Source organism: Schistocerca cancellata, chromosome 1, assembly GCF_023864275.1.
Source record: "Schistocerca cancellata isolate TAMUIC-IGC-003103 chromosome 1, iqSchCanc2.1, whole genome shotgun sequence".
NCBI classification, from domain to species: Eukaryota; Metazoa; Arthropoda; class Insecta; order Orthoptera; family Acrididae; genus Schistocerca; species Schistocerca cancellata.
This window is the reverse complement of record NC_064626.1, coordinates 299628452-299684518: the sequence shown is the minus strand read 5'-3', so window position 1 is coordinate 299684518 and position 56067 is coordinate 299628452. Positions and strand designations below refer to the sequence as shown.

Here is a 56067-nt window from a genome sequence, read left to right as displayed (position 1 = left end):
GCAGTGTTGCATAGGAGTCAGAAGGGACATTCCTTAAACATACTGGAGGACCTAGAAATTTTTATGCATAAAACAGAGCTCCACAATCTTGAATGATCAGTATGTACTTAGCCATCACTGGGTATTTGGCATTTTTAAAGAACTGCTACTGTGATGTAAACTGACTGTGGCGTGCTCTACCACTGTTGATCGGCCCACACCTCACGTCTGTTGGTCCGGAAGAACTGCCAACAGTTGCGCAGCAAACGGCCTGCCTTGAGAAGCAAGTTGCTGTTTCTTCCACACGGTGGAGCAGCCTTCCAAAATATTTGAATGTAATGATCAAATTGTTTTACTTTTTATAATATATTTTACAAGTCTACACATTTTAGTGTAGTCTTTGGTGAAGTTCATAATGCACAGCTTTTTTCATATTATACAAGTGCAATTACAACAGCAAAGGCTACCTTTATACACTTTCTATTAATGTGAAAGGTATTTAAGACTGAAATTTCATGTGACTCTTGTATAGACATTATTAACAGATTCAATGAATATTTGTTGTCAAGTTTATCTAAACTCCATATCTGAAAAGTTAACCCCATTAATATGCAGTTATAATCATCTTAATAGTGTTTTATAATTTTACTGTGTATATTATTAATTTAAATTATGTATGTCTTATTGTAATTATCTGTGGAAGGTGGAACATAGGATACTAATATTATTAAAGTAAAATTCAAAGGCAACGTCACCCACACTGGCATCACTTGTTGGCTAGAATTTATATCTTTGTATAACTTTTAAACAAGTTGCTAGTTGACTCCCTGATTAGGTACAGATTTTAATACACGCTGAACCTTGTTTCGAAAGTTCAAAGTGTTTGCCAAGTGAACCTTTTAAAATATTTTATAGCTTTGTGAAATTTTTTTGAGTCTGATGTTACAACAAACAACAAATGCATCAGTCTTTTCTGTTTCTATCATCTTAACTGCAGGTATCTGATGATGGTAGAGGACAAAATGTTGTAATAACTAAACATATTCTATTTAGTGGCATAAACAGTTTTATCCATAAAAAGAAAGGTAGCTGTGTACTGACATTTGTCCACAGTATGATGACAGCATGTAAGAAGTCGATTACATATTGAGAAAAACATAATAGCTGCAATACAGATAATGTGGTTACTCTGAACAAATACTTTATCTCTACATGTATCTTTGAAGACTGAACTTTGTTTATGTTATCTGCAAACATACCATTTATTTATTTATTTAGTGCCCCTATTGTCACATTCATGATATTGGGCCAGTCAAAGTACAAAGCAATATAAAATATTACATATTTACATCATGTACAAAATCTTATCATTCATATCAACACATCTTTATAACAAAAAACATTATTCTGCTTCATTATATTATAAAATTATATATGTACATACAGATAAAATAAGAGCTAGCAAAACGCCTTGGTTGGTTTTTGCTCAAACTATTAAATGCCAGTACTTTAGTTAAATAGTCATAGCAACATACGGCACAAAAGTTAGGTGCATAAGTAGATACATACATGGATAAAAGAAGTTTAGTTATATGTGTGGATGGATATGTGTGTGTGTGCGAGTGTGTACCCGTCCTTTTTTCCCCCTAAGGTAAGTCTTTCCGCTCCCGGGACTGGAATGACTCCTTACCCTCTCCCTTAAAACTCACATCCTTTCGTCTTTCCCTCTCCTTCCTTCTTTCCTGATGAGGCAACAGTTTGTTGCGAAAGCTTGAATTTTGTGTGTATGTTTGTGTTCGTTTGTGTGTCTGTCGACCTGCCAGCACTTTCATTTGGTAAGTCACATCTACTTTGTTTTTAGATATATTTTTCCTTTGTGGAATGTTTCCTTGTATTATAACTATATGTGGGAATGGTTTGACAAATTTTTGTTATGAAGCAGACCTATAGATTTGAGCAAAATTCCAGGTATTCATTAATGCAGTAGAAGCTGTTGTTTACTAGTAGATTTTTTAGTTTTTTAATGTTTTAATGTATTGATGTTTGGTTATTTTTTATGCTATCTGGCAATGCACTGTAAAGAATTTTTGGTTTGTAAACAGCATTGTCATGATATGTTGACTTTTTGTGCATCCCTGTTCCTTGTTTGATAATCATGGGTCTCACTATTCAAAGCTGAAACTTGATGGTTCTTAATGAAGCAGATACTTTCAAATATAGATGGTAAAGTCATGATTTTTAATTCCTTAAACATAGTTCTACATGATGCTCTGTAAGGAACATCACTTATTAATCTTACAGCTTTCGTTTGAAGCTTAAAAAACTGCTTTGCGAAAGAGGTATTTACCCAGAATACTATACCATACTTCAGCAGACTATGAATGTACATGTAATAAGCACTCAACACTGTTTCGATATTGCACCAATCTTTATCATTCTTAATATGTAACAGTACTTGCTTAATTTTTTGTTAATCATTTATACATGTTTTTCCCATCTTAGATGCTCATCCACCCATAATCCTAAAAATTTTATGTAATTCTTTTCCTGAATTTGGCTATTCAATAATGTAAATTTTACATGGTCCTATTTTTGTTCCTTGTTGAAGTTCATCCATACAGTTTTCTTGTCATTGTGAGCTAGACAGTTATTTTTAAACCATTTTTCTGCCATTTCTGCTGTTTTGTTGATTTTTTGCTGCATCTCATAACCATTCTTTCCTTTTATAATGAAGCTGGTATTGTCAGTAAATAATATAGTATTAGCTGTTGAAACCTGTTGTGGTAGGTCATTAATAAAAATCAAGAATAACGACGGTCCCAATACTGAGCTCTGGGGAACCACATAATTAACTCTTTTATATTCAGAATGGTACACATTTCCATCCTGAGAAATTTGCACTCTTTGTTTCCTATCAGTTAAATATGATTTGAACCACTCATAGGAAACACCACGGACACCATAATTATATGGTTTTAAAAGTAGCAGATTATGATTTAAAATATCAAATGCTTTGAAAGGTCCAGAAACAACCCACGGATCAGTTTGTTTTCCTCAATAGCTTTGTAAAAACGTTTAGGAAATTGAAGAGAGTGTTTGTGTAGGTTTGCCTTTTCTGAAACCATTCTGTGCATTCACAAGAATTTTATTTTTGTTTAGGAAGTCTAGCAATCTGTCACACATTATTCTTTCAGTTATTTTTGAAAATACAAATAATAATGATAGTGGTCTGAAATTTTTAATGTCAAACTTGTCACCACTTTTATAAAACTGTTGACTGCTTAAGTTTACTTGGAAAAACATTGATTATGTTCACAAGTTGAGAGACAACATTGTCGGTAATATATTTAATAATTTTGTCGGGTTGGTTTGTGGGACTGACGGGACCAAACTTTTTGTCAGGGACACCATCAAATCCACAGGTCACTTTACTCTTTAGTTTGTTGATAGCTGTTTGTATTGTACTTCTTTGGGTGTTATGGGATATAGGTACTTTGTCCTTTCAGTTATTGGAGTTATTACCTTTGTCATTGGGTTATATTTAGTTGTGATTAGGTTTTGGGCTACATTAATATAATGATCATTAAATATATTAGCTATTAGGAATGGATCATCAACAGTTTCATTTATGTGTTTCATGGTGATTTTATTACTTGCATTTTCATGTTTGACTGTGTGGTTATTAATAACTTTCCACATAGAATTCATAGATTGTTGCTACCCTTTCTGATATATGAATCATTGTGCTGCTTCTTTGCAGCAACTGTAGCTTTCCTGTGCTTTTCCTGACTCTACATATGGTTTCAAGGTAGTATTTTGCTTTGCACACTTATATAGCGTTCTAAGACTTTCTGATGACTCTTCGATTTCACTTGTTATCCATGAATTTCATTTTTTGTTTATTTTCATTCTCTTCAGAGGGAATGAAATATCACAGCAGTATTTATAATTTGACAAGAACTCGTTGAATTTTATATCTACAGAACTATTGCTTTCCATGTCCCAGTTTACATTTTTTAACATGAGATTAAAGACCCTTATGCTGTCATCATTAATTAATCTTATCCCAATATATCCCCTGTTGTCACTTTTCTTATGAGATTTGTCTTAAAGTCAATTTAATTGCTTGATTATCAGAGAAACCTGTAGCCAATACCTCAGAGTTAAAGCCATATTTTTATTTGTCAATGAATATTTGGTCAATAGTACTTTCACTTTTGCTGCTGTATCTGGTGTTATCTTCTACACACATGTCCATATGTATGTTTTAGTAGATTAACTTGTTCATGCCCTTTTTCACAGTTCAAATGGCTCTGAGCACTATGGGACTTAACTTCTGAGGTCATCAGTCTTTTCACAGTTGTCGTTGAAATTAACATTGAATTCCCCAAGCACAATTATGTATTTTAACTGACTATTTAGGTAGTTCAGAATATTTTCCAGGTTTTCAGAGAACAATTCAAATTGCCAGATGGGGACCTATATATACATGCAATTGTAATTTTACTATCTGTTAGTTTACATAAACAATATTAAAAATCTTTTTCAATACAGCAGACATTTTTAAACCTATCGTTACATTATTATTATTATTATTATTATTCTTTCTTTTCTCAGACGTTATGCCTGGTCAAAAATGGAAAGTGACGCGGACCTTGATCAAGCGTAACTTCCTTTTAACTGTACAGTATATGTTACATTGCATTTAGTAACTTTTGGGTAATTGAACATGTATCAATAATTACAGATTTCTGTAGTTGTATATATAAGTTTGGATGTAGCTGTATTGCTTTGATGTACTGGTGGATATTGTGTGGTATGACTCCTGTAGTTGATAGTATAATTGGTATAATGTCAACTTTATCCTGATGCCACATGTCCTTGACTTCCTCAGCCAGTTGGATGTATTTTTCAATTTTTTCTCCTGTTTTCTTTTGTATATTTGCTGTATTGGGTATGGATATTTCGATTAGTTGTGTTAATTTCTTCTTTTTATTGGTGAGTATGATGTCAGGTTTGTTATGTGGTGGTGTTTTATCTGTTATAATGGTTCTGTTCCAGTATAATTTGTATTCATCATTCTCCAGTGCATTTTGTGGTGCATACTTGTATGTGGGAACGTGTTGTTTTATTAGTTTATGTTTTATGGCAAGTTGTTGATGTATTATTTTTGCTACATTGTCATGTCTTCTGGGGTATTCTGTATTTGCTAGTATTGTACAGCCACTTGTGATGTGATCTAGTGTTTCTATTTGTTGTTTGCAAAGTCTGCATTTATCTGTTGTGGCATTGGGATCTTTAATAATATGCTTGCTGTAATATCTGGTGTTTATTGTTTGATCCTGTATTGCAATCATGAATCCTTCCGTCTCACTGTATATATTGCCTTTTCTTAGCCATGTGTTGGATGCGTCTTGATCGATGTGTGGCTGTGTTAGATGATACAGGTGCTTGCCATGTAATGTTTTCTTTTTCCAATTTACTTTCTTCATATCTGTTGATGTTATGTGATCTAAAGGGTGGTTATGAAATTGCAGTGGTGTAGCCGATGTATTTATATGAGTGATTGCTTTGTGTATTTTGCTAGTTTCTGCTCGTTCTATAAAGAATTTTCTTAAATTGTCTACCTGTCCATAATGTAGGTTTTTTATGTCGATAAATTCCCTTCCTCCTTCCTTTCTGCTTAATGTGAATCTTTCTGTTGCTGAATGTATGTGATGTGTTCTAAATTTGTGGCTTTGTGATCATGTATGTGTATTGAGTGCTTCTGTGTTACTCCATTTCACTACTCCAAATGAGTAGGTCAATATTGGTATATCATAAGTATTTATAGCTTTTGTCTTGTTTCTTGCTGTCAATTCTGTTTTCAGTATTTTTGTTAGTCTTTTCTATATTTTTCTTTTAGTTCTTCTTTAATATTTGTATTATCTATTCCTATTTTTTGTCTGTATCCTAGATATTTATAGGCGTCTGTTTTTTCCATCGTTTCTATGCAGTCGCTGTGGTTATCCAATATGTAATCTTCCTGTTTAGTGTGTTTTCCCTTGACTATGCTATTTTTCTTACATTTGTCTATTCCGAAAGCCATATTTATATCATTGCTGAATACTTCTGTTATCTTTAGTAATTGGTTGAGTTGTTGATTTGTTGCTGCCAGTAGTTTTAGATCATCCATGTATAGCAAATGTATGATTTTGTGTGGGTATGTTCCAGTAATATTGTATCCATAATTTGTATTATTTAGCATGTTGGATAGTGGGTTCAGAGCAAGGCAGAACCAGTAAGGACTTAATGAGTCTCCTTGGTATATTCCACGCTTAATCTGTACTTGCTGTGATATGATATTATTTGAATTTGTTTGGATATTAAGTGTGGTTTTCCAATTTTTCATTACTATGTTTAGGAACTGTATCAATTATTATTATTATTATTATTATTATTATTATTATTATTATGAAAGCCTTTCAGTGAATAATGAAGAAAATGATGTTCTGGAATTGCTTTATCAGTGTTATGACAACACTTTAAAAAGATCTCACATAGTATTCTGTTTTGTCTCTACTGCACTTGTGCAATTTTGTGGTTGTTGTGGCCACCATCACAGCTTTGTCGAATCATATTTAGCGTGTTTCATTGTTTGGCCACTTGTAACGCTAGTTCAAACCTTCACTAACTCTGTGTTGCTCAAATGTTTTTGCTTTAAACACAATGCCAAATATGTATTTTTTGATGCAGGGCAAAATGTGTTTTGAGAATTTATTCTCAGTCAGGTGCTGTATTTATGTTTGTATTTTTTGTGATGTTACACAAACAAACAATGTAAGTGATAATTTGCTTGTGTATGGGAGATTTATCTACATAACTGAGGAGGCACACTACCTGATAAGCTATAAAAGTTGACAGTGCAAGAGACACAGAACAACACAGATGCAGATGCCACACAAAATACTTACATAAATATTTGTACTTGACAACGAGAAAAAAAATTCTCGAAACGTGTCGAGCTAAGCATGAAAAAATATATAATTTGTGCAGTATTTCATTATTTAAATAATAAATCAATTATGACATATGAAATTGAGTCAAATGTTTCTATTTTCCAGACAGTTATCAGTTCCCGTTCCATCAGCGGTTTGTCTGGAATACTTTCCTTCTAATCCCATATGGTGAGTTCTGGGTAACTTACCCAAAATCTACCCCTTTTCCTAGACCTATCCAAGTCCTGTTCCTTCACCCTTCACCCTTCTGCCTGAAGGAGACACTGGCTCCGAAAGCTTGCCGATCACAACAGTCTTTTACGTGTGTTTTCTGCCGCTGCTTGGTGAGTAGATTTTTTTTTATCTATCCAATTAAACAAGATTTTGTGTTTCACTGACAGATACAGTGAAAAAGAGTTCTTACAATAAATATGGCAACATTTAGTTTCTGAACAAGATACTGAATGTGGTACTTCCAAAAAGAGGTTACCATCTATCTTCATTCTTAAGAATGTAAAATGCTTGACTTCAGTATTTATTGATCATCTTCTGACAATAAAATATTTCTTCTACAAGAGGTCTCTATCAGAACTGCGTATCCTAATTCTCTTGTAATATCAGATTGTAAAACTTCTGCATTGTTGTCAATGCCAGTTATCTGCTAGATTGCACCAAATGTCCAAGGTAGGGTTGTTTCACATAGCCTCCTAAATGTTTTTCACTATAAGTTCTGTTCAGTCTTATTGCACATTGATTGCATACCAATTTGGACAAAGTATATGTGTTAGTCATATAGTTCCATATTATAAATAAAATGCAGTCTGTTATATTTTTATTGTACAGCTTTCAAAGTTTTAATTGATAACAAGAGTATCAGAATACTGAATACATTTACATGTTCAAACATAATATGACATTGTTTACAATATCTCACATAAAGCAGCATTTAAAATTAAGTTTTAAACAGTGCAAGCTGCATTCAGAGGCATACACCTTTAAAACAAAGCTAAGGCATGCTTTTGTTTTCACAGGAAATAAATTATCCAAATAGAAGTGACATAATACCTATCTCAACTACTATAATCAGAATTGAAATAATTTGACAAGTGCTTCATAATTTCTTCTCCATTTTTCCAGGTATGAACTGATGCATTTATTTCTTGGCCACCACCACACAAGACTTCTGCAAGAGCATACCCACATCGAGGGAAAGCGATGTCTGAATGACCAAGTCTGAGACATGGACACAAATCATTCTTACCATCACCAACATAAACTACTCGATGAAATTTAACCCCTGCTTTTTCTCTTTCCTTCAGGTATTCTTCTAAAATATGGCCCTTACAAAGATTTTTTGTGCTCAGTTCACACCAATCCTGAAAAATTAAACCAATACTGAGTCTTTTTGTTTTGTTAACCTCTAAAATTAAGTAACTATATTGACAGAGTGAGAAAATGATAAATAACTAAGCACAATATGAAGAAAGTACTGGAAAATAAACACACAGACTGCGCTCTAGGCCCCCAATGAGATAATATGCAGGATGCAAGCATGAGGTGAACTAATCAATCACTTGTCTTTCAATATTATATGAGTTCCTCAAGAAATAATCAATAAAAAGTAAAATTGTTGTCACTTGATTGCGATAGATTCTTGACAAAAATTCACTGGCAGCCAGTTATCATGTGCTAATGTGCTACACCATACTGTAAATATTGCACTAAAATTATGCCATTTCTCTTTGGATGCGAGCTGGAAATTGCACTAAAATTATGTTATCTCTCTTCAAATGCGGGCTGGTATGCACATAAAATGGATGACAGCTTGTTTTTTTTTTTTTTTTTTTTTTTTTTTTTTTTTTTTTTTTATTGCTCTCCCCATAATAACTAGAAACCAGTGTCGAGTGCTGAATTGTTGTCAGCTGTGCTACTGACAACTCAGAGAAGGGACACAGCTGTCTGTTTTCGACTGTGCATGCTGTGATGTGATGTCATCACTTCCGGCACTATGAATGTTATGTTAACCACAGCGCCAAGTCAGTATTTCTTTGAAAGGGTGTGTAATGTGTTGCGCATATGTAGAGTATAAGACATTCTTGAGGAGCACCCGACATAATTGTGCCATGGCTGAGTGGTCATGTGCATTGACTGGCAGTTTGGTGGCTCGGTTTGATTCCAACAAGGCCCTCTTTTTTTTAATTTTATTTTATGCCTCACAATATTAAATGATTGATTATATAATTTAAATAGTTCAGTTTATATACATAAAGTTAATATTTTCAATTTAGTTATGGTTACTACCCTTGTAAGTCAAAAGGCCACATTGTAGCACATCGATAAAATTTTGCACGAGCCACCACTGGTACAATTTTTAATCTGATGTTAGTGTCACAGTCACATTTGGTGAGCTGTGTATGCTGATGGATGCAGAACTCACAAAATTTACAATGAGTCACACGCCATCAAGCAAATCGAGAATATACAACACACTAATGGGGGGGGGGGGGAGGGGAGGGGGGAGAAAACGTTCTGAGGGTAGAGTCACCTCTCATGGCAAAACAGGAAAGAAAGTAATCCCCCATACCCATTTGAAATGGTGTCCTGATAAATGTTGCACTGTATTCCTGCAACCACATGTTTTAATGTCCATTGTATGTGGCAATGAAGTAGACATTCTTCTTCTTTTTCTTCTTGGCTTCTAAAGGCCTAGAAGCTCCTGTGCTGATCTCACATGTTGCCTCCAAATGCTTCTACCTTGTGCTGCTTCTTACCAATTATTTACACCCATTCTATTGCATATTGTTTTAATTTCATTTGCCCATGTACCCTGGGTGTCTTACCAAATGACTTCTCCACAAATATTCTTCACATCACTTGATCCTCTTTCATTCTTATGAGGTGAAATGCACATTAAGTTTTCTGGAATTTATTATGCTCATTTTTGTTGCTTTTTGCTTGGATTTGTGTGTTGTATCTTCTCTTTCAGCTTAGTGATTCTTCATCATAGGATGGACTAAAGATTTTTCCAATAACCTTGTTTTCAAATACTTATAATCGGTGTTCTTCCATTTTAGTTAAACTACATGTTTCTGCTCCCTAGTTTAGGACTGGTCTGATGATTTTGTTAGGTAGACTAATTTTAGTTTTCCTTGTCAGTAGCTTAGAAGTTTTTGTATGGAGCAGTAGTTTTACTAGCAATTTGCAGTCACATTTTCACTTATAATTGTCTCTGATTGTAATTCTTTATCTTTGAACTGTTCACTGAATTCAGATTTACGTTTGCCTATCATTAGATACAAAATTGGTTGCTTGTTCATCTCTACATTTCTGAAATAACATGTATTTCATTTTCTGATCATTAAGTTGGTTAGGGCATGTTTGGATGAGTTGTGACCAGACTAAACTACTTTTATCTGGCCATAACTGTGGGTTCTTTGATTGCTGTGGTAGAAGTATCATCAGACTGGAACACATGAAATAATTTACTTTATTACATAAACGAATAAAAGATTTACTAAACTTTGACACAGTTCTTTGCCCCAGTGTTGACAATTTACCACTGCCATTGACTACGAAAGCATCACTTGATGCACTAAGTAACAAACTGTTTTGTTGAGATACAATGTTCGAAATTTACAACAGTACAAGTTCATCTGAAACTTTAACAATGATCACATGCTACATGATGATGTTGACTGCTGTAGCTGAGGTCTCAATCTCAGATGATCTCTTGGATATGTGACACTACATTGACGTCAGCATAAGGGCACTGCTATGCTGAAGGGGGGGCATGTTTTCTAGAGTTGCAGCGAGCCCTCGCTAATGTCTCTGGTATTGATTCACATTGCCGACTTTGATATGGCACCACGATCTGTGGACAATACCACAGGATATTTCTTCTAAAAGCTCCACATATATCAGTCTAACTTCTGTTTCACTTTTTCCAATGAGCGCTATATCATCTGCATATGCTAAAACCTAACTTTATTTCTTTTGAGGACCTGAGTAGGTACTAGTTTGAGTTTCATCCCAAGTACATTAATGAGAAGAAGGGACAGAACATCTTCCATTCTTAGCCCATTTTTATATTTGGAATGGTCAATTTTATTCCATTTAGCAAAACCCTGCCTACATTATCATCCTTGTGCATTTTACAAAGATTTATAAGTTTAATTGGAAATCACAAGTCCATAACTACAGTGCATAGGTTTTGCCTGTCTATAGCTTTCATAAAAATTGATAAACAAGAAATTTTTTTTTTTGTTCCCATATTTTTTCATTTATTATTCTGATTGCAAGTACATTGTCAGTAGTGGATCTATTTCTACGAAAGCCAGTTTCATAATCCCCAATTATACTTTCTGCATATGTTTTCAAGCGATTTAGCAATAAACAAGATAAAATCTTATGGGCTATAGTAATTAACAGTGATATCCTGCTAAAGCTTCCAAAGTTTAGAACATTCAAAATTTTTACCAAGCTAGGACACCTTGTATGTGAGTGAATGGTAGCTTCACTTCAGAGAGCATCTTGCCTGCAATGATACACATAAAACTTACAGTATCAGACACAATAATAATGATGATGATGATGATTACAGAAGTACCACACAGAAATTAGCCTGCAGAAGCTTATTAAAATAGCTCTGCACTAGCAAGAAATGTAGTAGTTCAATGGAGCCACAGTTTTCCCCACCCAGAAAAATTGACACTTTCATACTCAACAAATTGCAACACCCAGTGTCTGCAATTTTTGGCATTCCTGCAGTGAAGTCGTACTGAAGCACAATCTGTCAAAGACCACAATATGTTACTATTCCTGTATCCCATATGGACATTCTATGAATTAGTTGCAATTTTTCACAAAATGTCAAAATTGATATTTATAAATACAATAGCTAAAACAAACCATTTTATCATTTATTGAGGAGGTTGGAAAATGCATTGTAGGTCACACGACACTGCAGTTCTTTCCTGAATGTGGTTCCACCGCCTGTGTAGTATGTCAACAGATACAGATGTCTTTCTAATCTACCAACCAAATGAGGCAGTGCAGTTGTTAAGACACTGACCTCAAATTTGGGTAAATGAAGTTCGCTCTGTGCAATCACTTTGATTTGGGTTTTCTGTGGTTTTCCTAAATCATTTCAGGCAAGTGCCAGGATGATTCCTTCATAAATGCCATGGCCAACCACCTGTCCCATCCTCATAAACATATACTTATTTATTCTGTGTATTATATAATTTGAGCTATTTATTTTCACTGCATTTTGATGGCAAATACTGTAGGTATGTTGTTGTGAAATGATCCCTTGTTCCCTGGTTGAATAAATAAATTAAATAAAATCAATGAGTGGAAACGGAGGTGTGGCAGCACTGTCAGTGCCAGCTTGCACTCATTTCCAAATCTCCAACTCTCTCTTGCAATTGATACTGCTCATGGTTTAGGAGACCAGTCCACACCTAAAACCTATATGCACATGTGCTGCTTATAATTATAGTCAGAGAATGTGATTGGGTTTGCCAAAGTGACTACTTCTCAAATTTGTTTCCTATCTTCTGCAGTCTCATCTGTACAGATCAACTCCAGCTGAACTGACTAAGTCCTGTAGAATGGAATCGTCTACTAGAGCTTCTTATGCACCTATATTTATGTTTTTGCTCCTACAGGAATTTTTGAATTGGTTCAGAAGTGTGTCATTATACTCACTCTGGCTGTTGACAATCCGTATGAACCTGATTACAATTACAGCTGATGTTCTGAGTCACATATGTAATGCATCACTAACTCAAGGTATTTTCCCAGACATGTTAAAATATGCCACTGTCAGGCCTCTCTACAAAAATGGGAAAACCACAGATGTCAATAATTATTGGCCAGTATCCTTGCTTACAGCATTTTCATAAATCTTCAAGAAAGTAATGTACTCCAGAGTGGTTACCCCCCTCAACAGTAATGGGATACTTGGATTTCAAAAATGCTGTTCCACTGAGACGGCAATATACAATTTCACTGTCCACATAATAGAGTCTTTAAATAGTAAAATGTCACCAAAAGGAATTTTATGTGACTTGTCCAAAGCATTTGATTGTGTGAACCATGACATTATGTTACAGAAATTACAATTCTATGGTATAAAGGGAACAGCATATGAGTGGTTTAAATCATACCTACAGAACAGGAAGCAAAAAGTTTCCTTATATGGGTCAAGTGATTGAAATAAGTTTGCCATTTCATCTACCTGGGATGAAATTACATTAGGTGTCCCACAGGGTTCAATCATGGGTCCCCTTCTGTTCTAGATATATGTGAATGACCTCCCTTCCTATCTGAAACAGGAAGCTGAACTGACACTGTTTGCTGATGATACAAGCATCATTATTAATCCAGTGAGAGAAAGTCCAATTGAAAATGATACAAATAAGGTCTTTGGAAAAGTCATTAATTGGTTTTCTGCAAATGGGCTTGCTCTAAACTTTGAAAAAACACAGTACATCCAATTTTCTGCTGCAAAAAGTACATTTCCTTCAATAAACATAACACATCAACAGAAGTCAGTAGACAGGGTACAGCATACTAAGTTTTTGGGTGTACATATAGATGAGCATCTTATTTGGAAAATTCATATTTTGGATCTTCTAAAGCGACTAGGTTCAGCAACTTTTGCAATCAGAATAATTGCCAATTTTGAGGATTAAATTAGTAAGCTAACATACTTTGCATACTTTCAGTCTCTGATGTCATACGGAATAATATTTTGGGGGTAACTCAACATTTAGACAAAAAGTATTCACTGCTCAAAAGAAAGTGGTTAGAATAATGTGTGAGGTTCATAGTTGCACATCTTGTAGGCATCTTTTTAAAAGATAGAGAATTCTTACAACAGCCTCACAGTACATTTACTCACTAATGAAATTTGTTCTCAACCAGTTTAAAAACAAAAGTGACATTCATGATTATAAGACTTTGACACAGAAAGGGGTAAAATATGCTGCTATAAAAATTTTCGGCAGATTACCAGATGAAATAAGGTGTCTGACAAGACAGCAGTAATAGCTTCAAAAATAAATTGAAATCATATCTCCTTGACAACTTTTATACCATAGATGAATTCTTGAATAGGAATAAATAAATCTATAAATATAGTATATGCATTTTGTGCCATTTAAGGGAATGGGTTAAATAAAATTTACATAAAAAAATCTTGTTTCATATGTGCATTTCTTGTGCACTTGACACATTCCACATCATAACGGCTACTATATCGTGCGATTGATCAATGGAACACGCAACAACTAACTAACTACCCTGTGACTAATGATGGTGACTTCTGTATGGCTTCCCAGCACCCTCACACAAATGGCAATATTCATTAAATAATCCTACTGTTTTATTTTTATAGATGACCTCAGTTTCTGGTGATGCAATTGCTCCAACTTTTATGTCATGGCGACAGAATGTCATATTAGAGGAAAGATCTGTCTCTCTGAAATAAGTATAAAAGCTGACATCATCACAGATTGGGAGAGTGCTTGCAGGAGTAGGTTGTGTGAGTACTTCATTTTCTGAGCATTCATACTCAAATCAAATCACTCATTTGCATTCTTGAAGAAGTTGATGGACTGTTGCAAACTTTAGATGTACAAACTGTTGAAACATTGTCATCTGAAAGTAACATGTCTGCGGCCCAGGTTAACTGAGTTGATCATTTATAAGTCATGTATGGCTTGATTAAAAAGTTCTCCATTGAACTGGTAACTAATTCCAAATTGTTGAAGAAGCAGCACACACCCTTGCTTAAGCCCAGTTGTGATTTGAATATTTCTTGAGCAGCTGGTTTGATACAGAACTTTGCTAATGTCAGTAACCAAGTTATACAATAGCTTAGAGTAATAATTAGTAGACTTGTACACAGATGTGAATTCTTCAGCCATTCAGATAGTTCGTGTTCAATAGCTTGAAGAAATAATTAAAGTCACCAAGGAATGGAATTTTCCCAAAATTTTATAATTGTACACTATATTGATTTGGGAGACAAAGTTGTGCACTAGACAGAGACTGGAATGACCCTGTGACAGGATGAAGCTTTAAGTCAATCTAAAAGGTGTGTTCCAGTAGCATAATAGGGAGCACACTACTCATGGTAGACAAGTATCTGGGATTGACTCCTGCAAAAAGTTTAAGCATTTTCTTTAAGTTTTATAAATTGATTTTATTCATGTAAAGCTCAGTAACTACACCAAATGATAGCTTAAGGAAAACTGATTCTGATTAGTGAAAAACTTAATGTTACCATTTTGCACATAAAAATAACAACACAGTTTCCTATAAATTCTTCTTTGGCTTGTTACCTCTATACAAAAGAAATACAGTGTTCAGATTAATAAACAACCTTTTATCATGACATATTAGTACACAACTGTTCAACACTGAACCATGTTCTTATGCTGAAAGGATGCAGAAATTTTGAGACTTAACCCTAGAAATGTACAACAGGGTCACGCTGACCCCAAAGTGTTTTGTTTGTTACTGTGCACACACCAGTGCCACCAATGTAAATTCAGCACTGAGTGATACTTAGAAGAGGATGGATGTTCAAAGTTGTGAGTCATTGTTGTTTAATTAATTTGACAGAAATATTTTTTGAAGGGTCACTATGTCCCTGGAGTACACATTGTGTATCTGTTCTGTCACTGTGTGTGAAGTTCATGTATGTGAAAATGTTTTACTTACGGAAGATGCTGTACAAAATGCATAGTCAGAAGATCACAACCGTTAAAGCGACAACAGAGACTTTCGTGATGAAACTGATTCTGAAGCTCTTGCTCCGGCAGCAGTTTTGGACAATAATGAAGCTGATTAGTCTGATGAATCATCAGACACCAATGAAGAACAGTAATTGTTGGAACACATCTGTCCCTAATAGAACGGGCCCGTCAGTTGCCGATAACAATCAAGTCCATATTCCAAGAGGGTGGAAATAATGAATGAAATGATTTATGAACAACTAAAAACATTTAAAAATATTCATGTAATATGTGCATTTCATTCAATGAATACTGTCTTCATCTAATTGAACAGCAAACAAAAGTCCTTAGATCCAGATGACCTCCAAGCTTCTCCACTGAAATGCTTCCATGACAATTTTTACTTAGTCTCTAATTTTGGATGAATTAATACTACTAGCGATTGAAAAAGTTCAAGGGGGTGGTGAAATAAAATGAATTTAGTACATGAGAGTCCAATTTCATTTACAATTTCTTCAGCAAATAATTGAAGCTCGCGGTGACCCTGTTGTACACTTCATGTGACAGTTTCAGGGGTGTACCCTACTAGGGTTAAAGTCCTGAAACACGTGCAAATTTATCATGTTAAAATTTCTGCTCCCTTGATGATGTCTATGAATGAGTAAACAATATTATGGAAAGGGTAGTGTCTACTCACTATATGGTGGAGATGCTGAGTCGCAGATAGGCACAACAAAAAGACTGTCAGAAAGTGAGCTTTTGGCCAACAAGGCATTTAACACACACACACACACACACACACACACACACACACACACACACACACGGTGCACAACCACAGTCTCTGGCTGCTGAAGCCAGACTTCGAGCAGCAGCGCATGGTGGGAGAGGCAACTGTTGGGTGGGTGGGGGTGGGGGCTAGGAGAAGGCTGGTGTGGTGAGGGGGGGAGATAGCAGAGTAGGGGTGAAGGATGGTAAAGTGCTGCTTGTGAGAGCATACAGCAATGAGGAGGAGAGAGGGTAGGGTAGATGGGTGTAGTCTAGAAGTTGCAGGTAGGGGGGAGCAATAGCGGAAAAGGAGAGAAGTAAAAAGACTGAGTGTGGAATAGAGGGCTGTGTAGTGCTGGAATGGGTACGGGCTAGATGGATAAGGACAATGACTAATGAAGGTTGAGGCCAGAAGGGTTACAGGAACATAGGATATTTTGAAGGGCATGAAACTAGTCATGTGATTTACAAGCTATGCTGCAACCACTGTGTTTCATTGTATGTGCACATGACAAGTGACAAGGTATCTGTCTGTGTGAATGGGCACTGACAAAGAGTAGCCAAAAAACAGGTGATCTACCCCATTGCTGAGCATACCACCCAACATGATTTTCTTTATTTCAATGACTGCTTCATGACCTATGCCATCTGGATTCTTCCCATGAACACCAGTTTTTCTGAATTGCACAGGTGGGAACTCTCCATCAATATATCCTACATTCCTGTAATCCTCCTGACCTCAACCTTTATTAGTCATTGTCCATAGCCATCCAGCCCCTTCCCATTCCAGTACTACAAAGCCCTCTATTCCACCAACATACTCTCAATCATTTTACTTCTTTTCTGCAAACCCCCCTACCCCCTGTCTAATCTCCTGGCTGCACCTAGCTGCCCTATCTTCTCTCCACCTCATCGCTGTATGCTCCCACAGGCAGCACTTTACCATCCCCCATCCCTACCCTCCCCTTCCCCTCACTCTCCCTGCCCCAGCCTCCTCCTTGCCCCCACCACCCGGTTGCCTCTCCCATCATGTGCTGTTGCTTACAGTTTGGCTTCAGCAGCCAGAGACTGTCATCATACGTATTTAAGTTGCATTTGCGTAAGTGTGTGTTTGTATATTGTCTATTTTCGACAAAGGCATCACTGGCCGAAAGCTCATTTTCTGAAAATCTTTTTGTTGTGCCTTTTTGTGACTCAGCATCTCCGCTACACGGTGAGTAGCAACTATCCTTTTTATAGTATTGTTACATTCCATCTTAAATTTTGCATTGTTTGAAGGAGTAGACATGTAGAGTTGTACTGTTATTCTGGTATTCATTAGTGTTAGATTATGTTATTCTGTGAACTCAGGTTTCATTATGTATTCCAGATATTTTCCTTTGATCAATTTGTGTACATTCTGTCTGAGGTATATGTTGGTCTATGTGCAGCGCTGGGTCACAGCACACCTCATCACCAACTGCAGTTCCAAGGAATAAACCAGACAGAAGATTCCTTGAACCCATATGAACAATGCTGTAGAAAAGGACATTGAACTTTGACATAAATTTTAGGGAGTCTCTTGCTGAATTCTTGGGATAGAGTTCTCTTATGAGAATAACAGAAGAGGCATCATGTGTCATGCAACTGTGTCTGTAAATAATTTAATTTTTAATGACAACTTCTGTCTACCGATTTAAGTAGAAATGGTAGATAATTGTGTTGTGTGGTGTACTATGGTTTTAGAACTGTACAGGAATACTGCACAAGCATTGCAGTCACAGTTCAATGCAACATCACCAATAAATCTGAGTGACTTCCTCCACAACACTTTGACATGATCTATCAATTTATCAACTTGCTGACAATGGACTAGCTGTTTACTACAGACAGGTTGTGGCCAATGTGACTTATTTGCTGAGATCTGTTTTATTTCAGTCTTCCCTTACATTGTTATTTGGAATGTGATCTAAGAGCTGCTTCACTTTTATTCTGTTTCCCTCGGTTTTGTCAGTTGTCCACATTTCATAACCATGTGGCAAAATTGGAACTGTCATAGTTTTATAATAATTTGTGTTTGCCTTCTTGTGGTACAATTGCTGTTACAAAAATCACTTACAACTTGCTTGCAGCAACAAAAAAAAAATTGAATTAAACCTTGAATGAATACCAATTTCTTTAAATGACAGATCGATAATTCACAGGTACTAACGTATATTGTCTTAAGTAAGAAAATCAACATAAGAAATAACATTAATTGAAATATGTCACTTTTATCAGCCAAGCTACAAATTTCTCACATCTCAACCAGACTATTTCTAAGTCTCCTGAAATAGCTACCAACTGTACGTCATGCAAAACCAGAGACAGAACACAAGAAAGATTCATGATCAGCTTATCAGGAAAGCAAAGAGCGGAAAGCACAAAACAGCAAATTGTTATCATATGTTTCCTGTATGTTGAAAATTTATGTAAGAAAGGAACTTAACAATGCTATATGCTCTTCCTGTCAACCCTTCAAGTTTCATTGAAGATATGGTAAGTTGAAATACTAGAACACACAACAGATTTGCTCTGTGTTCTCAATATTTTAATTTGTTGAGGGGCAGTAACTTATTATTTCTTAAAATCCTGCAAAGCAACTTCGCAAAAAGAGAGACATTAGTATTTCATAAAGAATAAAGGTAGCCTGTAGCTGACATCATTTTGTACATGCTCACACACTGCTCATGAGAGTAAAGACGGATGTATGCCGTGGAATGACTCCTCAATAGTTGGGTTGCTGGTTGCCTACATGTGACAAACAGTCAGCAGAATTGCTGTTTAATTAGCTGAGGATCGAACGAAAGGTCAAGTCTTCTTCGACTCGCACTGATGAGTTTCAAAAAGGCCACAACTATTCAGACGAAGTTCAGAAATGATGGGTTGGTGTAACATGCATGCTAATGTAATGTGTATTTGGAAATAAACTTGTAGAAAATTCCTCTTCACTGTTTGTGTATTTCTCCTCTATATACAACCAATGCCTATGTCTGGCTAGTAGCTAACATATGGTGTCGTCAGCAAAGAATACCTCATAACACATGGGGCAAATTTGGGAAATCCTAGTCCTGAACAGGTGCAACAAAGTGTGAACAAAGTAGTAGATTGCTACGCACCACAGCAGCGGCAGCATGAACATCCAACAATGCTGTAATTCAGGTTAGTGTGCTCAAATTTGGCTTATAATACAAAAAACAATGATGGATTTATAGGCTTTTCTTTTTTTTACTTTAGTGATTAATCTTCCCGGGCTAGTCAGAATGAAAGAACTCAGCATACTGCAGTCAAAATGTTGTTAATGAATTGTACAGAGATATTCTGCAGTTAAAAGAAGATAAAAGTGACCATTACTTCTTAATTACAGGTTGTGTAGCATTATATAACAAAAATTTATTAATTGTTGCTATCTGTACCAGTGTTAAATGGAAACCCCAGCGAGGATGTGAAAGTATTCTTTCAAAACCTTGAAGATGGTGTTCCCTGATGGGATAACAAGCTGACTCTGATAGGTTAGCAATTGTGAAATTGAGAGTATAGGGCTCTGCACAGGACTTCCTTAAACTCTTAACCCACTTAACACTTATGAACTCAAAAGAGCAGCTGCCAAAAGTTTGAAGCATAAGAATTCACCTAGATTCTACAGAGAGCAACTTTATAAAGTCTGCATATTCAGTGAACTGAATCAATTGAGCAGTGCGCAGACAGAAGTGAAGTGTTACTGTTCAGATTTATGAACTATGTGAAGATGAATCTGAGAACCATGTTCCACTGTTTGACTGATCAGCAAGATGGTTTGTAGAGAGAAGTAAGGCAGTCTGACTGGGAAAGTGTAAGACCTTACAGAAAGCACTGAAGGCAGCTATTGTCATACGGGAGGTCTGTAAAGAAAAATAGATCTTCAACAGTTGCAGGATACAGGAGCAGGTATCGAGAGAAGGTGAAAGACCGATGTTACTAATAAACAATTTCACAAATTGTTAAACAAGTATAGGTGCGTATGGAGCACCACAGTGTTTGCCCTTTGCCTGAGTCAATGATTCCCGTTAGCTCCACCGAAAATTTATTTATTTACACGTCAAGTTCTGTAGGACCAAACTGAGGATCAAATCTCCAAGGTCATGGAACATGTCAGTACATGAAATTACAACATAAAAGTAATAACAGATAAAAATAATTGTTCATGAACCCGAAAAAAGTCAGTCCATAAGTTTAAGTGAACACAATCAACAATTGTTGTGTACATAGTTCCGTGTAGTCAGTGCGTACACAACTTTCCCACAAGAGCGAGCCTCGCTAAGCACAACAGCGCAGGCACAGCGCTCGTCCGTCTCCGCACTACGAGATGGCGCTGTCTTAGAGATGGACCAAATTCTGCTTCCGCCGATCCGCGTATTAGTATGTAACGCAGCCAATGAGATCACTGCTAACGTAGAACCTTTTCTCCTCGCAGATCACACTCGCGCAGTGATACATGAACGCGCGAGGTATTATAACGAGTGTACAGACCTCCGACTAGTCAGTCTGCATCAGTCTGCATTAGTCTGTAGTCAAGTTTCAGTCTGCGCCTAATAAGATTATCATATTCCTGTACATAGCCATGAAGATAAATGTATAGACACTTTGTCAAGTATCAGAGATATGTGAGAATAAGATTAACGTACCAAGACCAAAGGAACTTCAGATTGTCAATTGTAAATAGCATCCAGAATCAAGTTAAGTAATTTTATGTTGTTATTATTTTAATAAATGTGTGCGAAAATTAATCAAGTTCTGTTTAAAGTTGGTCACCGTCAATCTGCTACTCTAAGCGTGCAAGTGGCATTTCTATCGTCTGACCTAACGGCAGAAGATAAACATGCCACAATAAGGCCACGAGACATATTGCTGACACTCGCCTACTTCTTTAGAGCGACAAGTCAAATAATCTGATCGTGTGCGTCTTACAGTACGCACACCACAACAATACAATAAGAATCAAAGGTTTTTGAATTCAAGTGGTAGCTTATTGACAATGGATGCAGCAGTATACTGCATACCCTTCTGCACAAGAGTTAAGGAAGTCTGATCCAAATGCAGATTTGATTCCTGCCGAGTATTAACCGAGTGAAAGCTGCTTATTCTTGGGAATAAGCTAATATTGTTAACAAGAAATGACAGTAAGGAATATGTGGTATTCGCTATACATCACAAAAGAAAATTCAGACTGCTTATTGACATGAAGGGGCAATTGATGGTTAGCTATGGAACCAGGGTGCAAGTAGTCTCAAATAAGGGAACACATTACTACCATGTACTTGGAATTGATTTGTTGTCCACTAATACAGATAATTTAAGCAGATAGGAGTCCAAAGAACAGTCATGATCATTAGACACTGTAAACAGCAACCATAACAGTGATATTTGTTTGCCATATGCTGTAAGAGCCCAAACAAAAATGCATGCATTTGTTGGCCTGAATCCAAACAAAATCATGCACTAAAAGAGGATTCATTCACACCCTGGGACTTGTCTGATTGACCATTGGAATCAGCAACGAATGCTTCGACCATAAATATAATAAACTGGCCCCGACATCATTTTCGTGGCTCCAACATCTCTGGGCTGAAGTCACGTGAATGTTGGCAAAACATGGTTGTTTCGTGTTGCGCTTATGGCCATACTCAGCATTTTGTCAGGGGAAATGGTATTACATTTCACTTGTGTTTCTATCATAGTGCAGATGCGTTTATGGAAATCTGCTGAAGTGACTTCTATACGTTTTTTCACTCTTGAAATAGAGTATCACGTAAATTAAAGTGCTGAAAGTGATGCCTGTAAAGTCAGACTCATATTACATTTTGGAAAGTATCTGTGATAATTTGGTTACAGAAGTAAGTATAACTGTTTCTCGTTCCTACTCATAGTTTCCCTAAGGATGAAAACCGAAGGCAGTTTTGGATACAGGCCCTGAAACGGAACAACTTTAAGCCATCTGCACATACGCGCCTTTGCTCGAAGCTCTTCGAGGAGAAGTGTTTTGATAGGTTAGTTATTATTTACAATGTATATTTATAATTTATGTTTACAGTGTTGGTCAATTTTAATCCTGATGTTGTTATAGGGCTAAGACTGGAGGAAATTGGCTAAGTAGTGATGCTATCCCGACACTTTTTGATTTTCCGGAGCATATGAAATCGAAGAGGCCTAAGCTCCGTAAATCACACACTAGAAGGCGTTCGTTAGATGATGCCTCGTCTTTTGAAATCTGTGCTTCCAATGCCTGTAAGTCTGAATGTTGTTAGAATTTGTGGATAACTGCGAGTTAGTAAAATATTGTATTAGAATAGAACTGTAGCTCGTTACGTTTTTTTTAAACTGATATTTTAAACTTTTGTAAAAATAGTGGGAACTGAACCTTTGAAGTGCACCCAAAATTCATACTCTAAAATGGACCTGCTCCTAAACTTGACAATTTTGGCACCTATAGTTGACATAATTCCCATATCCCATTTTCTTTTATAAGTGACTAGAGCTCAAAACGTGGCGAATCCAATGTTTAAAGTTTTGACACGAGCCCACTCTTACTGTTTAAAAGAATTTTAACGACATTTTACATTAATTGACAGTTTATAGTAACTTCGTCCCGCCGTCCACCAGAGGGGCGTTCGATGTATTTGTTAGATTTTATAAATGGTACTGTGAACAAATCCAGGTCAAATGTAGTTCTGGCATAATTTTTCGCAAATAAAAAAATAATTTTTGTTGGAAGCGTTTGGCAGTCAATTGAGAAATGTGGGGAAAATACGATACAAACATAGGATGGCAGACCGCTGATTTGAAATCCCGCCACGTTTTGCCAACAGTCATGTGGTTTATGTTGGAGCCACACCAGCCCTATAGCTTCTGCACAGCAAAACCAGTCTACTAGTATCTATGGTCGAAGAATGAATGCTTAAATAAATCAACACATAAAGTTAATGAGTTGTGGAGGAGAATACAACAGCTAAATTGTCAGTCCTTCCTTCAGCATGAAAATAAAATGATATCCCAGCAGCAGTTTCAGACCTGGACTACATGAGCTACGTAATGTTAAAGAAGGGTCAAGTTATGGAGTCAAAGAAGATCTGGAAAGGGCCACATCCCATCGTAAAAGGTTTGTCACCATTAACTGTGAAGCTTCAGCGGCCTTTTCTTTCAATTGTAGTTCCCACAAGTGAACATTATGAAGTCACAGTCCAGACTTGAAGGCCAAGATGTCACCAACCATCAAGCGAACCAGCTCAAGACACCCCTACGATCTTCACAGATTTGTGTAGTGTTAGTGCAAGGAGAGTGTTTATTTTCAGCTATGTGCCTGGATGACTGTTGTGCAAATATAGGACTTAAGACTGCAGCCATTACACAGCACGCAAATGTAAATAAGTTTTATTTCTACAAGTTACCACCAGACATGCATTTTGTTTAACCTTATTGCTTACAACTAATTACTCACATTTATTGTAACACTAATTGTTGCTACAGCAGTTGCCATTTCAGTAAAGCTGTAAAATTTGTACAAAAGAAAACAGGTGTGTGTGTGTTGTTTGAACCAAGAGTTCAAGTTGTTTTATTAAGCTAAACTTATGCTCAGGTACAATTCAAGTAGAATTCAACCGCAAATAATTTCTGTTAGAGAGAAACCTGATCTATTTCTTTTAAGGATAATCTCGCAGTTTTGGGAATAGGAACATCTTGTCATAACAACAGGATCACTGTCAAAATGCAGCTAGAGTCTAAATTTGCTAATTGGTCTAAAAGGTTAATTGGTTCTTCAACCTTTTTCCATGCAAATCCTCAGCACAAACATGCCCAGACTGATTTTTCAGATAGTATCCTCTGGACAGTATTTGGTGCCAGCTGGATACCTATCAGATGTTGAGGATAAAATATTAGATCTTGTACAACAGTTTAGTATGAATTCAATTAACCTTTCTAATGAAATACCTGTCTTAAGAAATGTGCAAAGAATAATTACACAGTTTTTATTCAACAGATTGTAAAGCAACCCAAATCACATTTTGACATAATTTGTTGTGAGATGAATGGAGTGTTGTTCCAGGGATTGCATGTTCTGAGAGCTCACAAAGATTTACAGGCTCTACTGTTGAGGATTACTGATAGTCTGTTAAATTCTAGAACTGACGCTCTTGATTTAAGAATTGCTCTAGAAAATAGTTTAAATAACTGATTAAGCACAGTGTGCTAATACAAGCAAAACAATTCTAGCAGATCCTCCTATTACTTGAAGATAACGTAGATGCAACATATATTATGATTTACTCTGTCAATCTTGTAATTTACACTATTGCTGTAAGTCAACCACTAATCACTCTACTGATTGAAGACGAATTTACTGTTATTGTTTCAACACCCATAGTGTGAACAAAGCATAATTTGAAAATGTGTGAGATTCATACTTACCCAGTTTTCTTGTCACATGTTAACCAAATGATTATTTACTGATCATTGTAGATCAAAGATATTTTGTTTCCTTGCATGAGCAGGAACTGAGGTATTCCATGAAAAAGAATTGGTCATGTATAACCTATGAAAGACAATTGCTCTACAGTTTTAATGAACCTTTGTAAGGTTTTAAACAATTGTCTGGTACTGCAATTTACTCTTCCTAATCAATCTGCTATGTGTCATTTAGATGCCTAAACTACTGTCCTCATCTGTACTAAGTGGTTGTAGATTAATTTCAGATGCTAGCCACTCTGATTTTTCATGTGATCTTTTTTGATACCCTTTCTGCACTTTCAATTAATTTTCATGCTGCAGGAAATTTTTCATTAACATGAATATTAACCAATCTATCACAATGAATTACACATACTAAAATATGCAACCCTTTCTCTGTCTCGTTTCCCTGAGGATAAGGAATTAATTATGAATATGAAGAAAAAATTTAACAGCTACCAGTAATGACTTAAATGTCACCCAGTAATATTACTCCACATTTCATTATCAGTTTTGTGTTTTAATACTTCCTTAATTTGTTTCATGTCTGTACTGTATATTATTCTGAAAGCTCACTCATTGGTACTAACTGTTTCGCAAAACCACCTGATGCCGCATCTAGGACAGTACATACATGACACCTAAGTGGTCATTAGGGTCACCGTTCTTAGCTCCTCCTTTCTGGAGAGGTGGGTGTGAGAGGAGATGTAGGGGCCAAAAGCATTCACACAACCACTCTTATAGTGACCCCCTCAAAAGCATTGATATACTGCCCCCATCAGTAAATGGGAGTGCCCACCTCAAAATGCCTTGACAGCCCAATCACTGGCTGCCCTCATGGGATAAACTGCCAGCAGAAAAGTTGTTTAACTTGCCAAGGAGCAAATGAAGATTCAGTCTTTCTCAATACACATTGGTAAATCCAAAAAGTTTGTAACTCTCTGGCCCAAGGCTACAGACACAGTGTTGGTATTTTGTGCATAATGTCACATGTATTTGGCAATACACTTTCAGAAAGTACTTTGTTAGCATTCATGTCTTTCTGCACCATATGGAGTCATGACTACAATTGGCTAATAATTAGTATGTGGTGTCTTCAGCAGAGGATACTGCATTGTAATTTATACTGCCATGAACTGTGATGCATGTAGTGTGGTGTAGTGATTTGCGTCACTGGCTGGAGTGTTGTGCATCAGCACTTCAAACCCGATCACCACCAATTATTTGTTATTTAGTATTTATCATTTCTTGAAGGTTCTAGAAATTTCTTATGTTTATAATGTTTGTGTTCTCAGGAATATTCTATGTCTGTATAAAAACCAGCATTCTTCATCCAGGAGTTCAGTTCTGTTCTGATTTTACATTGGTGTTTGTAATAAATGTGCTCTCAGTTCTGCGAGTTGTACTTCGTTGACAACATTGCTTTAGGATTTGGACTTGATGTCGTTATGATGTGACATTGTTTGGTGAAGAGACAGAGTACTTCAAAACATTTACATAATTGTAGCTCCAAATAGGCAACATAAAAGCCATCACCTGAATGGAAAGGAACCAATACATTGTTTATAAGATATCACATTCAGGAGACGGATGGATTCCAAAACAACAGTAAGTCAGGACCAACTGAAATGGCTGAAAGGATTTGACTGAGTTGTAGATACAATATGTGGGATGATATGATGTCTTTGGAAAACATGTAATTTTACTTAGACAGCACAGCATGCTATTGTTCAAGAAGAACATTAGCTGGGGAATATTTCAGGCCCAACTGAAGAAAATGTTTGGTGATAGTCAGCCAAGTCCACTTAACAGCATAACAATTGGAGAACAGGACCCAATGTCACGGGGAAACAATGCAGCCTTAAACGCAGAACATTTCGGTACTATGCTACATTATGAATCCAAAATGACACAAGCAGTCAAAAACTCATATGTGATGAAAGGAGTGACAGAAAACAGTTACCAAGATCTTCTTGTAAAAAATGTCACACCAACTGATAAAGTCATCAAGCACTGCCAGCATGTCGAGGAAATATAGCATAAAAGAGTCGCATGAAAGAAGTATCACTGACTCCTGAATGTGATCCCTATGACAGCTGTGGAAAACCATCACTACCTCAACTCTCCCACTGCCAGGTAGCATGAAAAGAGATACAGCATTGCAACCAGAAGTTTTCAACCAGGTAAGCAAAAGATACCATCCAGGAATATTGACCCCTTATGTCATGAGGTAATGGAGAATGTAGAAGAAAAGATGTGTCGATTTTTGCACCTGGCTTTGCAACCAGTTGAAAGAGCCAGAAAGAATGGACTTGGTTAACTCAGACTTATGCTTTCATACGACAACCCAGCGCCTGACCAATGCAGGTACAAACAAATTCTCCAAGTATAATGCCTTGCAGAAGAACAAACATTTGGAGGACAGAGGACATCACACCCGTATGTTTCTCATGAGGAAGTCTTTGACATGTTTTATCTCAGAACAGAGAAAGAAGGTGAGTTTTCGATAACTGCTAGGCCACCCGATGTCAACCATCACAACAGTTCAATTTATGCTAGTGCCTGCAACTCATTGTCCAGTAGTTAGCATCACTGCCTGTAGATTGTGGGGACCCAGGGTCGATTCTTGTCCGGGTCAGGGATTTTCTTCACTCAATGACTGTGTGTTTGTGTTCAAATGGTTCAAATGGCTCTAAGCACTATGGGACTTAATATCTGAGGTCATCAATCCCCTAGACTTAGAACTACTTAAACCTAACTAACCTAAGGACATCACACACATCCATGCCCACAGCAGGATTCGAACCTGCGACTGTAAAGACAGTGTGGTTCCGGACAGAAGCACCTATAACTGCTCGGCCACAGCAGCCAGTGTGTGTCTGTGTAGTTCTAATAATTTCATTCATCTTCATCACACAGACATGCAAGCTACCAAAGTGACTTCACATAGAAAGACCTGTACCAGTCAGCCAAACCACCTCATATTGGGTCTCTTGGCCAATAATGCCATATCGTAATATCATTTTATTTCATTTAGTCCTGTCATTGAACTATGGATGACCTGTGGAACAAATACCATCACCGAACCCAGGAGGAAATCACTCCCTAATAAGCTGTAGCCATCCACCATCACTGTACAGAGATACCAGCCACTTGCCTAGCAGCTGAATTCAGGAAAACTAAATAATGCAACCATCTATGGAGGCAATCATCAATGCTGTCATTGACAGTCAAATCGTCCAGCTCAGGAGCTTAATTTTCTGTAATGTCAAATGATAATTGTCACTGGCTAAAGAAGACTATGTTCTGTGATTTAAAGAGAGAGAGAGAGAGAGAGAGAGAGAGAGAGAGAGAGAGAGAGAGAGAGAGAGAGATTGTGCTGAAAGTCGCAAATGGGAAATATGTACAGCCAATGGGAAATTGTGTTGCCATAATAACTAGCGATGACAGAAAGCAGCTCTCAGAATTCGTCATTTTAATGTTATTCTCGGAAGGGTCTTCTTGCATGTATCACAAGCAGTCAGACTATGGAAGATCAGAGCTCCTGACTGACAAACCTATTTCAGCAAGCACATGTAATAAAGATAGCTCTGGGAGGTTGTTTGATGCTGAAGAAAATGTTATCCCGCCTTCATCGATGAAACAAGTTACAGTTGACAATGAAGATGCTAGTTAAATTGTGAAGGTTCTGTTAATTGCAAAAATCACCTCAGGCCTACTAAAGAAATTTACATGCACATAAGCCTTATAGTCTTTGTCGATCCATTGTGGACGTGGGACAGCAGCTGGTCAAACATTTAACAAAGAAACTCACCAAGCAGCCGTACAAGTCGAGAAAAATTATTTTATTTTTGCTACCAGTTTCAGCAGTTCAGTATGCCATCTTCAGGCCCCATAAGAACCTCTCAAAAATTATCGATATTGACATACTGGAGCTATCTGTTGTTATGAATTCTCAAGTGCTTCCTTTGAAGACTTGACTGCAGTCTTTGAAAGAAGCACTTGAGAATTCATGACATCCAGAAACAGATTGCTCCAGTATGCCAATATTGATAATTTTTGAGAGATGATGAAGAGACCTGAAGAAGGGATATTGAATTGCCAAAACTGGTAGCAAAAATAAAATAACTTCTCAATTTGCACAGATTTTTGGCAAATTTCTTTGTTAAATAAGCCTTATAGGTAGCCCAGTGATTAAGAAGGATTGGATCACTAATTGTCACAAATCACCTTTAAAATTTTATGTGTAGGGACATTCAAACCTGTTCATGAAACGCAGCTTAATGCCACCAATGAAGAATCATGGCCATGCTACAGACAACACCACGGAGAAAGCTATTACCAAACAGTAAATATGATCCGGCCAGACCGAGGAACAACATTGGCGAATGTTAGCCACTCTGCCTTAATTTTTGGATGCTTTCAAATCTGAAGTAGAGAAAAGACAGACCAAGTGACTCATGGTAGAACACCATATCAACACAGGATCATCCACCAATTAACGAGCACTTGTACGAGGTCTGCTCAAAAAATTCCGGAACATTTGTAATTTCACGCCAACGTTGTGCATTCCTGCACATGCCTGTGTTTAATGTATAACTCCCAGAAGTTTCCTTGTTGTATGTCTGCTGTTGTATGTCAGTTATTGTTCAGTGCTGTATTGTATAGAACGTATTGCACAGTTTGCGAATTTTGAGATGGTAGAGTTAAGAGGAGCAACGCATCTGCATTAAATTTTGCGTGAAACTCAAGAAAACCTTTACAGACACACATAAAATAATGCAGGAAGCCTACGGTGATTACTTAAGCTGCTCTCAGGGTTACAAATGGTTCACATGGTTTAAAAATGGCCAGACAGAAGTGAAAATGACTTGTTCAGGATGACCTTTGACGTCTACCAATGATGCTCATGTCAGAAACATCAATGATGAAATTGTACATGCCAATTGCAGACTGATTGAGAGATTGCACAAGAATATATCATTTCAGTTGGATCATTTCATGAAAGCCTGACACAGCATCTCGGAATGCTCAATTTCATCCCACGGCTCATGAGTCAAGACCAGAAAGACCTGCACCTCACAATCTGTGAAGAGCTTTTGGATCGTGCAAATGAGAACAAGATGTTCCTTAACAGAATCATAACTAGTGATGAGACAAAAGTCTACAGTTATGATATTGAGACCAAGGTTCAATCTTCACAATTGGTTGGTCAAGGTTATCCAAGACCAAAAAAAGCTCATCAGATCAGGTCAAATGTCAAAGCTATGCTGATAGTTTTCTTTGACTTTGAAGGACTAATTCATCATGAATTCAGGCCACAGGGACAATTTGGATGTGTTGCGATGCCTGCAAGAAAATGTGAGAAAGAAATGGCCAAAAATGTGGTGAGAAAATTCATGGCTCTTGCGTCATAATATTGCACCTACCACATTCATCCCTGGTGGTGTGTGACTATTGCACAGAAAGCGAAATCAGTATGCTTTCTCATCCCCCATACTCTCCAGACCTGGCCCCTGCTGACTTTTTTTATTTTCAGAGTTGAAAACACCATTGAAAGGACAATGATTTGCAATGATAGACAAGATAAAAAAAATTTGCCAGATGGCTTTTTGCACAATACAGCAAGCAGTGTACTGTACCATGACTGCTTCCAAAAGTGGAAACGGCATTGGAAGCAGTGTATCAATTTAGGAGGAGAGTGATTTGAAGGAGACAATGCACATTAAGTAAAAGGTAAGTGCAGAAAAATTTTGTGGACAAAGTTCTGGAATTTTTTGAACAGACCATGTGTAGTGTGTCAGCTGCTGAATGATGGATAATCCAGCAGAAAGTGGGGAAGATGGCATCACTGAACCTTCAGAGTGCTTCCATCCACTCCTGTGGTCTTTGTGATGAGAAATGATGCTAAATGGTATTTCTGCAGCCATTACTGAAAACTGAACAAACAGTGCTGCGTGTTAATGGTATCCTACACTGCTTGAAAGGAGTACAGTGTTTCTCACCTGTGGATGTGCAGACAAATAAAGGTTGATGCGGCTCACAGGGAAATGAGTGCCTTCATAACACCTAACAGCCTCTATAAGTTCAATGTTATGCTGTTTTGACTGTTTAATGTTCCAGCCACCTTTGAAAGTATGATTCGCAAACTGCTTTGACATTGTAAATGGATGATCTTTCTTTGCTATGTGGATGATGATGCTTTTCCAAAGACATCTGGAGAAGATATAATTGGTCGCTGCCCAAAAAAGCGACACCCCTTTGGGTACCTAGCGAATGCCTAGAGTTCATTCTGATCCACAGGAAATAAGAGCAGTCACTGATTTTCTGATTCCTCAATGAATTTTCTATGTCATAAATTTTCTTGGAATGTGCTTATACTACTGATTATTCACAAAGGACTTCTGTACCAAAGCTCGTCCCTTGCCAGAACTACTGCAGGAAGCCACCAAATTTTCCTGAAATGAGGTGTGGAAAAGATCTTTCCTTGGCCTTATAGGTACTTCACCATGTTCAGTCCTAGCATTGTATGATGAGGATGCTGTGTCAAAACTTCACTCTGACACCAGCAGAAATAGGATAGCTGCTGGTCTAGTTCAAATCCAGAAAGGTGCTATGAAGGTGAAAGCTTGTGCTTCCAGAGTGCTCTTCAAGTCTGAGAAGAATTGCTCTACAACTGAAAAAGTGTGCCTTGCAGTTGTTTGGCTCACAAACAAGTTCCAGCCATTTTTGTTTGGCAAGCCATTCATCACTGATGGACCACCATTCTCTATGCTGACTGACTAACCTGAAGGTTCTGTCAGGTCAACTGGAGAGAAAGGCCCTGAATCTTCAGGAATACATCACAGTGGTGCACAAAATTGGAGACAAACACAAGGACGCCGACTGTCTGTCAAGAAAATCTGTGGCGGAATACAGCAGCATGAATAAAATCTCAGTCTTTGCTGCATTAAAGGACATTGCTGTTGAAAAGAGAAAAGTTGCAGCATTGCTGAAAACAGTAGAAACCTTGAAGAATTAGGAAGTGACAGAAGGAGAATTCCAGTTAACATGCAGAACATTGCATAAGAGATACTACAATTCAATGGGGCAAAACTGTTACTTGTCATCCCAGCTCATCTATAACAAGCTATCCAGAAGTATTTCCACAATGCTCTTACATCTGGGATTCGTGAAGACTCTAGACAGAATCAGATCCAGTTATTACTGGACAGGTCTCTCCATATCTGTCAGACACTATGTGGTCCACTGTAAGGAAAACCAGCAACAGAAGCATGATTTACCTCCGGGGCATCTGGTACCGTTCCGCCTGCTGCAGTGCCATTCCACTGATATACAGGGTGGTCCAAAAGTCCGGAAACACCCTGATAAAATCCAAATGGAGTAGCAAACAAGGAAATAGAGTCCCTACACACAAGGAAAGGGAAGGGGGAAACTTTATAGGCTATGCCACCAACATGGTGGCCATCTTGAAAGCCGCCATCTTGGATTCAACTCCAAAATATCAAATGGGAATGTGTTCATGTGACATATCAAACAGATAGAGAATTTCACCAGAAAAACAATGCCGTTGTTATTTTAAACATAGCTTTATTCATTCTCGGGTTATAGCCAATTACTTGCGGCAGCAGTGGGATGCTTGGGAGCGTGAGTATTACGTACTGAGAAGTCATAAAATGGAGGCTGAAACTGTGCAAAGTGACTATCCCATGCCTGATATGTTACATGTGTTTAACTGTTAGGTATCATTTACTCATGCTAACGTTTTAATCAATGGTTATCTGAGGTTATTGGATGAAGAAGTGTTTCCCTCGTTGTTAAGGGAGGATGGGACATTTCCGGAATTCTTCCATCATGATGGAGCCTCACCACATTATGGGAACAATGTGTGAGCATACCTGGATGTGCAGTTCCCTCAAAAGTGGATTGGTCCTAGGGAGTGGCCTCCACGTTCACCAGATTTGACTCCTTTGGATTTTTATCTTTGGGGTCATGTCAAAGTAATGGTTTATCCTGTGAAAATACGGGATTTGCATCATCTAAAGCAGCGCATTGTTGATGCGTGTGGTCAAATTCAGCCAGATGTGTTGGTCAAAGTTCATCAGGACGGGGTTCGGAGGATAGAATTAACAATCCAACATAATGGACAACATATCCAGCCATTCCTATGACTGTTGATGATCTCTCAGGACTGTGTAACATCGGCATAATGCCTATTCGGCACATAACACGCATGCTGCCGAGTGTCCCACCGCTGCCACATGTAACTGGCTATAACCGGAGAATGAATAAAGCTACGTCTAAAATAACAACGACATTGTTTTTCTGGTGAAATTCTCTATCTGTTTGATATGCCACATGACCATATTCCCATATGAAATTTTGGAGTTGAATCCAAGATGGCAGCTTTCAAGATGGCCGCCATGTTGGTGGCATAGCCTATAAAGTTTCCCCCTTCCCGTTCCTCGTGTGTAAGGAGTCTGTTTCCTTGTTGGCTACTCCATTTGAATTTTATGAGGGTGTTTCCGGACTTTTGGGCCACCCTGTAGAATCGACCAACTGTGGAGGTTGCTGAAGTTGTCAAACAGTAATTGATGGGTTACAGTCTGTAACGACTACCTCAGTTGCTACACTCTCGCCAAAGCTGTGCTGACTGCTGAACCTCCAGAAATTGCTAAGGACAAGCATTGAGCACCCTACGTAGTACTCTCTGACTGTAGAACATTTTTTTAGTCAGCACTACAATCAGATATAATTTCACGTTGCAACATCATCTGCAGAACAAAAACTGCCTACTACCCACAGACAAATCCCCCCATAAAATTGTTTCAGCAAAGCAAGACACTACAGGCTTCACGCCGCCCTTTCTGTTCCACGGACACAAGGTTGAAATGACAAAGGATACACTGTTAATGTTCTGTTTCAACTGGATGATACGCAGGACAACACATGTAACACTTCATCCTAGGACTAAAGAAGTAAGATAGTTGGCTTGCATAAAGTCCCTGTATGCCCAGGAGAAGGTCCAAGAGCACTGTAATGCCAAGCATTGACCAGCGACATACAGCCTGGTGGACTTAGTGTGGATTTTTACACCTGTGCAGAAAATGGGACTATCATAAAAGTCACTAAAGGGATACTCTGGGCAGTATTATATCCTTTTTTTACTCACCAGACATCACATATGAAGTCAAGTATCATGACTCTTCCTCTCAAGATGACAAAAGTGCAGAGATGCTGTCCATATCCTCCATATGATTACCTACGACAGTCCTGAGGTGATTGATGATGGCAGTTCTTGTTCAAGGAAAGAGAAAGACCATTTGATGAAAATCTTCAATGGAGGGGCTACATCCAGTGCTCATCATAGTGAAGAGAATACGACATAATGAACAGAATGCAAGGATCCACCAGCGCTGCCATGCAGACCACTGACAAGATCTATATCCAGGGTGCTGTAGTAGACTCCAGTGATAACTTCTGAAACAAGGAGTCATTGTTTCTCCAGGAGAGGGAGCAATGCCACAAGCTGTTATGCATGCAGAGGTTAGTGACACTGGCTGGCATGCTGAGGGTCATCAGTTCAAACTCGACACCACCAACTATTTGTCATTTATTATTTAAGTAGTGTTTGTGTATTCTGGAATATTTGATATCTTTATAAGTAGCAGCACACACTGTCCCAGAGTTCGATCTCTTCTGGCTGTATATTGGTGTTTGTAATAAATGTGCATTCTGTGCTTAAGAATTGTACTACACTGATGACTGCTTTTGGATTAGAACTTGAGTGTGATTAAGATGTGTCAATATATATATGTTTTAGTCCACAGTAATAACATTATCGCAAAGCAACACTTATTGACTTTGTACAACAATACGATTTATCTGCTTGGAAGCAATTACAGTAGTGCAAGATTCAAAAATAAAGAAAGGAGGGAACTGGATAGGAAGAAGTAAGGGGGAGATCAGAGGGACAACAGTGATCGTAATTAAATATATAGATGAATCAAATTTAGTGATGGAAGTCACTGAGTGGGGTAAACTTGGGAACAGGGAGTGCGGGACAAGAGGCAGCAAAAATTGACGCCTTTGGAATTGAGGTATTGAGGAATGAGTTGCAGGGTTCATTTTCTGCTATGTAATTCAGGAAAGATGGAGCTTTCTGGGGTGGAATGCAGCTGTGCTGGTTCTGAATTAGCTATTGAAGTCAAAAACATCAACAGCAAGATGATAAGATGCCAGAGGATGACACAAACAATCACTGTGCCTGCAGAACAAGCTTCAATTCTCCATATGCTGATGTGCCACACACCCAGCCAGATGATCTCTCATTCAGCTAATTTATACATGCTGTGTCACATTTTAAGCTTTTTTGATCAGTTGTGGTACTATACTTGCAGGGCACTGGACAAGTCAGAATAGACAGGGCTTTTCTGCTGTGATAAGTTCTCACTCACTCCATTGCCACTGTACAACTCCTTTAAGTTTTAATGTGTAACAACATTGAATACCAGTCATTATTTCAATGCATGTACTGATATCATTAATTTGCTAACTCAAAATTGATATCCAAAAGGAATCTACTGGAGAATTGTATCCTCTTGACAGATTGTGTCTAGAATATTGAAATAAGTGTCACTAGTTGAGCCATAAATAACAATGCCATACTTCATTTTGGACATTTTCAAAAATTCTTGGCCTTATGCCACCCTCCATTGTGACAATGTTGAGTTTCATTACGTTGTGAATGCTTTACAAAAATGCAGTGTACAAGATTCATCACTTCCCCACATACATCTGATGAGGTCCTTCAATTTTATCAATATGCACATGAGGGCTTGCATACCTAATATGTTCCAAAAAACCATACATAAAAATGGGATTTTCTGGTGCTCATACCTTAGGTTCCATTGGTGATAAAAAGGTAGGGACAAGTGTCTTGGATAGCCCTTGGGCTGGGGGCCATTTGTATACACGAATAAGAATTATCTTACTGTCATTATCCTACAATACAGGGTCAAAATATGAATATTACATATTTCCTCCTGCTTATGCAAATTCAGCAAACTGATTGGTTCTTTTTGCATTTGATATTGTCTACAGTGGGCTTGATGGGTGGTTCCTTGAAAAAGTGCAAAAAGTGCTTTTTTTCCCCTGGCACTAGCAGACCAAAACTCAGCTGAGGATTCGAAGACAGCTACGCAGCACAGCAAATGGCTGAAACTTTTATAGTACATTCCTAAGATCCCGATCTCAAACAACCTTGAAAATTTTCTTGATACCTTTATCCGTTTCCAAGATACAGAGGTTCCGGTTCATCCCACTTCTACATGTAAAATCATGTATGAGGTGAAAGCAAAATAATAAATAACCACAGCAAATTGTTCACATTTTGACAGTATGTTTAATCTTGCATTTATCTAGAAGAGATATCTCCACATTTTCAAAAATCTTTATCCATTATCAAGAAATACCCCAAAAAAATCTATTTTGGGTACCAAAACCCAGCCATGGATTCCGAGGTGGCTACACGCAGTAAATGGCTGTAATTTTTATGATGTACTCCTAAGATGCTGATCTCAAACAACGTTGAAAATTTTCTTCATATCTTTACCCAATTACCGATATACTGTTTTATGTCCAACACAAGACACACAAGCTTACCTGAATTGACTAATTGTCTATTCGCACAGTTCTGATTATTTGAACAAACAACTTAAGCGTATTTGAAAGGTCTTCCAGATTAAACACCAAACAAACAAACACGTCTTCCATAATTCTTAGATGGCATAAAAGGCTATTCTTGCTACTGCCTAGAATCATGTCACCTGCTAAACTGTATAATGGAAACAAAAGTTAAGCTCTGAAATGCTACTAATCCACTCCTCTTGAATGCTAAGTTCCTTTATGAATACAAGTGATGTCAAGTGAAATTTCCTCACTTCAATCCCCGAAATGATGTCCTAGTCCAGACCCGCCTAGCTAGTATGGTCCAGTGGAGCGGACCTGATGATGATGATTAGATCCAGGCAGGCGACATCACTCTTTTTGATGCTTCAGCGAGAGAAAAAATCTTTGCTTCGTGGAGGATTACTTTGTTTTGATTGGTTGCAGAGCGGAGGCACAGAAGCAGAACACAGTGCCGAACTGCGCACACTGACTCCAGCTGCGTGTGACATTTGCGGTATCAGTGTGACTGCTAGAGTCACCCTCTGCTGCCCTCCCCCACCCTGCTGCGGTGTCAGTGTGACTGCTGGAGTCACCCTCTGCTGGCCTCCCTTTCCCTGCTGCAGTATGAGTGGAGCCATGGGCATTTGAATAATGCAGCTACCAGATATCTGGCTGATGGCACTCCATAGTAGGCATGCCATAGCACAGAAGTTCAAAGTTACTGTACTTGTATCTGTAAAATGCAGTGTGAGGCAAAAACATAGTTTATAAAGTGACGTAGCACAGAGACACATGCTGTAAAGTGTCTCCATTATGACCTGGGAACCTTATGTTGTAATACTTAAGCATACGCAAAATATTTTTGCACATAAAATCCGGTCTGAGGTGCAAAATTAGTTTTGTGTTATTTCAGTTTCCCGTAAGTAAAGTGTCTAAATTTTACCGATGAATATATTCCTTTTCATACGAGTTACGTGCCCTGCTGCAGCAGGGGAAAGAAGGTAACCAGCAGAAAAATGCTTCTACAGGAGCACAAAAAAGGCGAAAATATACCTGTTTATTTAAAAGACTGTTGACTGAAATGTGGAGTACCGCCTGTCTCATTCTACCTTCCTCAACACCTTTAAAATTTTTTGAGAAAAATTTTGGCTTGCAAACATATTCACTTTTTTTTATGCTAAGAGAAAAGAAGACAGAGAGTAGCACAGAGACAAAAATGTAATAAATATTGGAAGATAGTAGACAGTCGTGTTATAGAAAGAGTGAAGGAGCCAGTGGCAGTGTCACAGAGAAGGACACTGTGATATTTGAACATAGTTGACAGTATCGGAACTGTGCTGGGAAAAAGAGTGAAGGAGACATTACCAGAGCAGGAGGAATAAAGAAAAAGAGAAAGTGGACGTGTTTGAGGGCCAGTGGTAATGAGAGTCAGAGTATATCACAATGAAGAATGTTGCTACAACAGTGATAAGCGGCAGCAGTAGTAGGAAGGTATGAGATAATTAGCAGTAAAAGGGAGCAAGAGGGAGACGCTAACAGTGGGAGGAGACCCTTGTATTATAGAAAATTGAAGGGGACTGTGGCTGTGACACAGAAGATACTAACAGAGTGATTACGGTATGACAATGAGTTGGGCTGAATGAGTAGATGAGAAAGGGTGACTGGGAGTGGATGGGTATGAATGGCTTACAGCAGTGGACTAGTGGGTGTGAGGGAGTTACAGTTAGGGGAGTTTGAGATGAGCTGCATTTTAACAAAAAATGTGAATATGTTCGAATGCCAAAATTTTTAGGAAAATTTTTAAAGGTCCTAAGGAAGATAGAATGAGGTATCTGGTACCCAACTTTTCCCTCAGTCTTTTAAACAAACAGAAACATATTCACATTTTTTGTGCTCCGATAGGAGCAATTTTCTGCTGGTATATGTATGCTGTTTGGTACTGAACAATTAAAATCGACCCATAACTTTCCTCAGACAGTAATCAAAAATCAGACTATTTTTACCATTGTTCCAGTCTTTTATGATCAACCACACCAATATGCTGCTGAAGACAATATGAAAAGCAGAAAGAGCATAAATTTTCCAACAACGGCAATAATTTGTCTGAGCATCCTGAAGTTTGTGACACTGACTTTGGGGACAGCATTTTCATAAATTAAGCAGCATATCCAATGTTGGGACAGAAACAGAGGTTATATTCCTCAATATAAATTAATGGAAATATTTGTTAGCTTCGTGTATTAAGTTTGTGGATGATGCTGTATATTCAAGTACAGTAGTTGTATGTTGTTGTTGGTCAAATTGTGACTATTAAATTAATTATTTTCTCACAGAAAATTGGCCTACACATGCACAGTCTCCTTTAGCTAGATCTAGCTTATCAAAGATGTAGTAAAACTGTTAACTAACACTGGAAGCAACTCTTAAATTCTGGGATTTGAAAACTTATATGAGAGGGCAGTTTGTGTAGGTTCTTTAAATGGCTTACACATATAAATAAATATTCGTGCTGCCTCCTCTGTACAGCAGAGATATCGTACGGATGTATGATTATATCTACGCTGACAGAAAATTGAAGAACAAAAATAGCAATTATTTTAGGTGCCTCATTTATGTTTTTTCACTAATCCCAGTGTCTGTTGGTCTTCTGAGCTAGTGCAAGGAAGATGCATGTAATTAAGTTGTCTCAGTATTTTGTAAAGTGAAAGTTCCAATATGCGGAAGTTGCAAGTTTTCATTCTACTGCCGAGCTACATTCTAATTTCCTTCTCCCAATTTTATGAGGACTTGCGTTTTAAAATTCAGCTCTTGGGCAAAGAAGTCAGCAGAAAGAGATAATAGCCGCTGCAGCCATGATGGCATTGCTGTACATCACTGAGGACAAAAGGCAAATTACTAAGACACACACTAAACTAGAAAACAATGAATATGAATTCCGTTTTTTAGAATTGCCTCAATGTTCTTAACACATGCATCTATGCCTGCGTGTGTTGCTGGCCAGACTATTTTTGGTGTGGCTAAACAATAATTGCTACATATATCTCTGTGCCCTACCAATATAACTTCAACATGCTTTCAGGAGTACTTCCCAATGTCTATTATTTTTTTCCATTCTCTATCCAATTGGGCAGAGGATGCTGTTTTAAATCTTGGTCCACTGCACAATTACGATTTTTCAGCTGGAACTCCAGAACCAGGGATTGTGGCACTGAGCAAAGAGAGGAGGGAGGGGGGATTGGTGAGAACTGGGATATTGGATATATTTTCATTTGTTACCTGTTTAAAAAAAAAAAAAAACTATGTAAGACGTGTGTGTGTGTGTGTGTGTGTGTGTGTGTGTGTGTGTGTGTGTGTGTGTGTGTGTCTCTCCGAGCACTAAGGGACTCAACATCTTAGGTCATAAGTCGAGTGAGAGGGAGAGGGAGAGGGAGAGGGAGAGGGAGAGGGAGAGGGAGAGGGAGAGGGAGAGGGAGAGGGAGAGGGAGAGGGAGAGGGAGAGGGAGAGGGAGAGGGAGAGGGAGAGGTAGGCATAGCACTCACACATGTGCACAGTATGTTAACTCAATATCTTGCTTTTTATGCTATGTACCTCTTGGGGAAACCTGCCCTTGTATCTGTGAGAGCAACATTATGACAGACTGGCACAGTCCTTGCTGGATTGCAATATTAGCAATCATTAGTGTGAGGCATACAGTCCTGAATTATTAAAATAATAAGGAATCATTGAGCAACAGTGAATTTTGTCTGGTCTTGGAACTGTCTTTCAAGCCAGACTAGATGGATTCCATCCCTCAGCTCTTGGTACTTTCCCATCTTGTTGATGAAGTAGTTTTAACTTTCCAGCTTCCCTGGTTCTACGGATGGCCATTGCTAGAGTTTTAGGACACCATTTCTCAGCTTCACTGCAAGTGCAACCTACTGTGCTTCTCACTACTATGAACAGGAACACATGTTTGGAAATTTACCATTTCTGTTCTACAATGGTTTCATTTCAGATGTGTAATATGTCCACATCCGCTGAGGGAAAGAGAAAAGTCTCAGAAGTGCTTGTTTCGGTATGCAGTAGGGTAGACAGGATGACATGTACTATGTCATACGATCACCTGCTATCAATGTCTGCCTTGCTGCGAGACCCTTGGGGAGGCAGGGGACGATCTGCTCTCACAAGTTCTGCACTAGAAAATGAAGAGACAACAGATGGTATGGAGACTGTGCACCAGAACATGCTTCGTAGGTACAATGTCTGTAACAATGTTGGTGGTTGCCACATCAAGCCACTGTTGTGATGCGTTAGTACTTTTCTGTACGTGCTGTATGCTGGGTTCTTGTTTGTTTTGGAATAATGTAAATACAGAACGTTTAGGTGTAAATACAAAAATAGTGGCCAAGTGATAAATGGATGTTTTGTTATATTTTCTTTTGAATTGTTACCTAACCAACCAGAAGTGGATGAGTTAAAACATCTTAATTGCAACCATCATAGAACAGAAATTGTACATTTCCCAACATGGGTTCCTATTCAAAATAATATGTACTCACTCCCCCTTACAAGTCCTAGAAGTTTGGAATGGGAATTTCAGCACCCTGTGTACATAACTGAATTTGTATGGAACCCTCAGTGCTTGAGTACTACTCACACCTGACCAACTTCTTTCAAATGAGTCCACTCCGTTACATGGTCATTGCACTACAAACCTCAAAATTCTGTAACTTGCACTGGGTTAAAGACAAATGGTCTGTAACAGAATTTGCAGATTGCTGAGCCAATCATCCAACTGGTGGTGGAAGTTGAAGTACGATCCTGTAACACTTCCAGCTGGCTGAAATGGACAGAGAAGCTTATGATGTCTCTTTTTTTTTTTTTTTTTTTGTTGGGTTTAAGGGCGCTCAACTGCTGAGGTCATTAGCGCCCAGTCACTGTTGTTTGAGCACATGGAATCTGGTAAAACTCAAGGGGATGGAGGGGACACCAGAAGGACCCGACAAAGATGCAGACAAAATAAGTAAAAAGATTAAATGTCTTTGGACAAGCCAGTTAAAGTTATAAAACGCAGAATACGAACAGCTGCTCGAGCGTCATCAGCTAAAACATCCGGTAAAGTAGATGGCAGGGACAGGACAACACGAAATTGATTAAAACGGGGACACGACAATAAAACATGGCGCACTGTTAATGCCTGACCACAAGGGCACTGCGGGGCTGGGTCACCGGAGAGCAGGTAGCGGTGGCTAAACCGGCAATGCCCAATCCGCAACCTGGTCAGAAGGACCTCCTCGCGCCGAGATGGTCGGGAGGATGTTGTCCAAGCAGTTGGTAGCGGTTTTACTGCCCGGAGCTTGTTTCCTTGGAGGGATGACCAAGCATCCCACCACAACGACACAAGCCTCTTACAGACATCCCCACGAACGTCGGATGACGGGACACAATGGGAGGCTGGCCGAGGCAGGAGGACCGCAGCCTTGGCTGCAGCATCCGCAGCCTCATTCCCAGGCACTCCCACATGTCCGGGAACCCACAGAAAGCTGACAGAACCACCGTTATCAGCCAAAGAATGGAGGGACTGCTGTATCCGTTGTATCAAGGGATGGACCGGATAGGGAGCTCCAAGGCTCTGAAGAGCACTGAGTGAGTCAGAGCAGAGTACATATGATGAATGGTGGTGGCGGCGGGCATACTGAACGGCCTGATGGAGAGCAAAAAGCTCGGCCGTAAAGCTGGAACATTGGTCGAGGAGCCTGTATTTAAATGTGGCGGCCCCGACGACAAAGGCACAGCCGACACCATCGTCAGTTTTGGAGCCATCGGTGTAAATAAAGGTGTGACTGGCAAGTCGAGCACGAAGTTCGGCAAACCGTGAGCAATACATTGCAGCCGGAGTACCATCCTTCGGGAGTGAGCTGAGGTCGAGATAAATATGAACCGGAGCCTGGAGCCAAGGTGGTGTCGGGCTCTCACCCTCTCTGAAGGTGGTAGGGAGGGCAAAATCCAATTGTCGAAGCAGGCGACGGAAGCGGACTCCGGGGGGCAGCAGGGCAGACACATACAACCCGTACTGACGGTCGAGAGAATCGGCGAAGAAGGACTTGTAAGAGGGGTGGTCGGGCATAGACGACAGCCGGCAGGCATACCGACACAGCAGTACGTCGCGCCGGTAGGTCAACGGTAACTCGGCAGCTTCAGCATAAAGACTCTCGACAGGACTGGTGTAGAAGGCTCCGGTCGCAAGACGTAACCCCCGATGGTGGATGGAGTTGAGCCGGCGTAAGAGGGACGGCCGAGCGGACGAGTAGACGAAGCTCCCATAATCCAGCTTCGATCGGACTATGGACCGATACAAGCGAAGCAGGACAGTGCGATCCGCTCCCCAAGATGAACCGCTAAGAACTCTGAGGACATTAAGGGAACGTGTGCAACGGGCCGCCAAATAAGAGACGTGTGGAGACCAACACAGTTTCCTGTCCAACGTGAGCCCTAGAAACTTAGTTGTGTCCACGAATGGGAGAACAACGGGACCGAGATGTAAGGATGGCGGAAGGAACGCTTTATATCGCCAAAAGTTGATACAAACCGTCTTTTCTTCAGAGAACCGGAAGCCATTTGCCACGCTCCATGAGTAGAGGCTGTCTAGACAACGCTGAAGGCAGCGCTCCAGGAGGCATGTTCTCTGGGCACTGCAGTAGATCGCGAAGTCATTGACAAAGAGAGAGCCTGAGACATTAGGTGGAATGCAATCCATAATGGGATTGATCGCGATGGCAAAAAGGGCTACGCTCAAGACGGAGCCCTGAGGCACTCCGTTCTCCTGGAGGAAGACGTCGGACAATACGGAGCCCACACGTACCCTAAACTTTCGATCCGTTAAAAAGGAATCAATAAAAAGGGGCAGGCGACCGCGTAGGCCCCACCTGTGCATAGTGCGGAGGATACCTCCTCTCCAACAGGTGTCATAAGCCTTCTCCAAGTCGAAGAACACGGCTACCGTTTGGCGCCTTCGCAAAAAGTTGTTCATGATGAATGTCGACAAGGTCACGAGGTGGTCAACAGCGGAGCGGCGGCGCCGAAAGCCGCATTGGACATTAGTAAGTAGCCGTCGAGATTCAAGAATCCAGACTAACCGAGCATTAACCATGCGCTCCATCACCTTACAGACACAGCTTGTAAGAGAAATGGGGCGGTAACTAGAAGGAAGGTGTCTATCCTTCCCGGGTTTGGGTATAGGAACAACAACGGCGTCACGCCAACGCATGGGGACTTGACCTTCGGTCCAGACGCGATTGTAGGTACGGAGAAGGAAGCTTTTGCCCGCCGGAGAAAGGTGTGCCAGCATCTGAACGTGAATGGCATCCGGCCCCGGAGCAGAGGACCGGGACAGTGCAAGCGCACGTTCGAGTTCCCGCATAGTAAAGGGGGCATTATAGGTTTCCAGATTCAGCGAGTGGAAGGAAGGTCGTCGAGCCTCTTCTGCCTCTTTCCTGGGAAGGAAGGCAGGATGGTAATGGGCGGAGCTTGAAACCCCCTCGAAAAAGCGGCCAAAGGCGTTGGCGACAGCCACCGGATCAACAAGGACCGCATTACCTGAGGTCAGGCCAGGTACCGAGGAGTGGGCCTTAATACCCGACAGCCGGCGCAGGCTACCCCAAACGACGGAAGATGGAGTAAAACTGTTAAAGGAGCCGGTGAAAGAGGCCCAACAAGCTTTTTTGCTGTCTTTGATGACTCTACGGCATTGCGCTCGGAGTCGTTTGTATTCAATACAATTCGCCAATGTAGGATGGCGGCGAAAGGTGCGTAAAGCACGTCGTCGAGCACGGATAGCGTCCCTACAAGCCTCGTTCCACCAGGGGACGGAAACGCGACGTGAAGAAGTAGTACGAGGAATGGAACGTTCGGCAGCATGGATGATAACAGCCGTGAGGTATTCGACCTGACTGTCACAACTGGGAAAATCGTGGTCCGGAAAGGTCGCCAGAGATGAGTAAAGTCCCCAGTCAGCTTTCAGTATGTTCCAGCTCGAAGGACGTGGGGATGGGGTGTGGTGCAGGAGACGAACGACACAGGGGAAGTGGTCGCTCGAATAGGTGTCAGAAAGGACATACCACTCGAACCGACGGGCAAGAGTGGTAGAACATATCGAGAGGTCCAAGTGGGAGAAGGTATGAGTGGAGTCCGAGAGGAAAGTCGGGGTGCCGGTATTGAGGCAGACAAGATTGAGATGGTTGAAGACATCTGCCAAGAGTGAGCCTCTTGGACAGGATGCAGGAGAGCCCCAAAGGGGATGATGGGCATTGAAGTCGCCAAACAATAAAAACGGCGGGGGAAGCTGAACGATCAGGTGCATCATGTCAGCCCGACTAACGGCAGACGACGGTGGAGTGTAGATGGTACAAACTGAAAAAGTAAAAGCAGAAAGAGTAATGCGGACAGCTATTGCTTGGAGTGGGGTGGTCAATGGGATGGGATGGTAATAGACGTCGTCCCGAATGAGCAACATGACCCCACCATGAGCTGGGACACCGTCCACAGGGGTAAGGTCATACCGCTCCGAGGTATAGTGGGTAAAGGCAATACGGTCAGTCGGGCGCAACTTGGTTTCCTGGAGTCCAAGGACGAGCGGACAGTGCAGGCGGAGGAGCAGTTGTAATTCCTCCCGATGAGATCGAATACCTCTTATGTTCCAATGAAACAACGCCATCGCTAGTCAAAAAGTTGGGGGAACGAGACGGGGGAAGAGCTGGTCACCTCGACGGCCGCGGAGGGCCAGGTTGCGAGGGAACAACGCTACAACCGACGGGAGGCGGATCCGGTTCCATCGACTGGTCGCCAGCTGCGGCCGCTGTCCCTGGTTGTGTAGGAGGGGCAGCATCATTTGCCGACGAAAGGCCAGCTGACCGCCTGGCAGCAGAGCGTCCCGGCGAAACTGAGGACGGCCGGGAGCGGTGACTCACGGATGGAGCGTCAGTCGAAACGCGCCGGGGTGGAGAGGGGGATAGAGACTTCTTCTTAGAGGCCTTCTTGGAAGGCCGAGGAGGCACAGGGATGGTGGGCTGGACCCGAAGAAGGTCCTCACGCGCGGGGTCCGTTTTGGAACGCCGGACCTCGGAAGCCGGGGTCCGGAACGTGTCCCCGATGGATGCCTGAGAAGAGGATCGCTTCTCAGGTGGCGTGTGGGGAGAAGGAGGAGGAAGGATGGCCCCTGGGGCAGAGGGGGTGGGGGCCACGGTGGAGGAGGATTTGGAAGGGAGGGATTTGGGAGGCGGAGGCAGAGCCCCCTGATGGGCGGAGGAGGCGGAGGGGGGACAGGAGAGGGGTGAGGATACCGCGGAAGGAGTGGACACAACTGAGGCAAATGAAGTGGTCAATGGCACGGGATGGAGGCGGTCGTACTTCTTCCTGGCCTCAGAATAAGACAGCCGATCCAAAGTTTTGATTTCTTGTATCTTCTTCTCCTTCTGATATGCGGGGCAGTCTGAGGATCTAGGCGAGTGGACGCCAGGACAATTAACGCACCGAGGTGGTGGGGTGCATGTATGTTCCTCACGAAGAGGACGGCCACAATCGCCACAGAGGGGCTCAGCCTCACACCGTGACGACATGTGCCCAAAGCGCAAACACCTAAAACAGCGCATAGGAGGCGGAACGTAGGGTCGCACGTCACACCGGTAGCACATTACCTTTACCTTCTCCGGGAGAACGTCCCCCTCGAAGGCGAGGATAAAGGCCCCAGTGTCGATGCGATGGTCTTTGGGGCCGCGCTGGACTCGCCGGACGAAATGCACGCCTCGGCGCTCCAGGTTGGCCCTGAGCTCCTCATCAGATTGTAGCAGGAGGTCACGATGAAAAATAACCCCCTGCGTCCTATCGAGTGCCAGATGTGGGACAATGGAGACTGGGATGTCCCCTAGGCGGTCGCACGCCTGGAGCGCCGCCGACTGTGTGGCGGACGTGGTCTTGATAAGTACGGACCCTGAACGCATCTTGCTGAGAGCCTCGATTTCCCCGAAGATGTCCTCAATGTGCTGAACAAAGAACATGGGCTTGGAGGTGGCGAATGTCCCCCCATCGGTCCGAGAACAGACCAAATAGCGGGGGAAGTACTTCGCTCCAAGCCGGCGGGCCTGTCCCTCCTCCCATGGAGTGGCCAAGGGGGAAGGGGCAAGAGAACCAGAACCAGAAACGGTACTTTTTCTTTTAAAAGACTCGGCCGCAGAGCGACCCGATACGTGGTGACGTTTCATCTGCGAAACGTCCGCCCCGATACCACCCACTCCGACCAGGGGCTCTCCCCACGGGCGCCACCCAGCCGCAGCAAGGGCCACCTGGCAGGATGACCATTGCCGGGAGTCCTGATGCCCCAAGGAGACGGGCATCTACTCCTTGGCCGACGTGGGGAGGGTGCAGCTCAGGTATCGGCAGTACGATCCCTGTGTTGTCAGGGGGCTACAACCTAGAGGGTACATGACGACCCCACCACAACGGGCTGGCTACCGTGCTGGATTTCTGGTGCCATGGAAAGTCCATCATGATCGCTGGTGCAGATGGAGACGCACTATGGGCGTAACTGGGACAACCCAAAAGGCGTTTAGGCCCAATTTGAGTAATAGTGGGTATGGTTACAACGCCGGTGCAATGCTGAGTGCCAAGGTCTTAGTGCACTTAGGACCAGTGGTACACCACATAAGGTGTCCTTCCCCAAAAGGCTCGTACTTCTGTAGAAATTTAGAAAAATGGAGGTCAAACCCCAAGGGGGACCATCACATGGAAGGCCGAAACAGGTGAAACTCCTTTTAGTCGCCTCGTACGACAGGCAGGAATACCTCGGGCCTATTCTTACCCCGGACCCGCAGGGGGGCTTATGATGTCCTGATTGTAACTAGGAGTCTTTTATGTTGGTTGATAATCAGAAATCAGATATGAATTATGATAGTGTTAATGAAATGCACAGTTCCAAAATGCTTTTATTAATAGAACTTAGAGTAACAATCACAGTCAATTAACTTAGAATGAAAACACTGCAGCAAAATACACACAGACCAGAATATAAATTTTATTGTATTGTACTGTCCAATAATTCCCAAACTGTTGATATTAACTTCCATACAGTCTCTTGTAAGCTGCAGTGTTTTTAAAAGGAAGCTGCCATGCTATTCAGTATTGCCACAGGTAGGCGGGACCTTCAACTGGCTTCTACCAGTTTGTACACTGTACTCCTAAAAATCATCTCCCAGAACTTTTTGGCCTAGAGGAATGAGATAACTGTTTTAAGGAACATGGTGTGTGTAGTCTTGGAGATAAACCAACTACATACAGGTGTGGGGCATGAAAAAAAATTATATTTTTACATATAACAGTCTCCAAATTTTTCTATCAACTTTTGGAAAATAAAGTAATTTGAAAACTAAGACTCTCAGAAAAGGCAATGAATTCTAGGAAATTACAAGTTACATGTAACACAGGACAGTTTTCAGCTGGTCACCCATGTGGATGGGCTTACAGACAGACTGTTTGTGGAGAACATTCCAAGCAGGAACAATTGCCCACTCCCAAACTGACAGTGCCTGCTGCCAACAAAAAATCTGACACTGTTTGAGAATCCACAGCAGCAAACCACAGGGGAAAAAAAGCAATGTTAAAACTAAAAGAAACACCATTTCCTCATTTATATGCTTGTGTAGCCGTTGTCAACACGCTTGTATTCGCAATAGCTGGTCACACAGAAGCAGAGATCAGCAACAGGCCAGAAATGCTGGCCCATCTCAGGCAAATATGTAGGCCCCACCAATGGACCTAGTCTCCCAGAGTTGCGTAGAGGCAGAGTCCCTAGATGCGTGCTGAAAATCAGCACATTTCTGTGATTTATCCACAGAACAAAGGCTGTGACCTATGTTCTACAGGCCAAAGGTGATGGATTTCAATAACAGCAACTGTGTCTCATTTAAAGTGTGTTATACAGTGCAGCATTTTATTGTAGCACATTTTTGGAATTTAAACCTCGTTTGTATCATTGAGAAGTAGTTAGTATAGACAATAGTAGGGGGAATATTATGGCGATTTGTACACTACACACTCACATACTTTGCGAAACAAAAAGGGAAGAAACTGGGTGAAAAATGGATTAATAAAAGGAAACATTCCAGCCACATGGGCCTGATTCAGAATCATGGGCACTCCTCTGATAATTGGAAAGTTCAATATGCTAGGAAGCAGATCTTCATTATTCTTTGTAAAGTACAAAAACTTGTAATACCTGTATAGTAACTGACTTAACAGTTATGGGTAATATTACAATAAACAAAGTACAAACAACTTGTTACTGGCACTTGCCAATGCTGATTTATACAATTCATCACCCCCCCCCCCCTTTTTTTTTCAGCGGCCTGCACCAGTGCCAGTTCAAGAACACTTTCCACACAAGCAAATAATGTCTCCCATCTCCATCTGTCTCTCATACAATAACTGCTTTCTTGTGCTTTTAGTGCTTAGCATCAGTTAGGCCACAGCAGTCGTGTGTATGAGAGTTGTGCTTCCATGAATGTGTGTGTTTTCTATTTCCTAAGGAGGACTCTTTTCTGTCCAATGGCTTAAAGGTTTAGAAGTCTTTTCATCAAGCCCATCTGTGTCTCAGTGCCTCCTCTATTTTATATACTTTTCATAAAATGATCCCCCCGCAGTAACTGAAAGGCAGCATAGACACTTTTCGTATTGCAGAACTGGTTACAATTACAGGTGGCATTACCAATTTAAACTGACACGCCCTTCAGTGAAATGGCAGCAGATGAAAACATTTGCGCCACGCTATGAGTCACACAAGATTTACTATTTATTTCTCAATAAGCATTATATTTAGAAATTATTATTATTATTATTGTTATTATTATTATTAGTGTTATTTATACTGCATGGATCCCAAATTTTATTAGTGAAAAGTGATACTTATGAATGTACCGAATATGAGAAGCAAAAGCATTCCAGTATACATGGGGGTATGCAAATGAGTCATTTGTGATAAACTGCAAATGTTTGGCCACAAACTGTCACTGACTTCAATATGAAATATTGTCCTGGTTTGTTGGGGATATGTGAACGAACATTTTCCAACAAGATATGATGTGCAGAGTGCATTAGACTCTGTGGAATATACATGTTCCATGTTTGTTGATGTTGTTGTTGTTGTTGTTGTTGTGGTCTTCAGTCCTGAGACTGGTTTGATGCAGCTCTCCATGCTACTCTATCCTGTGCAAGCTTCTTCATCTCCCAGTATCTACTGCAACCTACATCCTTCTGAATCTGCTTAGTGTATTAATCTCTTGGTCTCCCTCTACGATTTTTACCCTCCACACTGCCCTCCAATGCTAAATTTGTGATCCCTTGATGCCTCAAAACATGTCCTACCAACCGATCCCTTCTTCTAGTCAAGTTGTGCCACAAACTTCTCTTCTCCCCAATCCTATTCAATACCTCCTCATTAGTTACGTGATCTACCCACCTTATCTTCAGCATTCTTCTGTAGCACCACATTTCGAAAGCTTCTATTCTCTTCTTGTCCAAACTAGTTATCGTCCATGTTTCACTTCCATACATGGCTACATTCCATACAAATACTTTCAGAAACGACTTCCTGACACTTAAATCTATACTCGATGTTAACAAATTGCTCTTCTTGAGAAACGCTTTCCTTGCCATTGCCAGTCTACATTTTATATCCTCTCTACTTCGACCATCATCGGTTATTTTACTCCCTAAATAGCAAAACTCCTTTACTACTTTAAGTTTCTCATTTCCTAATCTAATTCCCTCAGCATCACCCGATTTGACTACATTCCATTATCCTCGTTTTACTTTTGTTGATGTTCATCTTATATCCTCCTTTCAAGACACTGTCCATTCCGTTCAACTGCTCTTCCAAGTCGTTTGCTGTCTCTGACAGAATTACAATGTCATCGGCGAACCTCAAAGTTTTTACTTCTTCTCCATGAATTTTAATACCTACTCCGAATTTTTCTTTTGTAATCCTTTACTGCTTGCTCAATATACAGATTGAATAACATCGGGGAGAGGCTACAACCCTGTCTTACTCCTTTCCCAACCACTGCTTCCCTTTCATGCCCCTCGACTCTTATAACTGCCATCTGATTTCTGTACAAACTGTAAATAGCCTTTCGCTCCCTGTATTTTACCCCTGCCACCTTCAGAATTTGAAACAGAGTATTCCAGTTAACATTGTCAAAAGCTTTCTCTAAGTCTACAAATGCTAGAAACATAGGTTTGTCTTTCCTTGATCTTTCTTCTAAGATAAGTCGTAAGGTCAGTATTGCCTCACGTGTTCCAACATTTCTACGGAATCCAAACTGATCTTCCCCGAGGTCGGCTTCTACCAGTTTTTCCATTTGTCTGTAAAGAATTCGCGTTAGTATTTTGCAGCTGTGACTTATTAAACTGATAGTTCGGTAATTTTCACATCTGTCAACACCTGCTTTCTTTGGGATTGGAATAATTATACCCTTCTTGAAGTCTGAGGGTATTTCGCCTGTTTCATACATCTTGCTCACCAGATGGTAGAGTTTTGTCATGAGTGGCTCTCCCGAGGCCATCAGTAGTTCAAATGGAATGTTGTCTACTCCCGGGGCCTTGTTTCGACACAGGTCTTTCAGTGCTCTGTCAAACTCTTCACGCAGTATCTTATCTCCCATTTCGTCTTCATCTACATCCTCTTCCATTTCCATAATATTGTCCTCAAGTACATCGCCCTTGTATAAACCCTCTATATACTCCTTCCACCTTTCTGCCTTCCCTTCTTTGCTTAGAACTGGGTTGCCATCTGAGCTCTTGATGTTCATACAAGTGGTTCTCTTCTCTCCAAAGGTCTCTTTAATTTTCCTGTAGGCAGTATCTATCTTACCCCTAGTGAGACAAGCCTCTACATCCCTACATTTGTCCTCTAGCCATCCCTGCTTAGCCATTTTGCACTTCCTGTCGATATCATTTTTTAGACGTTTGTATTCCTTTTTGCCTGCTTCATTTACTGCATTTTTATATTTTCTCCTTTCATCAATTAAATTCAATATTTCTTCTGTTACCCAAGGATTTCTATTGGCCCTCGTCTTTTTACCTACTTGATCCTCTGCTGCCTTCACTACTTCATCCCTCAGAGCTACGCATTCTTCTTCTACTGTATTTCTTTCCCCCATTCCTGTCAATTGTTCCCTTACGCTCTCCCTGAAACTCTGTACAACCTCTGGTTCTCTCAGTTTATCCAGGTCCCATCTCCTTAAATTCCCACCTTTTTGCAGTTTCTTCAGTTTCAATCTGCAGTTCATAACCAATAGATTGTGGTCAGAATCCACATCTGCCCCAGGAAATGTCTTACAATTTAAAACCTGGTTCCTAAATCTCTGTCTTACCATTATATAATCTATCTGATACCTTTTAGTATCTCCAGGATTCTTCCAGGTATACAACCTTCTTTTATGATTCTTGAACCAAGTGTTGGCTATGATTAAGTTATGCTCTGTGCAAAATTCTACAAAGTGGCTTCCTCTTTCATTCCTTCCCCCCAATCCATATTCACCTACTATGTTTCCTTCTCTCCCTTTTCCTACTGACGAATTCCAGTCACCCATAACTATTAAATTTTCGTCTCCCTTCACTACCTGAATAATTTCTTTTATCTCGCCATACATTTCATCTATTTCTTCATCATCTGCAGAGGTAGTTGGCATATAAACTTGTACTACTGTAGTAGGCATGGGCTTTGTGTCTATCTTGGCCACAATAATGCGTTCACTATGCTGTTTGTAGTAGCTAACCCGCACTCCTATTTTTTCATTCATTATTAAACCTACTCCTGCATTACCCCTATTTGATTTTGATGTTTGTTGATGGGCAATGTAATATATTTGTATAGCAAAATGTATTAATACATGTTGTGCGAATAAAGCAAAAATTTATTTTGTCCCTTAAATAGTTGTTACTTGTCATTTAGCTGTGTTAATCTGCATATAAATGTATATGGGGTGTACCAACAGACCTGCAACCAATAGATGTTTCTCTAGTAGCAAGATTATTCTTCTTATGAAAATGGTAGTCCTTGTTATACATGTCAGAAATTTCGAAGTGGATGTCATTTAAGCACTCAGTATACCAAATGTCAACTATTACACAAGGTTTAATTTCTTGAGGTAAGCTATGAAGATATTAACGTTGGTTGAAAACAATGTCATTTAGCTGGCTTTTCCTTATTCCATATCGTTTGTTTCTACCAGGAAGGAGCAGATCCCACAATAATTCATGGAGATGATGTGGGACTACTCGACTCCCTAAGATTAATTCTGACTTCCATAGTGATCTCATCATTGTCACATCTCAAAAGCTGTGAAGTTTGAATACTACTTCCTTGCCTTGCTTTTGGTATTAACCACACATCTGAATTCTTTGCACAAGAATATGGAAAATTTTAAGGAACGATAATAACCTGTAGATCACACAAGTTGTAGAATTACCTTTTTCAACATATTATCAAGTTGTCATTGTTATCAGTTTACAAAGAAAGAAAAGGACACAAAGTGAACTACTAGGGTACTAAATTGCAAATACAACTAACTTTTACACACAACCACATGTAGCTGAATAGGCGCTCACAATGTAAAGGTATCTATGCACTGATGGTTGGACATGGGCACTACAATTGACTATGCACTAAGCAAATAAATGATTAAGAACATTCAAAATGTAAATTTGTGAGAGAAGGCCTTCACAAAGTGAAAACCAGTGACAAATGACTTGACTTGTATAGGCCTATTTACGTATTATGTCGAGTAGCTCGACAACTGCACTATTGAGCATTACCACTCTTTTTGAACACATATTATGAGTCCCAATTTACTAATGGCAACTACTACACTTATGCTGGGGCATGAACAAACAGCTTGCATTTTGATACAAATGGGTTTCTAAGGTCTTAAACCTTTCTTTGCTACTTTGCATTCACTTCATTATTTTTTGTATCTTATTCACTTCACGGTACAGTGGACAGTCTAATCCATGTAGTGCGACTAATGTAGCATGGAGGAGACTAATGATGTTCCTGGTTTGCAAGAACCTTTGCTGAATCATCAACATGCAGCTTGACCCTTCCATTCCAAGCTGGCATGACCTTATTGCTGGCAGTTATAGCACTACACAGGGTTAGAAATGTAATGGTGCACCTTCTAGTGGGTACATCCTGTGTTAATGTGCTCTTCAGGATCTTGTGAATAATGTTTTAAAATGAAAACTGTTGTTCTTTTACTGCTTAAGTTGCAAGAATTATATCAGGCAACTGCAACTGGATACACTCTTAGAATATTGTTATTAAGAAGCTTGGCTACTTAGTGTGCCGTAGCTGACACTACCAAGAAAATATATTTTAAGGACTATTAACTGTAGGCATGCTTGGCAACAAAACAGAAGGAGTTTCAAATTTTATATTTATTTGTATGTTCAATCAAGGTCACACAAAACCCTAAAGAACAAAACATTCACTCATGCAGATCCCTGGGTGTCCCAGGAGTCTCAATACAACGTAATCTATGTAGTTAAGCTGAGAAAATTCCTCAGATTCACATTGTCCCTGGCTTCTGCTAAAATCTGGTTGCTATAGTATTTCCACAGGGCAGAATTTTAGATTTGTGACACTGATCAGATCATGAATTGGACCTAAACTGCATTACTCAGTAGTACTAACGTAATTTTAAGTTTACATTTTGCTTTTTGCAAGTGTTCAGGTACATTTTTCATAAAATCTGCAGAGACATAACACAAAACTTGCATTGGCAATTCTTCCACATTAGATGAATAAAATTATTTATTATTTTGAAGTTGTGATTTTCTTACGGATAAAGTATATTTTATCACAGGAATAAAATTCCCTCTAAATTTGTAAATGGACTTGGATTCAAGCCTCAGAAGTTGGATATGGCGAGTTCACAAAACGCCCACTGCACTTGCTTGTCAAATGGACATAGTCATTAGGAACTAGTGGACACACAAAATATATCTAAAAAAATACTACACAGAACGGGGATACGATGTCGTAAGTGCAGTTTTGGCGACAAATCGTGGAATTTCCACATTTAAATGCAAGTTACAGACATTTCATTCTAGTGGACCGAAGAGATGCGTCTCATTACCACACCTTAAGGATGGCAAACTATTTTCTCGTACGGTATTTCTAATTCTGAGTATTAACAAAAGGAAATACTAACTCCGTAAAACACTCACTTACTTGAATATGGTACATTTGTATCCTCAAACACCCATTATCATCGTAGTGTGCTGGATTCGTGAACACCTTCCGCACTGTATAGTTCAAGCATGTCGCTTCTAACCATTTTCGAATGAAAACAGAATTTGAGTCGGAAATTATAATAACTTCGTTATTAGTTTGGTGCAAAAACTTTAGGAGTTTATCAACACCGGCCGTTACGGGTATCTTTTCAACTGCTTCTTCAATAGCTTCCGGTTTAATTCCGTTCTCATGCAACAAAAAGAAGATTTTTTGCATGTAAGCTGTCCAACCATCTGATCTATAGAGCTTTGTAACATCATCTGTTATTTTCTCTCTTGGAAGCAAATCTCGCACTACTATATCGGTGTTTTGATCAGCTATAGTGTGATCGAAATCAAAAGCAACTAGTATTGGTTTTGACATCTGGAATATTGATTTGCGAAGTCGTAACATGTATTCTTCCGGCGTTTTCTCGTGGTTACTCGCATTGACAGCGAGGTTTCTCGTTCACCCGCGTCAAACTTTCTCGAGGTCAATACTTTCATGAAATGATGACTGGGAACGTATATCGGGCGCTACAGTTAGGTCAGGGAAACGAAGACTTCAAGTTCTTGTCTTGTTGCACGCTAGACATTGGCTTAAACATAACAACAGTAAAACAACACAAAAGTTGTTTCTCTATCTGTTAGTAGCAAGTGTATACTCTCGCACATTGGTGAATAGTGAATACTGAATGGTGACTTGGTGTACATCTGTATTCTGTACAACGTTTGCCCATAGACGATTGCAGAAGCAGTCACAGACCATAAACACACCCACCGTTCGCAGACGACAGGGTGTCGGATCTTCTGGTTCTTCATGTAGTTGTAGTTGTAGTAGCAGTGACAATGTACATTGTATGGATTTCGTCAAAGAACATAGTATAACAAAATTAAGATAAGGGTGTACTGTTTCCTGCATAATGCAATGGTTCATTGTACCTATCACAAACGTTTTGGGCAATACAACTTTGATTACTGTAATAACATAAAATTATGAGAAGGATCTTTTACATGAAATACATAACAAGTAAGTAATTTATTTAACACTTTTGTTCGGGGCCTTTTACATGAAATACATTACAAGTAAATAGTTGATTTAACACTTTTGTTCAGAAAAATTAAC

The 56067-nt window shown here is 39.8% G+C and overlaps 1 protein-coding gene across 1 annotated transcript; it reads right to left on the bottom strand.

Moving 5' to 3' along the window:
- Positions 1–7780: 7780 nt before the first annotated feature.
- LOC126172024 (pyridoxal phosphate phosphatase PHOSPHO2-like) lies at positions 7781–55686 on the bottom strand. Its single transcript, XM_049920845.1, has 2 exons — positions 54901–55686; positions 7781–8332 (listed from the first exon to the last, which is right to left on the bottom strand). The coding sequence occupies exons 1-2, from the start codon at positions 55354–55356 to the stop codon at positions 8027–8029; spliced, it is 762 nt and encodes a 253-aa protein (XP_049776802.1). The 5' UTR covers positions 55357–55686; the 3' UTR covers positions 7781–8026.
- Between the last annotated feature and the right edge of the window lie 381 nt (positions 55687–56067).

Coding starts and splice junctions, on each gene's coding strand:
- LOC126172024 (XM_049920845.1), bottom strand. CDS start 55,356: ATGTTACGACTTCGCAAATCAATATTCCAGATGTCAAAACCAATACTA. Junction 8,333..54,900: donor TACAAATGTACCATATTCAA/GTAAGTGAGTGT, acceptor TTAATTTTTCAG/GATTGGTGTGAACTGAGCAC.